Source organism: Silene latifolia, chromosome X (assembly GCF_048544455.1).
Source record: "Silene latifolia isolate original U9 population chromosome X, ASM4854445v1, whole genome shotgun sequence".
Taxonomy (NCBI): Eukaryota; Viridiplantae; Streptophyta; class Magnoliopsida; order Caryophyllales; family Caryophyllaceae; genus Silene; species Silene latifolia.
This window is the reverse complement of record NC_133537.1, coordinates 20355318-20427406: the sequence shown is the minus strand read 5'-3', so window position 1 is coordinate 20427406 and position 72089 is coordinate 20355318. Positions and strand designations below refer to the sequence as shown.

General features: G+C 40.6%; 2 protein-coding genes across 2 annotated transcripts; both read left to right on the top strand.

Moving 5' to 3' along the window:
- Positions 1 to 52028: 52028 nt before the first annotated feature.
- On the top strand, positions 52029 to 55696 carry LOC141623104 (heptahelical transmembrane protein 4-like). Its single transcript, XM_074439169.1, has 4 exons — positions 52029 to 52387; positions 52564 to 52924; positions 53935 to 54184; positions 54795 to 55696. The coding sequence occupies exons 2-4, from the start codon at positions 52575 to 52577 to the stop codon at positions 55446 to 55448; spliced, it is 1254 nt and encodes a 417-aa protein (XP_074295270.1). The 5' UTR covers positions 52029 to 52387; positions 52564 to 52574; the 3' UTR covers positions 55449 to 55696.
- A 5669-nt stretch (positions 55697 to 61365) lies between these two features.
- Positions 61366 to 64405, top strand: LOC141617004 (uncharacterized). The gene is made up of 4 exons (XM_074434173.1): positions 61366 to 61944; positions 62053 to 63177; positions 63279 to 63384; positions 64239 to 64405. Exons 1-4 carry the CDS (start codon positions 61366 to 61368, stop codon positions 64403 to 64405), a joined length of 1977 nt encoding a protein of 658 aa, XP_074290274.1.
- The last annotated feature ends 7684 nt before the right edge of the window (positions 64406 to 72089 follow it).

The following is a 72089-nucleotide window of genomic DNA, read 5'->3' as shown; positions in this document are numbered from 1 at the left end:
GGATGAAACCGGTGGATCGGGTGATAAATGGGTGATGATTTAACTATATTTATAAGCCTAAAAAAGTATTGAATTTTATTTCACCCAAAAATATGTTAGGTAAATTAGTATTAAACTAAGTGCTTTAAACTCTTGTAACTTAATATTTGCCTGAACATATAAAAAGTAAGTAAATTAGTATTGGCTAGCTTAAGTTTTATATAAATATGTAATTCTTTTTTCAAAAAAAGAAGAATATCGGGTGGCGGATGGATGACGGGTTGGATTTAGCTTCATCCATCATCCATCCGTCATCCATTTATTTCATCCATCATCCATTTATTTTGGGTTTTCGTCCGTCCATTTAAATCGGGTGGATAGATATTTAGCGTGTGCGGGTGAGATTGACATCCCTACTTGACGAGCTTGAGAGGATTCTTAATATTCCTAACTATCTCCCTGTAACGGTCTCGAAAAGGACTTAGGATGTGTGAAAGGCTAAGTGAGGAGTGCTAGCTGACCATCTTCATCGATGTCTTTATTCTATATAGACTTCAGCAGTATTTCGTTCAACATTTGATTTCATACTCGTTCTTGATCCAGACTCGGATTCTCGGTCTGGAACATATCTCGGCTTTTGCTTAGATTCTTGATTCAGGTTTTTGAGGATAACTTTGACTTTGGATATTGACATTGACTTGCTTGATTGAGCCTTCTTCTTTTGACTCTTTTGTCTTAGATTACGGGCATAACTGCGGCCTTGGATATTGGCACCAGTTTCTCTTAATTGAGCCTTTGCCTTTGATCATGGCTCGTATCGTCCTATATTTGCTTGCTACCATGGATTTGAGTCAGACTAGCACCTTTGATGTGAAATGGGTTGGTCTTTAGTAACACGGGTTGTTTATTGTGGGGAATGGGCTTGTCTTCCGTCATGGATCGTTAACAGGGAGATGGTCTGGATTCGTCCTAGAATCTCTTGAGATATGCTCGTACTAAACTAGGGTTATAGCAAAGTTTCTATTGCCAGACATGTAATAGGTAAGAAAAATGGACACGGAGTTTCGAGTCCTCTACAACTCGGAATGGAACACCGTTTAAGTATATTCACATCGACTGACATGCGTTGTTCGTTTTAAAATGTCTCAAATCAATTCTTGTTGTCGCAGGAAAAAGGGAAAAGCGACGGATAGAATAGAATATATGGATTGAAAAGTGTATTTTTATTGAAATGAATGATAAATGTATAGACTCGAGAAGACATGTAACTCGTGGGACAGCCCCCAGATTGTCACTAGGAATGGAAATGGACGTAAAGAAAGATACTAGAATAATTATGGGATAGAAAGCCTAGGACTCGGACTCTGACTCGAATTCTGACTCAATCTTAGATCCAGACTCGTAATCATCGGCCCACGTTTGAACATTTTCTTTTCCAGCAACTGGCTTTGGTATCTGACTTTGAGCATTCACCCATTTGATCAACTCATCCTCATCATTGGGAACACTGGAAGGATAACAGTCAAGAAGAGTTTTTTGATAAGTGGTATATCCATGAGGATTGTCTAAGCTGCCTTGTGGGTTAAAGGTTGAGAGGGTACTGACGGAGAGATCAACGTGCTTGAAGACGACGATATCCAAGAAGATCAACGTGCCAAGAAATCCAAGAAGATCTTGGCGAAAGGTGGCACAGGAAGCTTGCCATCCTCGATCATATCCTAGATAGTATGCTTTAGACAAAAGCATTCCTCTGTATCGTGTCCCCTACCTCGATGGTACTGACAATATGAATTGCCCTTCCACCTAGGCAATATCTTTTCAGGGTCTGGGGTTGGACCAATTGGATGAAGTTTTCCCTGTGAAACCAGTCTTTGTAGAGCTACTTCATATGTGGTTCCGAGGTCAATGAATTCCCTATGAGCTCGTCCCGGCTTTCTGGGTGGAGTTTCCAAGAGGTTGACTCCCTTGTTTTCATTGGCCTTCTTAGATGGTTGAGTTGTGTTGAAGCTATGACCTGGCCTTGGGGTATGAGAAGATGGTAAAGGTTTCATCATGACTATCTTGTTTTCCATATTAATGACATGAGCGCTCAAGTCTTTGACGGTGGCCTGAAGCTTAGTGACTGCAGTACTTAGTTCTTTAACGTCGACAGATAAACGTTCTTGAACATTTTCATTGGAAATTGCAGAATTCCTACCGAGAAGATAATAACGCGCGTTACAACTTGATTCGACATGGGATCACGCATACTAAGGCGACAAACAAAGAATATACGACAAGACGAGATGACTAGACTCTTGACTTGTGAATCCAGGAAATGTCGTGAGTGACTTCTCGTGTTTGGACTCACGGTGTTTGACCTTGACCTTAGACTCGAGTGTTGACTTTGACGGAGTGACATTTATGTGGTTGACTTGATTGACAGGATTGATGACACGTGTTGATTCTAAGACGTGTGTTTTAAGATAGACTTGACTCGAGGTTCGGGTATGTGTGTCCCGAATGTGTCATTAGGAGAATTCGAGAGACGGATTTTGGAATGACTCGACGTGTTAGCCTCGAGTGTGTGAGTCGAGGTTTGGAAATGTTTAGATCCTAACTGAATTGGGGGTAGAGGGTCCAAGTGACGGCGTGACGCCTTAGGACTTGACTCGAATTTGAAAAGACCCAAAATGTAAAGGAAGATGGGTTAATAACTCGACAGAGTTCCGACTTAGGCCATAGTTGGTTTGAACTTTGACTCTAACTTAGCCCAATTGAATTTACATATTTACATTTGAAAACACTTTGGTTTAAAACGTTTTTTTTTTATCTTTTTTTTTTGCGCGGGTTTTGAAATGGGTTTGAGGCCCAAAGTTTGACTCGACATTTGGACAGAGTTTCGGCTTATTTTGCGCTGTTTTGAAAATGTTTACATTTTGAAAAGGATTTTATCTTACAAAATTTTGTCATAGTTTTGTTTACAAAAGGTGATCACGTATACGATAAATACATATGGGTATTATAACGGTATGCTGAGTGCATTTAAAGGGTTTTGGCATAAAATGGTGGGTTGCCATACCAAGCAATCAAACCCTGGTCTGTGGAGAGGTCCGTGCCAAACAAGAGTAAGGTCGATTCCTAGTCCATTTCCTCGAGTAGTGAAAGCCCTTGATACAAACAAGAGTATGTACCACGGTATGGGTGACGTCAATCGCTATCCATCTTTAAGCCCAGATAAGAATTTGGACCGTCCAGATGGGACGATTGGTCTAATGGGTTAGGTTGGGCCTAAAAAGGCCGAATAAAACGACCTAAGAAGGTCGAGTGATAAAAACCGACAACTGTCTCATATAAACTATTCCCTAACCTTGTTCAAGTTTCACCCTGGGTAACACGTAAGTGTATCATCCCCAGCGAAGTCGCCAAACTGTGGACACGGGGCCACGGGGGCGCTTGGGAACAAGCGTTGCATTTGTGGAGTCGCCACTAATTTTTATGGGAAATTGGAACCGTTCGAATACCTCGTGTCATGTCAAGACACAAAGTAGTGACATGAACACTAAGAACTCGTTACCCTTAGCATTCTATGTCTAGAAAACTCTCGTGGATGCCAATGAACACGGATGTTCACAGAGATCTGAAGTAAGGGGTGAGGGTACGTATTAGGAAGTCCTTTTACTGAACACCTAATCCCGCCCGCCTCGATAGCGGCCTCTACTAATGATAGGGAAATTATTTATAGTTGATATGTCGTCGATTATATGCATGAAATGCAACATCCAACGTTTTAATCCTAGCATGTGAAGATTAACTAAGTCGGTGAACAAATAATTAGTATTTATTAATGTCGAATTAAGGTTTAAAATTAATTACATTTGAAGAGCAAGTAAATAAATCATCCATGATAAAATACAATAAATAAATAAATTACGATAATTAAAAGTTACAATAAATTACAACGAATTTGATTGATTTACGTCAAAAATATACTTAAGACGGACAATTTGAAGAAAATGAAAGGAAAATAAAACATAGATAGATTAGGAGGTGATATTACGGCTAATAATCGAGTAATTACGTAATTAAGGGATTAGGTCAAAGCAAGAACGGAAGTTCAGGGACATAAATCACCCCGGAACACGCACAGCATTGCTGCGTTCCTTTGAAGAGGCGCAATGGTCACTGCGTCTGTTCCTGAGGTGAGTTCTGGCTGTGAAGTCAGAACTGCGAGTTGTTAATGTTCGTTGGCAATTTTAATGGTTGATTATTGATTTTTGACTCGGATGAAAGTGATTTAGCGTATTGTTAACATGTGAAACCGTCATAAAAGCGATAAAACGAATTAAAACGGGTTAAAACGAATTAAAAACGAATTAAAACGAATTATGTCGAACTAGGTTAAATTATGAAGACGGAAACGAATTGAAAGAACTAGACAAACTGGAAATAAACGGTAAACATATGTACAAAGGTGAATCCCAGAAACTTGATATGGATGAATTGAAAGAACTAGACAAACAAGAAATGGAAGCAAAAGGGACGAACTAACAGAGAACCGAGGAAGAAGAAGAAAAGCAAGAACTGCGACAGCCTCTGGAAGAGGCACAGCCTCTGGAAGAGGCACAGCAGATGCTGCGACTCTTCGAAGAGGCGCAGCAGTTGCTGCATTTCTTCTCGACGTCTGCCCACTGTTAATTCGTAAAAACAGTTTAATGAACGGGTTTTAGAAATCGGTTTTAAGCATACTTTCGACGTAATCTTACATTAATAAGTACAATAAATAAAATACAATAAAAAGATGGGATTTACACCCTCAGACTTACATGTTTGACGAAACGAGATTAACTAAGTTAACGTATAGTGATTGCTTGACTCGAATGTATGTAGGAAGTGCCCTCGTTAGAGGATTTAGATTAAATTGATTGATGTGTAGTGGTCAAATTGGTCGGTCATGCAACGTGACTGGAACTCAGAATGATCTGAGCTTACGTGGTCGATTGATCAAGCACTTTAGCGTTGAAAGCTTAGAGCGTGGTCTTAGAATGCAAAGGGAGAAGAGAAGGGCGGACACTCGCGTGAAAAATATGTGAGGCGAAGGCCTCTATTTATACTAAACATACGGAGGAATTATGGTAAGAGTAGAATACGGAAGGAAAGATCCGGAAAAAACTGACTTAGGTTGAAACACGGAAACTTGGACAAAAAGAAAGGGAGCTGCTTTTTGTCGCCCGTGTTTTACTTACTATCGCCCAAATTTGCCATTGACTTTCCAATTCTACCCTTATTTATCTCATCTTTTGACTTTTTAATCCTATCCCCCCTTAGTAGCCTCCAAACTAAATAACTTAAAAACTCAAATCATAACGGACAATTCACACACGAGAAATGGGGTAAATTAATAAATTCGATGGTACATTTTTTTTCAATTTTCGTTCTTCCTTAGAAAATTAATCATTTCGATCGTACGGAGTAATTGTTTATGCGGATGAATTGTAGATGACGTAAAATTCTGGACTTCTTGGGTAAGTCCTTTCCTTTCCACAAATTCTTGTTTGTGACGGCACATATCCGTCACTCTTGAGTGACGGATACCATTTTACCTCACAAAGTACCCACTTTTTCTCTCTCTGTAACACTATTCATGTGGTCCCCTTTCTCCACTAACCCATTTTGTTACCATTTTAACTCACAAAATATCCGCCACAAATGGTAACCCGTCACAAGGGAGACCAATTATTTCCTTTCATGTAATTATTCCACCATCTAGAACTTGTCTATTCAATAGCATTTCCACCATTACGCACTTGTCTTACTCCAATTCCTTTATTAGTCCCACACCATTTTGCTCAAACATTCTTAAATTCTGAGAACAAAAAAACGACATCCTCCTGGGTTGTTCGTGTCCACATGACGACACAGTACATCCACCTTCAAATCGTGTAGATCACACGACATGTGCACGGCGTCGTCGTGTATTTCACACGCGAGAGGTCCACGGACCTCACGTTTTGTTTACACGACTCATCCATGGCGGTATACATATTATTTAAACGAGAGGTCCATGACGGTGTCATGTACCTTACACGAAGCTCTCGTTTGTTTTCACACTGGCGTGCATCCCTTCACAGCCCCAACACCCGCAACGAAACGATAACTCGAGTCAAATTTTCCATTTCAGAATTCACTCCCTTAATTGTAAACTTTGAGCATTTGAAGTATGGAGTTTACATAATGAATTACGATTAATACAACCACGTTTCCAGATTTTTCAATTGAATAAACATACTTTATTGATTCTATACATAATTATAACAATTCAAGTAAAGGAACTGAAAATTAAAGAGAGTAATTAATTGATGTTTGTGTTGTCGTCGTCCCCGCTGTCAAATGTTTAAGGGAATGTTAAATTGAGAATTCCGGTGAGTGCAGTGAATCGTCATAATGTTTGATAAGGGTCAGGATTAAGATGTTAATGGTAGAAGGATAGTTTCGTAAGGGTGTTAATTGAAGGAGGGTAATTTTGTAATTTATGCGGGCGACATTAGTAATTTTCGGGCGTCAAAAAGAAAAAGTGAAAAGAAATCCCTGAGAAAAGGCGCAGCAGGTGCTGTGTCCCTTAGAAGAGGCGCAACACTTACTGCGTCCTTTCTCGAGTAGGTTCCTCTGCGCGAGAAAATGCGTTTGACAGTCTGTCGTATTTTAGGCATAAGTTTCTCTACAAGACTCGGATTAAGGTGATTTCGGTGGCGTTGGAAAGCTAAGAGAAAGATCTAGAACTTTATTTGAAATAGGCCAGACCCAAAAAATTCGTTATCACCTAGTAAAACGGGCCTAAATGTCGGGTTGTCTAGCTAAATGAAATGCACATTTTGTAATGTAAACTTTAAGTTTAGGCCAAAGAAATTACATGGGACTCAAAATGAGATATGCCCATAACATTTTATGACATCCTAACCTTAGGCAGACAAGCGCATCGCTTTTTTACTCGGGATTTGACTAGGAAATGAAGACGGTTTTTGACCCGGACTCCAAATGAACTCTAATTACTGCCAAAACGACCGTAATGACACCTAGATGACAACCAAAGGGTAGACACAAGTGTATGAGTTAACTTTTATTAACCGATTTATAAAACGTCATAAAATCGCGACATATGCTAAACATGCGGCCCAATCATCACTGGGTATTTGGCGGGAGGTGCAGAAATGAGGTATCTACACATCCTACAACAGATGGTCAGACTAAGAGGACTATCAAGACCTTCGAAGAAATGTTGAGAGCTTGTTCCATGGAGTTCGGTGGAAGTTGGGAGGACAGGCTGGATTTGATCGAGTTCTCATATAATAACAGCTACCATACTAGTATTGGGATGACACCTTTCGAGGCTTTATATGGTAGGAAGTGCCGAAATCCAGTTTGTTGGGATGACAGTGCAAAGGCACTGGTTTTAGGACCATAGATGGTGCAGGATATGGTGGAACAAGTTCGGCTAATTCGTCAAAAGAGGAAAGCAACTTAGGATCGCCAGAAAAGTTATGCTGATTTGCACCGCAGGGGCATCGAGTTCGCAGTGGGTGACAAAGTCCTTTTGAAAGTGTCACCAATGCGAGGGGTAATGAGGTTTGGAAAGAAGGGTAAGTTGAGCCAGAATTTTATCGATCCATATGAGATTTTAGATCGTATAGGTGAGGTGGCTTACAGGTTAGCTTTACCACCAGCGTTGAATCGAGTCCACAGCGTGTTTCATGTTTCACAGCTCCGGAAGTATGTGAGTGACCCGTCACATGTGCTTAAGGTTGAGACCATCGAAATTGATGAGTCTTTATCTTATGTCGAGGTTCCTAAAGAGATCTTAGAATGCAAAGTACGCAAGACAAGGAATGGTGAGACCGTCTTACTCAAGGTGCCTTGGTCTAATCATAATGTGGAAGAGGCCACATGGGAACCCGAGGAGGCTATGAGAGAGCGTTTCCCCACCCTTTTTTATCAGGTATGTTTGGTTACGGAGACGTAACCGTTGTCTTTTAGGGGGGTAGGAGATGGTCGCACGTTTGTTTTTGAGTTAGACTGAGTCGGTTTAGTGATGTTTTATAATGTTTTGGTTTAGTGATGTTTTATGATGCTTTGTGTTAGTTTAGCTATGGTTGGGACGTTTGGTTGGTTGTGTTGGGAGTTTGTTGGTCTTATTTTGTGTGTATAGTGTGAACTTCGGGGACGAAGTTCTTTTTAAGGAGAGAAGACTGTAATACTACGGATTTCCTAAACTTGTACTCGGCCGAGTAAGGGGTGTCGTGTATCCTGGACAGCTTACTGCCCAGGAATACTCGGCCGAGTTTGTGGAATACTCGACCGAGTAGAGGGTACTCGGTCGAGTATACTCTATACTTGATCGAGTATCCGGTCTGACGGGTTTTATTTCCTCGGTTTGATTTAAAGATGATTAGAGTTATATAAAACGCGTTAATTACTTTCTAATCACTTTTTACAAAACATAAACATTTCAACGATGCTCTAATCCTCTCCAAATCTCTCCCTGGTGTGTGTGATTGTTAGCAAGTTTCTTTATCTTTCCTTCTATCGTCGGTGTCGGTAAGTCCTTAATTTCATTAGTTCTTTGATTATCTTTTAGGGTTTACTTTGATTTATGAATTAGGGGAAAAGGGTGATGCATGTGGTAATTGGAGTTTATGTGATTATTGATAGGTGAAGAATTCGTAGAGGAGTCTTTCTAGATTGCCTTACTTGTATCTCTTCGCAGTTGTGCTAAGGTGGGATTTCCCTACTCCGTTTAGTGTTTAATCGTTATAAGTGTATGTTGTATTATTGTACGATTGTTTATCTACTGATCGTTGATGGTGTGTTGGAGTTGATGTTGGTGATGTGATGGTTGTTGATGATGTTCGTGAGGCGCGTCCTCGGCTGAGTGGAGTCACTTGCGGGAGTGGCTTCACGCCCTAGTTTCGCCCTCTGTGGAACCCGCCACAGGATGGGATGTGTACATTAATGAACAGGGTTAACGCTCGTTGATGAGCGGGGCTTAGGTGGGGATTGGCTGCGGCCTCCCACTGGCAGCGAGGATTACCTGTTACGATGGGTAATCTGGCAGGGCTACACACTTTGGTGTATAGTCAGTTACTGTGTGGGATCAGGAGTTTGGAGGTGGGTGATGATCAGTTGGTTTCCTTTTGTACTTGTCTTACTTTGATTATTCAGTAACTGACCCCGTTGTTGTTTTATAAAATCTGTGGTGATCCATTTGGGGATGGTGAGCAGATTGTGACAGGTGATGAAGTTCTTTAGCTATAGGGCAGTCATGGGGAGTCATCACTCGAGTCTTGCTTCCGTCTTCAAGAGACTTAGTTTTCATTTCTAGTTGTTAAACTTTCACAGTTGTACTTTGGTTTTGGTTTTGGTTTTGGAGAATATGTAAACTTTAATCATTTATACTTTATTAATTGTGTTTGGATTGTTAACTTTGATCTACTGACCTCGGGCAACCGAGATGGTGACGGTCTCTTATGCTAGGGTGGTCTTGGTAAGGCACCTTGGTATGTGGGGGTGTCACATTTATACTTAATAATACCAATATTAGTTCATCTCCTTACTCCTTGTACCTAACTCTCTGGTAATCCGGTTACCTTTTCGTTGCTCCAAAACTCAAATTCCATTACTTCATATCGGTACCTTCTCACTCTTTCTTACCATGGGTCCTCTCTCATCATTCTACTCACTCACACTTGCCACTAATAAATCCACAAAATCAACGTTTACTCTCTAGAAACCAAAACTCATTTCATACCGTTTATTGCGCAAGGAAATCACACACTAGTTTCACCTCTTGATAAACCAAATTCCCCAAACTCACTCATTATCTGCAAATCCACATTGCGGCATGTCTCCATCTAAGTTCACTATATACCACTCTTCTCCATCCCTCTACAACGACCTTTCATTACATATATTCTTAACCAACACAATCCTAACCATCTCCCTCCATAATTCCTTACACATCTCAAGTTGCTACTATCCATATCCTCCCTTTCAATCTTTTCATTCTCACATTCCTTAGACTTACATCATCCCTTGCCCATATCCACGTACTTTTACATTACTCAACACGCGACTATACCACTCACCACATCACACAAAACATGATCCTTGCCCCAATAAACTCATCAACCCTCCCTTTCCTTTTCCACTATCCATCACATCCACATATAACTCATGTCCTCCCCACCAAACTCATACCCATCATAAGATGTTACTCATTACATCATAAGATTGGGTAACTTACGCATCGGGACCAACACATACGTAAAACAATGCATAAAGAAGCAAAATAACACCTTTGAATTAACCATGATATGCGACGAAGTAAAAAGATAAATATATGACCCAAAACAGGGGTCACTAGATCGAGTACAGCCTACTCGATCGAGTAGGTGAAGGTCAAAATCACAGATAATAAATTACCAGGGCTACTTGATCGAGTAAGGGGTACTCGATCGCGTAATAAGAAGTTCACTCGATCGAGTAAGTGCTACTCGATCGAGTACCCTACGCATTTCTCAGCACTGCCCAATTTTCGTAAAACGGTCATATCTCACTCGTTTCTTGGTCATTTTGGGCGTGTGACCTATCATTAGAATCATAAAACAACAATATATCACCTCCAATTGGAATCGCATTAAAATCATATATAAACCTCAAGTTATAACAGTTTAAAGACAACTTCGTTGTAATCGGACAACATAACTACTTGACTTTTACTTCCAAACAACTTAAATAACAACAAAGTAACGAAAAACAACTCAATACTCATAAAACCACTATCCTTAACCACATGTTACTATCTACAAAAGCCAAACAATAACATCCATCATGCACATATATTATTCAACTTATCAATCATGTATTACCCGCATGCTTTAACTTTATAACTTTTCGTAAAAACAAAACATACTTGTACATTACAACTCCTATTCCCATGTCACTAATACAACAATATTACAACTCCAACGTGTCACCTAAACATATTCTGAATCACGAAATTCATATTCTCATGCAATTGCCACTCCATCTTTTCCAATCAATTCATCCATTACAACCACATTCTTCATCCAACATGTGCATATGAAACAACAGTAAACAAGTATATAACTTTACGTAAACAAAATCATGTATAATCATCACATCTCCTAATCTCATGTTACTAAGATTGCCACATTATAAATCAGTTCTACCATACAACATGATCATCCACAACATATTACTATATAGATCTTCTTCACCTTTTTCAACCATATTCACCAATCCACCACAATCATTCATCCAACATTGTTATACAACATATCATCCAACATACGCAATAGAACACTAGTTAACGCATAACGATCCCATGACACCCCCTAGTGACCGGTTTAAAGTTGTAGGGCGAATTCGCGACTTTAGGACGACTCCCAAGTCTTTGCATTAGCTCCTAACAACTCCTACCCGGATTCATTTTAATTTGACTCTCTATATTCATTGGGCTCATTAGTTACAGGTTCCAAAATCATCGCTCTGATACCACTTTGTAACACCCCCATATACCAAGTGTCTTACCAGGACCACCTAATGCATGGGAATGCTATCATCTCGGTTACCCGAGGCAATGTATATTAAATAGACCATAAAAGAACGTACTTTAATAGATAAGTTTAAGTGATTACATATCAGAACCAACTGTAATGTAAAGTACAACTGTTCTAAAACCAAACTACAACTAAAGCAACAAAAGTATTATGACAACACAGCGGAAGACTACTATCAGACTCGTGGCAACTCCATCCCTAGCTAATCCCGCGCGCATCCATAGTATATTGTTAGACAACTGCTCACCACCCCCGAATGGATCACCACAGTTTTTAAAATATTTAAACGGAGTCAGTTACTGATTACACAAAAACAATACAACAGAAACAGTACAACAATCACTCAATCTCCATCATAACTCCACACACCTGACTACACACTAAAATGTGTACCCATTTTTACTAAGAAACTGAGAAACGGAAGAAAGTGAGGACGAAACAGATGTAAAAATAGAAAAAAAGTCTGAAACGAAGGAGGCTAAACAGTAAGAAGAGGTATTCACCGAAGAAGATCCTTCTCCTTCCCTTTTTTCAGAAGAAAATGAGGATCCGGATCCGGACAAAATTGATGAAACGGAAAATATCCGAGTGAATGGAAAGGACAAAACAAAGGATGAATTCTACTTATGTGTAGTCTTGCCAGAATACCCATCTCAATAAGTATTCCACACCGCCAGTAGGGGACCGCAGTCGTTCCCACCTAAGCCCCGCTCATCTCATCCGAGCGATAACCCATGTTCCTTAATGTGCACATCCCCTCTGTGGCGGGTTCCACAGAGGGCGAATCAATGGCGTGAAGCCACTCCCACAAGTGACTCCACTCAGCCGAGGACGCACCTCGAGAACCACAGACAAACAATCACAACCAACTACAAAATCACAATCACCAATTGCAATACGATATAGACAAATGTTACTAATCAACAACCACCAACAATCAATCAACCAATACATATGTAACCAATAACTGAGTAAAAAATCCTACCTAGAAAAGCAATCACCAATACCGTCACAATAGCGAATCAGCAAGGTTCCTCTACGAAATCACCTCCTATCAATTATACTGTTGGACCATATAGCTTATATGTTTATGTTTTGATGATGTCAAGGTGTTTTACATTTTACATACTTGTTGCGTGTAATCGTTTGTTGAGTATCTTAGAACTAACCTATTACGAGCAACAAAGAGGATTGTGATAATTGCATGAGAAGTTCAAGCCTTCGGTCAAGATCAAGCAAATTCAAGATTCATTCAAGTATTATGTGAAGACGAAGTTCGTCTAAAGATTAATCAAGCTTGGATGATGACGTAGCCTATACTCGAAGATCTCCTTGAAGATTAGAATAGTATAGGTGATTATCTCATAATGGTAATCAAGAATGAGTTTCTTGATTAGTAAAGTTATAGCTTTGCAGCTATAACATTACTAGTAAAAGAGCTCAATGTTATAGCTCTTCTACTATAACATTGAAATGCTGAGTTTTTATACACGACTTATAAATGTTTCGAAAATTGTTTTATAATTGTTTAAAGTTTATTTTAAATGTTTTAATGAAAGTATTTATTTAATAAAGCCCGGTTTGATGAGGAGTCCGGTTTTATAGTAAACGTTAATTGGTAGTTATGATGGATCAACTTATGAGTTGGACTTTACTACTAATTAGGGTTTCTATATAGCCTCTCTTAAAACCTAAATTCTAATTATATATTAAGACTAGGGTTTGCACGATTCACGAGCTTATGGGCCGTAATATCTCGTGTTGCCTAGGAGATATTAGGTAAAGATTTTATTCTATAATAATATCTTTACATATCTTATATATCTTACTTAATATATTTATCTATGGTTAAAGATATTCTTGTTTTAGGAAATCTTATCATAATCTTAGAATTTATAGTAAAGATAATATTTGGAAAGATTATATTCTATCTTTTAGAATATTCTTTATTATCTTTCAAGGCTTTTAGGAAAGAGATAATAAGAAGATATAATTTGTAATTATATCTTATTATTTCGGCTATTAGGGTTTGTGTAAAAACCGTGTAGCCTACTTCTTTCTTGCATATAAATACTTTGCTATTTATAACATCTAAAATAGAGACCTTAAGCATAAAAACTATTTTCATCTTTAAAAAGCAAACCGTGTGTTTTAAGCAGAAAAACCGATTTGCAATTTTGAAAGGTCGTGTGTCACAAAACTCGCATATTCATTCTTCATTTATCGTTATAAGATAATAGTGCTTAGTTGAATTCTTAACTTGTTCATTAACGTGAACCTTTGTTAGAATCATTAGTGCTTTCTTATTAGCGTAAGTTAGTCACTCGAGTATTTAACGGTACTCATTGAGTTACAGCTAGAGTTAGTTGTACGAGTTGGGTTAGTAAATTTGTAATCCGTAGAAAGGTACTAAATTTATTAATCGAGAATAGTGGACGTAGGTTTCGACTTGTGAAACTGAACCACTTCAAAAATCCGTGTGTCTCTTCTTCTTTCGTTTGTTTCGTTCATTACGTTTGTCTCCATTAGTTGATTAGTTAAAGTTTAATCAATAAACTTTAAATAATCAATTGCATTAGCATAATCGAAAAAGCTTTCAAAAAGTTTTAAATCCTCAATTCACCCCCTCTTGAGTATTTTGGATCAATAGACTCTTCAATTGGTATCAGAGCCTCGTGCTCTTGATTGCCTAACCGCAAAGAGGCTGATCTATCTTGTTTTTCATTTATCGTATTGTTTTATATTCCGCTGCCTATCACGTGATAAATGGATTCCAAATATCTCAAGTGTCCCGTCTTTGATGGGAAGAATTATGGATTGTGGAAAAACATGATGACTCACTATGTGAAAGGACACGATTGGCAGTGCTGGAGGATTATTCAAAACGGACCGCACAAAATTCTTGTTGCATCCGAGGAAGGCACTACCTATGAAAAGAAAGAAGAGGACTATGTCGAGGCCGACTACAAGAAGGCCGAAAAGAACTCCAAGCAATAAGTCTTCTGCAAAACGGAATGACTTCTACTGAGTTTGATCGGTTCTCTTCATGTTCCACGGCCAAGGAGATATGGGATGGGCTTGAATTAGCTTATGAAGGTACTTTCATTGTTAGGAAGCACCGAATTGATTTGCTTATGCAAAAATATGAGCTATTCATCATGGAGCCTAATGAGTCTCTAGATAGTATGTCCGCAAGGTTTTCAAGTATAATAAATGAATTAAAAAACCTAGGTAGGAAATTCTGTACCGAGGACATTGCTAGAAAGGTTCTTAGGAGCCTTACTAAGAAGTGGCGTGCTAAGGTCACTGCAATGGAGGAATCACGAGATCTTGAAACCCTATCCTATCAAGAACTCATTGGTGCTCTCATGGCCCATGAAATTACTCTTAACAAAGACGACGCTGAACCTAGTCGCAATAAGAGTATGGCCTTAAAGAGCGAAGAAGTGGACTCTGACCTAGAGGATGAAACTGTCTTGTTTGCACGACGTTTTAAAAATAAGATTTTTCAAAATAAACAAACAAAATCACCCTATAACAACAATAACAACAAGTCATTCAACAAAAAGGTTAATGACTCAAAGTAGTCTTTCGCAAATAGAGGTTGCTTCAAGTGTGGAGAATCTGGTCATATGATCAAAGATTGTCCAACATGGGAGAAGATAAAGGACAAGACGAAACGTGAGAAAACAAAGAGAGAATTCAAGCAAGTTATGATGACTTCGTGTTGGGGAGACCTTGACTCAGAAGATGACGAGGAATCTGAAGACGACGAAGTTGCAAACCTTTGTCTCAGCAGTGTGTGTCTTGACCTAATCTCCGACAAAGGACGATGAAAGCACAAATTCCCATTCAAACTATTGCCTTCTTGGAGAATCAGACGAAGACGACGATGAAGAGGTAAGTTATCTTGAGCTTAAGAAACGTGTTAGGAAATTGTCTAAAAGTGCTTTAATTGAATTCTTTGAACAATCTCTTGATAAGTGTCACGAACAGGATTTGGAATTGAAAGATCTAATGGAACAGATTCTCGAAATCGCGGAAGAGAATCATACTCTCAAGACTAAAGCTAAGAAGTTGAAATCTAAAGTTATAGCTGAGAAAGCTACAACATTAGATTCTACTATGGCTGAAAAGAAGGAATTAGAGTCCAAAGTTATAGCTAATGAAGCTATAACTTCCGACCTAAAACTTAGCATCAAGCACCTTCAAGCCAAAGTTATAGCTAATGAAGCTATAACTTTAGAACTTAGAAAAGTCAAAGAACTTTTGGAAACTAAGGTCACATCTAATGAAGAAGTGATCTTAGATCAAAAGAAAGAGATAGATTCTCTTTCTAAGCAATTGAAAGAATCTAAGACCGATATGATTAATGTTAAGAAACACCACACCGATGTTGTGTTCATTCTTAATAAACGATTCCAAGACTTTCGTGATAACTTTAAAAAGGACAATGATGTAGATCACACGAAATGTCAAGAGGAAATTAAAACCCAAAAAGACCTTCTTCTACACGCTAGAAAGGTCCATGACAAGTGGGAAGGTAGCACAAAATTCCTAAACTTCCTAACCGAACAATCTGATAATAATATGAAGAAAAGGTTAGGACATGAGTGCTACAGCCGTAGAGATCACTCCAAATGCAAATCAACACCTTTGGATTTTGATTTTAGAAAAAGGAAGTATACTGATCTTCCTGAATACTTGATTTGCAATTACTGTGGTCATACGGGTCATATCCAAATCAATTGTGTCAAAAAGGCTCATGATTTACGAAAAAATGCCGAACATGCCAAAACTGTTGACACAGTTGTCGAGGATAAGAAAATCCCCACTAACGAACCTAACGAAGAAAGGAACAATAAATTTCGTTGGTTTTATGACATGGCCTTTGACTACTCTAAGAAACCTAGCACTTCACAAAGCCCTTGTAAATCTCAACCCAGTAAACCTATTCACAAGGCAAATAGTCAAGAGAGACCTAGAGAAATTCCTAGACCTAGACAAAACCCTAACCCTAGAACTCCTCCCAAGCCAAACAAACCTAAAGTTAGAAAAACGGTCTTTAGACGTGTTTGGGTTCGAAAGGATCTAGTTTATAGAGTAACTAATCATAAGGGACCCAACTTAGCTTGGGTACCTAAAAACTGTATCTAATCCTTTATGCAGGAAGAGGTGAAAGAAAACAATCAATGGTATCTTGACAGTGGATGCTCAAGACACATGACCGGAGATAAGAATCTGTTTCTTTCACTTAAGCCCTTCAATGGAGGAAAAGTGACGTTCGAGGATAATAAAAAGGGAAAAGTTATTGGTGTTGGCAAAATCGGAATCTCCAAGTCTCACGCAATCAGTGACGTTTACCTCGGGGATGGTCTAAGACACAATTTGCTAAGCATATCTCAACTATGCGACAAAGGTAACAAAGTAGTTTTTCATACTGATAGTTGTCGCATTATTATTGAAGGAACTAGCAATGTTATTCTTGAAGGCCACAGAAAAAGGAATGTTTATATGGTAGATTTAAATGCTGTGCCTACTAACTCCTTTTCATGCATGAAAGTTACTCTTGATGATCCTTGTTTATGGCATAAACGGTTTGGTCACATTAGCTCACTAACCTTGAACAAGCTCAAGAAGTGGGACTTGGTGGAAGGGTTACCTAAGATCAAGTTCGACCAAGAAAAGATGTGTGACACGTGTGCTAGGTGCAAACAAGTAAGATCATCGTTCAAACCAAAAAGAGTAGTAAGCACAAATCAAGCCTTGGAATTGGTACACATGGATTTATGTGGACCTATGAAGGTAAGGAGTAGAGGAGGATCCAGGTACGTCTTTGTTCTTGTAGACGACTACTCAAGGTATGTATGGCCTATCTTTCTTCACTCAAAAGATGAAACTTTTGATGAATTTGATTGTCTTATGAAACGTGTTCAAAACAAATATAAGACTAATCTTGTATCTATTCGTACGGATCATGGCACCGAATTTGACAACCAAACTTTTATAAAATATTGTAGAGTTAATGGTGTAGGTCATAACTTTTCTGCACCAAGAACTCCTCAACAAAACGGTGTCGTTGAACGTATGAATAGAACTTTAGAAGATATGGCACGTACAATGCTTCTGTGTAGTGGTTTACCTCGTAATTTTTGGGTTGAAGCCATTAGTACTTCTTGCTACATCCATAATCGTGCTATGATCCGACCTATCCTTAAGAAAACCCCCTACGAACTCCTTAGAGGTCGAAAACCTAATATCTCCCATCTTCGCTGTTTTGGGAGTAAATGTTTTGTACATAATAACGGTAAAAACCGTTTAAGTAAATTCGACCCTAGAAGTGATGAGGCGATTTTCATAGGATACTCAGATCATAGCAAGGCTTACAAAGTCTTCAATAAAAGAACTCTTTGTATTGAAGAAAGTGTCCACGTTATTTTTGATGAAGATAACGTGTTTGATAAGCCATTACAGGATGAGGAAGAAGACTTGGATGAACCCGACTTTCGTCTCTCAAGAGACGATCCCCCGGAATTGGAATTAGAGGATAATGAGATTGAGGGAATAAACGATGAACTTGATCGTTCCTCAAAAGATAAAAAGGAGAAAGGCAAAGTTATAGTTAATGATACTATAACATTGACTCAAAACAAGAACTCCCAAACCAATGTTATAGATGATGTTACTGTAACATTGAATCCAAATCAAGGTGTAGAGTCCGAGGTTATAATCGGCTCAAATACAACACCCGAATTGGATTCAGGGGGAACTTCCTCTAATTCCGAACCAAATGAAGTCGGGTCAAGCTCAAATAACGAGGAAGAACCAAGCACTTCAACGAAGTGGAAATACAAAAACTCACACCCCATGGATAATATTCTTGGAAATATTAAGAAGGGTGTTCAAACAAGACGTTCCTTGAACAATTTCTGCTCTTTCTACTCTTTCCTATCCATGATCGAACCAAAGAATATCAATGAAGCTCTTGCTGAATCCGATTGGATTGTAGCTATGCAAGAAGAGCTCCAACAGTTGGAAAGAAACAAGGTTTGGCATTTAGTCCCTAGACCAAAGGATCGTTCCGTCATTGGAACAAGGTGGGTCTTCAGAAACAAATTAGATGATGCCGGAGTCATTGTCAGAAACAAAGCAAGATTGGTGGTCCAAGGGTATAATCAAAAAGAAGGAATAGATTATGATGAGACGTTCGCACCTGTTGCTCGCCTTGAAGCTATTAGACTTCTGATAGCATTCGCTGCACACAAGGGAATGAAGCTCTTCCAAATGGATGTCAAGACGGCATTCTTGAACGGTTATTTACAAGAGGAAGTCTTCGTTGAACAGCCTCCTGGTTTTAAGAATATCAAATTTGAGGATCACGTTTTAAAATTAGATAAAGCCCTATACGGATTGAAGCAAGCACCTAGGGCTTGGTACGACAGGTTATCTAAGTTTCTACTTGACAGTGGATTTAGTAGAGGATCTGTCGACAAAACCTTATTTCTGAAAACTGAGGGTTCTGACCTTTTTGTTGTTCAAATATACGTCGATGATATCATCTTTGGATCAACCAACCGAAGCCTGTGCAAATATTTTTCTGAATTGATGACTTCTGAGTTCGAGATGAGTATGATGGGAGAATTGAAATTCTTCCTAGGTCTACAAATACAACAAACAGATGAAGGCATTAAGATCCATCAACAGAAATATATCAAAGAGTTGATACGGAAATTTGGAATGGAAAATTCACATGCTATGCCTACTCCAATGGTCGAGAATAAGAAATTGACATTGGATGAAAACGGTAAATCAGTTGATGAAACTACTTACCGTGGGATGATTGGGTCACTGTTATATTTGACCACAAGTAGACCCGATATTATGTTTAGCGCATGCGTTTGTGCGAGATATCAATCGTCTCCCAAAGAATCGCATATGACGGCCGTAAAACGAATTCTACGTTACTTGATTGGAACGGCCAACTTATACCTATGGTATCCAATGGAGTGCAATTTTGATCTAGTCGGTTATTCCGATGCCGACTACACAGGATGTTCTCTAGACAGAAAAAGCACGTCGGGTGTCGCCACGTTTGTCGGACCGTGTATCATCACGTGGGGTTCGAAGAAACAAAATTCGGTTGCTCTTTCAACTGCTGAAGCCGAATATATTGCCGCAGGACTGGTATGTACTCAACTTTTATGGCTTAAGCAACAATTACGTGATTATGGTGTTGACGTAGGATGTATTCCTATTTTATGTGATAATACTAGTGCGATAATTATTTCTAAAAATCCCGCACAACATTCACGTACCAAACATATTGAAATAAGACACCATTTTATACGAGACCATGTTGAGAAGGGGAATATAAAACTTGAATTTTGTAGTACTGAAAAACAATGAGCAGACATTTTGACAAAATCATTAGCTAGAGAACGATTTGCGACTTTACGGTTGGAAATTGGTTTAATCAGTGGTACCTAAGCTTCTATATTTGTTCAATCTTTGTATGACTGACTAGTTAAGTTAAGATTGTATGACTGTGTCCGTATATTGCGCTGCATGAATAATTTCGTTTATGGAAATATTTTTATCAAAAGATTCTATTTGCTATTTAGAATTTAATTGATATACAAACTTATTCTTTATCACAATAAACAAAACACACCATATTTTTATCTTTCCAAATCACAACAAAATCTTCCAAATAGCTCACATATACACGGCTCATATTTCCTACATCAAATCAACTTCCTAATTCTTGTCACATCACCATAAATTCCTATACTTATCACAATACCTATTCCTAATTAAAGACACTTACCATAACTCACCTCCACTTGTTAACCCTAAGCCTACACCTATATCTACCCTTTGCGTGTTACCCGTCCACCCATCCCCACTTGCATACCTTTCTTTCTTCCAATTTTTTACCATCATCACAATTCATCTCTTTTACTCAAATCATCACCATCACCTCCTTTTTCAACAATCACCATCATCATGAATACATCTCATGCAAAAAATACCCGATCCTCAGCCCGTCACCACCAAAACCGCCCATTTCCTAACCAAACATCACCTTTACCACCACATAATCCTCATTCCATGAATTGTCCTTCACCACAACCAAACCCAAACTCGCCCCTGTTTCGTAGTCGGGACGAATCGGTGTCCGAAGGCAAAAGACGTCGTCTTTTCAAGGGTAAAAATAAAGTAGTTGTTGATGATAGTGAAGCTGTGGAGGAACCCGAGGTGATAGTTCGGAATGGTGTTGCTCGTACTTTGCTTAGGGATGCTTCTAAAGCCGCGACCAAGGAAGGGTTAAATCGTGTTCGGCTTACTCATGATGAAAGCATCTTAGTTAATCGAGTTTTGAGGTATTCCATTCATGGTGGTAGGTACTATCCGAAATCTTGGTTGGTTAGTGTTCCCGCTCTTGCTTTCTTTGTTAATTTTCTTGATTTTCAAGGGTGGAGTCACATTAGTCAGTTTTCGGGTCCTATTTACCCAGTTGAGGTGGTACAATTCTTTGCTAGTGTCTCAATCAAGAAAGGTGTCTTGCATGCGGTTGTTAATGGCGTTGATGTTACCGTCTCTATTTCGGATTTTTGCTCTGCTTTTTCGGTTCCCGATGAAGGGATCGAATTAAATCCGAGTCTTGAATGGTCTAATGTTGTGAGTGAAAAGGAGTTGTTAGTGAAGAAGTATTTTGAGGAGATGACGGAGGGAGTTAATATCGTGGTTCGTCCTCTCTCGGCAAAAATCAAGTTCCTCTTGAACTTTTTGTGGAACACAGTGGTGCCGAGGAGAGGAGGTCGTGATAAGGTGTCGAGCTATGAAGCTATAATGGTTTATTCTTGGTTGGAAGGTCAGAAGGTGAATTTGGGTAGTGTTGTCTTGCATCGTATAATTCAGACAAGTCTTACGGTAACTAAGGATAAGTTGAGCACCACAATCGATTTGCCATATGGTATGTGGATATCTCGTCTGTTGGAAATAAAGCGAGTGGTAGGGCCTGACAGTTACGGTGTTAGTGCTCGGGATTGTATGTGTGACAAGTTGATCAAGCTAATGGGTCTTGTTGTTGATGGACCCGAGTTGCAACTTGCAAAGGAGGTTGAGAAAGCCCCGGTGGATTCGGGTTTCGGAGCTATGGAGTCGAAGTTGGAGGGGTTTATGAGTGGTTTGATGGAGAAATTCGAGGAGCATTCGACTAATTTGGCTACGGCATTGTCACGAGTTGGACCATCTCGGTCTTTAGACTCGGGCTTGGATGCTACTCGGGTGTACTCATGGATGGAGGAAGTGGACAAGAGGTTAGCGGGTTTTGAGAGGGAGTTGAAGGCCATTCGTGGGGAAGTGTTCCCACACGGTGATCGTCTCACTTTCCTTACGAGTCAGGGTGGAGCTTTGGTGATGCACGGGAAAGCAATGGCGGGTGATCAAGCTCTCACGTTGGAGGCCACAAAGGCTCTTTCTTTGAAAGTGCTTAATTTTGAAAGGAGCATTGGTACTCTTTCGCAGTTGGTTCGGAGCTCGTTTGACCGTTTGGATGCTTTGGAGCACCGCACTAGACCCGACTACGTGAACCCGTATAAGACCCACTACATCTGATTTCCTCTCGTCCTACCCTCTCTAGCCTTGCCTTAATTAGCTTTTCTTTTTATTTTTCTTAATGGTGTGTTAAACAAACTCTTATTCGGCCCATTTTGGCAATGCACTTGTGGTTATGGCCCAAGTGTTCTATTAGACATGTGTTCATTCGGTCCACTTTGGCTTTAACATGTTTAATTCTTAGTTTGTATGCTAATTATCTTTTGGATGCTTCTAGTCTTGCGTGTTATTATTATTTCTTATGGCGTTTTTATCTCTTGTCTCGTCTTATATTATTCTAGTCATTTTTGATTTGTTCTTAGCTTTTCGATGATGTCAAGAGGGGGAAAGAACGTCTATAGTAAGCATCTACCTAAGCTTGCTCCTTGTCAAGACCAATTGTCTCTTAAAGTCCTTAAAGTTTCGGTTTTTGAAAAATTGTCTTGATCTTGCGTTAATCTTTATTATCAAGATAAACGGTATTATATTGAGGGGGAACTTTTTAATTAGTCACAATTTTAGGAGACTTGCCATCGTCAAAAAGGGGGAATTTGTTGGACCATATAGCTTATATGTTTATGTTTTGATGATGTCAAGGTGTTTTACATTTTATATACTTGTTGGGTGTAATCGTTTGTTGAGTATCTTAGAACTAACCTATTACGAGCAACAAAGAGGATTGTGATAATTGCATGAGAAGTTCAAGCCTTCGGTCAAGATCAAGCAAATTCAAGATTCATTCAAGTATTATGTGAAGACGAAGTTCGTCTAAAGATTAATCAAGCTTGGATGATGACGTAGCCTATACTCGAAGATCTCCTTGAAAATTAGAATAGTATAGGTGATTATCTCATAATGGTAATCAAGAATGAGTTTCTTGATTAGTAAAGTTATAGCTTTGCAGCTATAACATTACTAGTAAAAGAGCTCAATGTTATAGCTCTTCTACTATAACATTGAAATGCTGAGTTTTTATACACGACTTATAAATGTTTCGAAAATTGTTTTATAATTGTTTAAAGTTTATTTTAAATGTTTTAATGAAAGTATTTATTTAATAAAGCCCGGTTTGATGAGGAGTCCGGTTTTATAGTAAACGTTAATTGGTAGTTATGATGGATCAACTTATGAGTTGGACTTTACTACTAATTAGGGTTTTTATATAGCCTCTCTTAAAACCTAAATTCTAATTATATATTAAGACTAGGGTTTGCACGATTCACGAGCTTATGGGCCGTAATATCTCGTGTTGCCTAGGAGATATTAGGTAAAGATTTTATTCTATAATAATATCTTTACATATCTTATATATCTTACTTAATATATTTATTTATGGTTAAAGATATTCTTGTTTGAGGAAATCTTATCATAATCTTAGAATTTATAGTAAAGATAATATTTGGAAAGATTATATTCTATCTTTTAGAATATTCTTTATTATCTTTCAAGGCTTTTAGGAAAGAGATAATAAGAAGATATAATTTGTAATTATATCTTATTATTTCGGCTATTAGGGTTTGTGTAAAAACCGTGTAGCCTACTTCTTTCTTGCATATAAATATTTTGCTATTTACAACATCTAAAATAGAGACCTTAAGCATAAAAACTATTTTCATCTTTAAAAAGCAAACCGTGTGTTTTAAGCAGAAAAACCGATTTGCAATTTTGAAAGGTCGTGTGTCACAAAACTCGCATATTCATTCTTCATTTATCGTTATAAGATAATAGTGCTTAGTTGAATTCTTAACTTGTTCATTAACGTGAACCTTTGTTAGAATCATTAGTGCTTTCTTATTAGCGTAAGTTAGTCACTCGAGTATTTAACGATACTCATTGAGTTACAAATAGAGTTAGTTGTACGAGTTGGGTTAGTAAATTTGTAATCCGTAGAAAGGTACTAAATTTATTAATCGAGAATAGTGGACGTAGGTTTCGACTTGTGAAACTGAACCACTTCAAAAATCCGTGTGTCTCTTCTTCTTTCGTTTGTTTCGTTCATTACGTTTGTCTCCATTAGTTGATTAGGTAAAGTTTAATCAATAAACTTTAAATAATCAATTACATTAGCATAATTGAAAAAGCTTTCAAAAAGTTTTAAATCCTCAATTCACCCCACCCTTCCCCCCTCCCTCTTGAGTATTTTGGATCAATAGACTCTTCATATACAATCATAGAATCACCATCTAGTATCAAAATACTCCCAACCCCCCAAATTACCCAATTAGGGTTTCACCCAAAATCAACGAAACGATATAAAAACTATACAAGGATCTTACCCTCGACACGACAAACTCAACGGCGTAAAGAACGTGACGATCCGACAACCTTAGCCTTTGGGATTTGATAGTAACGCGACAACGGAGACAACGTAACTTCTTTTCTCTTTGATAGGTTTTTAGAAAAAGTAAAAGTGATGAATAAAGTGACGGAAACCTTTAAATATGAATCACGCATTATTAACAAATCCCGTCAAAAATAACCCGTAAAAGTAACTTACTCGATCGAGTGACCCTTACTCGATCGAGTGTCACCATACTCGATCGAGTACCCATCAGACAGACTACTGTTTCGTATCTAAACATACTTACTCGACAGAGTAAGCCCCACTCGATAGAGTACCCAAAGACATAGAAAACCGTAGTATTATAGTGATGGTCAGTTCCAGTGTCTTCAGTTTCGTTGTTCGGAGTGGCTGATTGTGTCTCGAGGGTGTGCGTGGTAGACGAAGGCTCTTTGGTAGGCTCATTAGCATTAGGATTAGATAATAGGTCAGTGACTGATTGTGATGAAACAAGAATATGTTCGATTGGGTGAGAGTATCATCGAGAAAAGATGGACCATCGGTTGTGTGTCGTGTATATTAAGGGATTGATACGGAAATTCATGTTCAATAAAAACAACATCGCGAGAAGTGAAATGAGTACCAGTATCCAAGTCATAAACCTTCCACCCCTTTTTGCCAAAATGTTATCCTAAAAACACACATTTCCGGCTTCGAGAAGCAAATTTATCACGGGAGCGTTTAATGTTTTTAGCATAACAAAGGCATCCAAACATGCGAATAAGGTCTATAGGAGGAGTTTTATTAAATAAAATGTCGTAAGGTGTCTTGCCAGTGTGAATGGCCGAGGGGGTGCGATTGATTAAATGCACGACTGCGAGAACTCATTCTCCCCAAAAGACAATAGGTAGACTGGCTTGAAACAATAAAGCGCGAGCAACGTTTAAAATATGACGATGTTTTCGTTCAACTCGACCATTCTGTTGGGGAGTGTCAATGTTAGAGGTTTGAAATATAATGTCGTTTTCATTAAAAAAAACTTTTCAAGACACGTGAACTCATTGCCATTTTCGCTTCAAAGAGTTTTTATTTTCATTTGAAATTGACGGTCGATCATAGCAAAAAAAATTAATAAAGTTTGACGAGTATCACTTTTACGTCGTAACAAATTAACCCAAGTAGAACGAGAAAAATCATCAACTATTGTCAAAAAATAACTTGAACCACATGAGGCATTTTCGGAATATGGTCCCCATAGATCGTAATGTATTAAATCAAAAATATCCGTAGCAATGTTCGTGCTTAAAGAAAAAGGTTCCCGAGTTTGTTTTGCGCGAAGGCAAATGTCGCAATGTTTACTAGAAAAGGAGGAATTAATATGGGATGTCTTATTAAAACAAGATAAAAACCGAGATATATTGGAAGAAGGGTGTCCCAACCTCCGGTGCCAAAGCTCGAGTGTGTCCTAGTTTGTAACACCCCCATACACCAAGGTGCCTTACCAAGACCACCTAATGCATCAGAATGATACCATCTCGGTTACCCGAGGCATAGTAATCAAAAGTGACCATCAAGAAACGTAATTTAAGTAAATAAGTTTAAAGTGTTACATCAAAACCAAACTGAGAAATACGATACAAGTGTTCCAAACCAAAAATCCAACTAAAGTAGATAAAAGTCAAGACACAACAGCGAAAGTCTACTACTCAGACTCGTGGTGACTCATCCCCAGCTAACCCGTGCGCATCCAAGCCATACCTGCTAAAAAATTGCTCATTATCCCCGAATGGATCACCACAGTTTTCAAAACATTTAATGGGGTTAGTTACTGTATAAACAATATAAGATAAAACAACAACAGAAGCACAATCATAATTCCCCAACATCGTCATATCACCAATCATCTGACTACACACTAAAGTGTGTAGCCCTACCAGAATACCCATCGCAACAGGTATTCCTCGCCGCCAGTGGGGGGAGTGCAGCCGTTCCCACCTAAGCCCAGCTCATCTCCATCGAGCGAATAACCTAAGTTCCTTAACGTACACATCCCCCTTGTGACGGGAACCACAAGAGGCGAATCAAGAGCGTGAAGCGACTCCCGCAAGTGACTCCACTCAGTCGAGGGCGCACCTCGCGAACCATAGACAAACAACAACAACCAATTACAATATCAACAAAACCAAAACCAATTACGATGTAATCACATGTCAATCAACCAACAACCATCTTATACAATTTACACAATAACTAAGTAGGGAAACCCTATCTGGAATGAAATCACCGATCAACAATCATAAGTAGCGAATCAAAAGCGTTCCTCTACGAAATCACCTCCTATAAACACATAATCATATAATCACAATCTAACATCAACCATACTCCCAAAATCCCCAATTCACCCAATTAGGGTTTAAACCGAAACTAATGAATCAACAAAAAACGGTACAAGGATCTTACCAACAATGCGACGATCTCATCGTTATAAAGAACTCTGAAATCTGACGAATTTAGCCCTTGGATTTGATAGCAATGCGAGAGAAGGATCTTACGTTGTTTTGTTTTCTCTTGTAAAAGGTTTAGAATAAAGTAAAAAGGTAAAAGAAACTGACGGAAATGTTTATATAACCTTTTTACGCGTTGCTATCAGACCCGAAAAAAACCCGTATAAACCGACTTACTCGATCGAGTAATTGAGGTACTCGATCGAGTACTGCCTACTCGATCGAGTTGCCCTCACTCGATCGAGTATCCATCAGGCAGAACACTCTCCAGAACGCAAAACTAACTTACTCAACAGAGTAAGCCTTACTCGATAGAGTACCCAACGGCCATAAATTCGTGGTATTATAGAGTTACCCACTGTGTGTGCTCTAGCCTCGTTTTTTCCGATCACCCGTCAAGTAGTACATCCCCTCGCGCTGCTCACCCACACCAATTACCGTCTTCGAGGAACGGTCCTGAATTAGACAAAGCTTATGAGAGAACTGTATAAGTGTATAGTAAGTGAAACATCGAGTAATAGGCTGGAAATTGAAATTAAATTGCAATGAAGATTAGCCACATATAGAACATTGCGTAAAATAAGACGAGACGATAGTTGTATATCACCGCTTTGTGATGCGATTGTGAGATCACCATTAGATAATCCTACTGACAATGGAGTAATCGAGTGAATATTAGTAAAGTGAGACAAGCATCCCGACATGTGATGAGATGCTCCCATGTCAATAATCCAAGAAATAGATGAGATATTACCACTTAGACGAGCGTTTGCGGATTCCGCCTTTCGAGCTTACAAATCTGAGAGAGTTCATCCAACTCCCGTTGGTTTAAGGTATTAAGATCAATCCTGTCCAAATTAGTCAACGAAGAGAGGGAAGAGAAAGCACCATTACCGAGAGATGGAGCAGTACCCATGGTCGTGCCTGATGCCATATGAGCACGAGGAGGATGGCCAAGAGCACGATTCTTTGTATGGTCCAACAAGTCTCTGCCACGTTCGTCATGGACAAACACTGCCTTGCCATTGAAGGCGACTTGCGAAATACTGTTGCCGGGGTTTTCAACAAGAACCATAGAGTAAGAGAAAGTTTTGGTCGGATTGGTTTTGGTCGGATCGATAAGTTGATGGTCACCGGAGTTCGTCATTCGAATTCTGATTTAGTTTGTAATTTTTCGATAGTATAGAACGAGAGAAAAAAAAATGGTAGACGATTAGAAAAAATAACTTAGCTCGATACCATAATGAGAATCGTATAATATGAGCAATGTAATTGATGTATATTCATTCGAGTTGTTCTCTTTACAACATATGTTATTCTATATATAATACATAGAAAATCACGTATTTACGGAAAGGATAATTACAACAACTATTTTACGGAATAGGAAGGGAATGATTTGTGGCCTTGATTGTGATAAATGGCCAACGGCTCTATGGGTTGTGCTGAGCAACGACTCTATTAGAGGAGTTGGATTACCTAGCCCCCCAATAATTGCAAACTCCCATGCAATTGAATTCCTTTCTAGGTAACCAAACCGATTTGCCAAAATCACATGTGAAAACTTAAATCCCATGAATACGATATTTCCGTAAAGTTGTATTCCAACGGGCAACCAAACAATACTTTAAAATAAAGAAAAGTTGAAATTGGTGATATGCCTTTACAAAGATGTATTAAAGGCTTTGCCTTTTATGAAAGGAATTTATACACTGTATTAATTACGGAAGTATGAAACTAGAGTCCAACTCTCTAATAAAATGAGGTTTAATTTTGGAGTTTTAAGTTTTAACAAATGGTTAAAGTCAGGGGTGTCTAAGGTCACGGACAACCACGGGCGTGGGAATCGGGCCTCCGCTTTTGATCACCGTATTATAAGCTTTTATTAATGAAATTCAACACAAATTTCGAAGTATAATATACTTGTGCATTTATTTTGGGGCCTCATTTTTCCATTTCGCACTGGGCCTCCATTCGTTTTAAGACGCCCCTGGTTAAAGTGTATATATTGGTCTATTGGACATCTTTGTACTCAAGAAAAAAGCGTGTATCTCACGTAGATGTAGTAATCGGGTTACTTTTGTTGGTTACGGGTCGGATCAAAGCGGGTCGAATTATATCAGATTCGGATTGTGTCGGATTAATGACGGATTCGGGTCGATTACAGTTAATGTCGGGTCATCTTCAGGTTAGATCATCAGCGGGTGGCAAGTCGGATCCGGTCAATATTGGGTTAGGTTATCAGCATATATAAGTATTTAGTTTTTGTCTTTTTGATGAGTAATTTTATGTTTAAACAATGTGTACTAATTGTACTTTTAAGTGAAAATAAACAATTATGATAAAATGTCAATTTGGTCCTACTTACACCATTATCAAGCTAGTTCATTATCGGGCCATCTATCGTGTTGAGTCAATATCGGGTCACGGGTCGGGTCGGGTTCGGGTTGGAAAAAATAAGGTTGCTATCCGTCAACGGATTAGCCTCGGGTTGGGTTGGGTTGGGTTCGGTCCCAACTTTCGGGTCTATTGGGCCAGGTTTTGGGGGGACTGTTCGAATCAAATCAGCTTTTATCAGCTCTATTTTTTTTAATACTCTCACGTGAGGCTGAAGTTTGTGTTTGTGAATTGTGATAATGAAATAAGGAATTAAAAAGTTATCGGGCTATAGGCCCATGAAGATCTCTTCAAACTGTGAATTGTTAAGTTATTGGGTTGCACGACAACATACTCGATGAGCTAGCCCAGTACTCGTTTACCGATTTGGGGGCTGTGAAAATGAGGTGACAATCGAGATCTTCACTCACAATCCACGTGCATGAGAAATAGGAAAATATATCGGATATAGTATTTTATACCTCATTTGTTATTAAGCTTATATGTATTTTTTCTAACCTTTTTAAAGTTTACAAGTTACATTTTAATTTTTTACCATTAAAACTCAAATTTAATTGAGCTTATATATAATGTTTTTGAGATTATATTGTAATTTTTTGAGTTTAATGTTTAAGTGTATGAACTCAAAAAATTTATAGTAAAATTCAGAAATTTAAAACAAAACTCGAAAACTTTATTATAATGCTAAAAAACTACAAAACTGGTAATAGTACATTAGATGTATTATCCACTTACTATACATGCATGCATCTTCTAAAATTTTGACTTTGGATCAATTAAAAAACCTTTTAGAGATAACCTAGAAACTCAAATTGATTCTATTATTTGCCTATTAACATTGGTTTGGTAAAAAAACAATGTAAATTAGATGCTATTAATATTGGTTATACAATCGTTGTTAATGTTATAAATGCCATATATGTCACTTGAATTGACATTGACCAAAATTAATGTAAATAGACTTAAAGAAACGATGGCAGTAGCATTTTTCCTACTAGCAAGTGGTTATTAAGGATAGTTAGATATTTTAGATATTATTGTATATATTGTCTAGTGATCCAAGGTTGTAATTATCTCGTATTATTCGGTTTCCTTTGTCGCTGTTATTTCATATCTTTGTATTTCCATATACTAGACTTAGGGTTGTATAAATACCGTTTTCATTGCTCTGTTAATATATCAAGCTTTTCATATCTTCTTCTATTCTCTACATGGTATCATCGAGCAATTCGATCCTCTCACAATAATTCTCCTTTTCTGCCCGTCATGTCTAACGGAAGTTCAACTTTAGCTAACCCAAATGACCAAAATCTCCCTTCATCATCCTCAACCTCTCTAATTGCACCAAACTTACTCCTCTCACTTACCGAATATGGGAATATCAGATCGAAAACACCCTTGATGGGTTCGATTTATTCAAATATCTCAATGGAGATTACCCTGCTTCTGCACCTACTGTCACCACTGACAATAAATCAACCACAAATCCCGCGTACTCCACTTGGGTTCGTCAAGACAAACTTATTCGCGGTGCACTTGTTGGTACCCTTGACAAATCTGTGTCCCCTTTAATTCTGCGTGCCAAAACCTCTCGTGAGGTTTGGACGATTCTAGCCAACATCTTTGCGAATCCCTCGCGAGGTCATATTCTCCATATCAAGGAGCGCCTGAAATCTATCACAAAATCGTCTCAATCAATCAATGAGTATATGCAAGCAATAAAATCCACCACTGATGAGCTTTCGCACATGGGGAAACCCATGGACGATGAGGATATAATTGCTAAAGTGCTGAGTGGTCTTGATAAGGATATCTATAAGTCCGTAATTGATGCAGTTGAAGCCCGTGACACTCTTATCTCGTTCGAGGCTCTACATGAAAAATTGCTCAACTTTGAAATTACCCACAAAGCTTCCACAACTGCCTCCCCTCTCCCAGCCTCTGTTCACTATGCTCAACCACGAAACAACAATAACTACTCTCGCAACACCCAAAGAAACAATACCTCTGCTGGCCTGTTACCCCTACCCTCCCACACCTCTGCTGCCTCCTCTTCCCCGTCCTCTGATCGTACTCGAGCTCCGTTCAAAGGACCCTGCCAGTACTGCCAGGTGCCGGGCCATTATCTCACCACATGCCGAGACTTCAAAAACAAATTCCCAAACTTCCAATTTCCACCCACTGCTTATCGTAACAACCAACGACATACTACCCCTCAAGCCCACACTGCTTCATCATCCACCACTCAACCACCGCGCTCTTTTCTCTTGGACATTGGCGCAACTCACCACATAACCAGTGACCTTAATACCCTTGCTCTTCACTCACCATACGACGGAGTTGATGATCTTATCATAGGCGATGGTTCTAGTCTTCCGATTTCCAATATTGGTTCTTTTTCTATTCCTTCGTCTTCTACTATTCTTAAATTTAATGATGTACTTCATGTTCCGTCTATTTCTCGTGACATAATTTCTATCTCTAAACTCTGTCTTGATAACAATGCTTATGTTGTTTTCTTACCTACTTCATTTCTTGTTAAGGATGTGAAGACGGGTTCCGTTCTCCTTCAAGGTCACAGTAGCAATGGTGTCTATGTGTGGCGTCCTATCTATCCCTCCACTCATCTTAGCATCGTGTCTTCCTCAACATGGCATTATAGGCTTGGTCATCCGTCGTCCCGCATTCTCAGCGTCATCAGCAATTTAGCATCTTTATCCATTAATTCTGTTTCCAAAACTCATTGTAGTGCGTGCCATATTAATAAGAGCCACAAGCTCCCCTTTTCTATTTCTAGTTTCAATACAAATTCACCACTTGAACTCTTGTTTTCCGATGTCTGGACATCACCTATTTTGTCTTACGATGGATACAAATATTATGTCATTTTTGTGCACCATTACACCAAATATACTTGGCTATATCCACTGAAACGCAAATCCGACACCTCCTCTGTTTTTAATCGGTTTCGCGCATTAGTTGAAATTTTTTTCAATAAACCTATTTTGCAGCTCTTCTCTGACAATGATCAGGGGCGGCCAATGGAATATTGAGGCCTTGTTCCAAATATTAGATGGAGGCCCTTTTGATGAATATCTCGTATTTTTTTTATAGTTACAAGAACATACGAGATCTTTAATATATGAGGAGGCGCAGTATTCAAAATCTCGAATACTATGAATACAAAAAAGCACGTTATTGTGTTGATTTTAATCATAAACTTAATCGTGCTTGTATTGTTCTATTTCTCGTAAAACATAGATTCCCTCCATTTCTTCACTTATTCCATTTAGATAATTTGTTTCTAAGACTAATTTTAAAAAATAAGGATATACGGAAAAATTTGAGTAATGGTGTTAAACTGTTAACATAACTTATAGATCAAGACGGTCTTATACGTGAGGCGGTCTATTTCTATTTAAAAATATTATTTCAATTTTTATAGATGAGTTGTAATTTACATAATAAGGAGAATCTCGCAGTATGAGACCGTCTCACTCAATTATTGGTTAATTAACTTCATGCAGATGATTTTTTTGAATTTATAAATGAGAAGCATTAGAGAGATTAAAAGAAAGAATGAAACCAAAATGTTTAATTTAAAGTAAGTAATAAAGAAGAGGAAAGATATTAAGTGAGAACAACAAAAAAGATGATGTAAAAACGACAGCTATGGGAATTGAACCGTGGACGTCATGAGGAGGCTATGTAAGTAGCTACCACTATGCCAAAGGAAGCCCAACTAATATTAATGAACAGTCAAATTTAATATAATGACGTGGGTACCAGATGAGGCCCCAACCATGTTGGGCCCCGGTGCCGCGGGCCGAATTGCTCTAGGTATGGGCCGTCCATGACAATGATGGGGAGTATATCAAACTTACTCCGTCCATCACAAATGAAGGTATTTCTCATCTTACCTCTCCGCCTCATACCCCTGAACACAACGGTTACGCCGAAAGGCGTCATCGTCACATAGTTGAGACGGGTTTAGCTCTCCTCACACACGGCCAATTACCTACACATTTTTGGCCATCCGCCTTTTCTACTGCTGTGTATCTCATCAATAGAATGCCTACTCCTACACTCAACAATACTTCTCCATTTTTTCAGCTATTTCGCACTCAGCCAAATTACATGAAACTCCGGAGTTTTGGGTGTCTCTGCTACCCTTGGCTCCGACCGTATACACCACACAAATTAGAACCTCGCTCTATAGCTTGTGTCTTTCTTGGATATTCATCGTCGCAAAGCGCATACCACTGTTATGATCCCACTACAAAGAAAATATACACCTCCCGTCATGTAAAATTTGTCGAAACCGAGTTTCCGTTTCCGAAACTTTGCCCTTCATTCTCCCCTGACAGTCCCCCTGACATTTCTCAATGGTGTACTCTCACTATTCCGCTGCTCAACCCACCTCCCCCTCCCTCCCCTCCAGGGTCACCACGAACCTCCCCTACCACTGTCTCCCCTACTCCCAGTTCACCACATACTCCCTCCACACCAACTACTGAACCAAGCACCGTTGCTACCACTCCTACTCCTCCACCCCCTCCACCTCCTCCACCTCATGTCCACCCGCATGGCACTCGTTTGTCTAAGAATATAGTCAAGCCAAATCCCAAATATGCCCACTCCCTCACTGTCTCCTCTCCCTCACGTCTTCCTTCGACCATAAAGCAAGCCCTTGTTGACACAAATTGGCGAGCTGCGATGGAAGCCGAGTACTCTGCCTTAACCAAAAATACCACCTGGACCCTTGTTCCTCCTCTCCCTTCTTACAATATTATTGGTTGCAAGTGGGTTTTCCGAATCAAATATAATCCGGATAATTCCATTGATAAGTATAAAGCTAGGTTAGTTGCTAAAAGATTTCACCAACGATCTGGCCTTGATTTTTCCGAGACCTTCAGCCCCGTTGTCAAACCCTCAACAGTCTGTCTTATCCTCTCTATTGCTATTAGTCGATGTTAGCCTCTCCGTCATCTTGATGTCAACAACGCTTTCCTCCAAGGCACCCTCTCTGACACGGTTTACATGACTCAACCCCCGGGCTTTGTTGACCCCTCTCTTCCCAATCATGTGTGCAAATTGTCTAAGGCCATTTATGGTCTTAAACAAGCCCCTCGAGCATGGTATAATGAACTCCGCACCTTTCTCCTATCCTACGGGTTCAAAAACTCCATTGCCGATCCTTCTCTATTCATCTATTCCGTCTCCTCTGTTACAATATTTCTACTAGTTTACGTGGATGACATTATTGTCACCGGTTCCTCCCTCATCTCCATCACGCAATTTGTAGCACAACTTAGCAACCGTTTTTCCTTGAAAGATCTTGGTACTCCGTCATATTTCCTAGGCATTGAGGTTACACCAAATCATCTTGGCCTTCACCTATCTCAAACCAAATATATCACCGACCTGCTTACTCGTCACAACCTTCTCAACTGCAAACCTGCCCCCACTCCTCTTGCTACTTATCCTCCCCTTACTAAAACTACAGGCCATTCTATCCCTAACCCGTCGGATTATCGTGCCATCCTTGGCTCTCTTCAATACCTCTCCATGACCCGTCCCGACATTGCCTTTACCGTTAACCGTCTAGCCCAATTTCTGCAGGATCCTCAAGAGTGTCGCTGGACTGCACTGAAACGTCTCTTACGTTATCTTAAAGGTACTCCTTCTCTTGGTCTTCAACTTTATGCTAATACACCTTCGAGTCTCCATGCATTTTGTGATGCAGATTTAGTTGGCGATAAGGACGACTTTATTTCTACAACTGGCTATATTGTATATCTTGGTCGTAATCCTACCTCCTGGGCTTCCCGTAAGCAACGCGCATTGGCTAAGTCCTCCACTGAGGCAGAATTTCGAGCAGTGGTTGATGTTACGTCCGAGCTCACGTGGCTTCGTTCTCTTCTTTTAGAGCTCGGTTTTACCTTTTCAAATCCTCCTGTTGTTTTTTGTGATAATCTTGGGGCAACACATTACTCGGCAAATCCTGTGTTTTATTCCCGGATGAAGCATTTGGCATTGGCATTTCATTTTGTCCGTGGACAAGTTCGTGATCAGCAGCTTCGGGTTCAACACATTAGTGGTCAAGATCAACTTGCGGATGTCCTCGCTAAACCTCTTCATCGACCACGTTTTGAGTTTCTAATTCACAAGCTTGGCCTCTCCTCCGGCTCCTCCAACTTGCGGGGGCGTATTAAGGATAGTTAGATATTTTAGATATTATTGTATATATTGTCTTGTGCTCCAAGGTTGTAATTATCTCGTATTATTCGGTTTCCTTTGTCGCTGTTATTTCATATCTTTGTATTTCCATATACTAGACTTAGGGTTGTATAAATACTGTTTTCATTGCTCTGTTAATATATCAAGCTTTTCATATCTTCTTCTATTCTCTAGAGTGGTCATTTCTATATTTACTATCAAGTGAACGACCGTGTGTCCACCATGCAAACTACGGAGTACTACACCATTTAGTTTTGGGAATTTACTACTTGAGATGCAAATACATCCCTTCACTTTTTACGAAGCGCATCTCATTCAACTCCTAATCGAGCCAAATTTCAAGTTAACTCAGGAGACAAGTCGCTCACGGAGCTTACGACTTTGGCTCAAGTTGCTCTCACTCACTGAGCGACTTATTTTTTAGAGGCCACTGAATTTTTTTTGACTAAAATCATTTCATTCTAAATTCACTCACTAAGCGACTTTGGCTGCTTTCTCCCTTAACGAATTAGGCAAAGTCGCTCACTCATCGAGCGACTTACTATTTTAGCTATGTGGTTGTATGTTTATGTGACCTAGGTAGTAGTCGCTTAGTAAGACACACTTGAATACGAGCGTAGTTTCGAGTATGACATTAACTATTTGTTAATTTTTTTGGATTTAAACATAACTTTAAAAAAATACTCCCTTCATATCACACCAATGGTAACATTGACTTTCTCACACTTGTCGAGACACGTTTTGCAACGTAAATATCTTTAGTTACACATTATTAAAAATTATAAAAATTTGATATTCTTATAGCATTCATGTCGATAAATCAAACAAGATCTCACATGACTATATTTTGTCTTATAGATTAAGGCTCGTTTGGTTCATCTAGGAATTTAATTGACACCGAAATATCCAATCCATGTGAATATGTGAATTATTTTCCTGTATACGAATTCACATGAATTCAGAGAAGTCGTTTGGTTGCGCATGCGGGAGTTGAATTCCACAGGAGTTGTGAACTACCTAGGGGGGGCTAGGTCATTCAATTTCACCATTATGTAGGCATTCAAAACTCCTTGGAAAATTAAATGCCTATATTTTGCCAAAAAAATTGGCAACCAAACATCCTCCCCTTTTTACAATTCATGGGATTTTTATTTTCCCATAAATTGAAAGGGCAACCAAACAAGGCCTAAGAATAATATCGAAAATTCCCTACGATCATAAATAATGTTAAGATTTTCAATGTTATCATTGGTATGGTATAGAGGGAGTAATTATTAGTAATTTGTCCACTTAAATGTTTTTTTTCTCCAACGCCAACAAACTACGGAGTACGTAGTAACTTCTTTCAAGAAAGTACAATTACACCTACCAACCTTATTTATACCTATGTCAAATCATGACATAAAATTAAGTAAAACCATATTGCCTATAAAGTTAGTTGGCATGCATAAATACAAAAATACTTTGAGATAGTAATGAATAGGACCTTTATGTGAACACTTGCCGGCTAATATTTCCAGTCGCATAAATTCGGAATTTCAACAAATAATGCGACCAATTAATACACCGACACTATATTAATGCTTCTTTCATTACCTTATAACGTGACCAAACTATATTCAAAAACTATGCATCACTTTCAGGGTCGTCTCCCAGAAGAAGGGCGTGACAACAAGTTTGCCACATGACTTCTTGAGACAATCAAATATTTTAATATTCAAATTATGACTAATGATTTCAAATCTCGCAACTAATACTTGAATTGACTTTCTAACCTTCATTTTATCGTAATTTTTGTGCAACACCATTTTACTAGGTACCATCTCATATTGACACATTGTATTTCCAAATATATGAGTAATTGAGGTGGTTTATAAGTATACCAATTACGGAGCACTTTTTTTACTTTAAAAATAAGAAATATTGTATAATTATGTAAAAACAACATAAATAATGAGATCCATATCATATACTCTGTATCAATCTAAGCTAAGTTTCTTTGAAAATGTTTTAGTTAGCAATTAGTAAAACAAGGTTTATACTACTAGTATTAGACAACCAAATGATAAAATTATCATAAGCATGACTCGTAACAAGGGAAAGAAAAAAGAGCTATTATCATTTCTATTATCATTTATCACCTAAGACTCTGTTTGGTAAGACAAATAAGTTAGTTTATTTAACCAAAATAGATTATTTGACCAAAATTTGTGAGAATTAAGCTATCTTTTTTTTATTTCCTTTTTAAACCTTTCAATTTAGAATAATAGTTCATTATTATGTCCGTTTATGTTATTTACCAAAAACAATCTACATTTTCAGTTAGTTTGCCAAACAATTTTAATAGAATCACCTGCCTTACTAGCTCTTTATTTACCTTAATAATTGTGTTTTCAGGCTTTAGTTAGTTTTTCGATTTTCAGCTACTTTTTTAGTTTTAAGCTACTTTTCAAACTAGTTTTTACCAAACAGGGCCTAAATATCACAAACTCGTATTTCTTAAGAGAGAGTTATTTGAGATTGTCGAACATCAAAGCAACCTAAATTTTGTCATACAAGAGCGTAAAAAGACTAACAGCTAGTCTTGCTTGTGACGGGCTAATTCCGTCACAAGCTTGTGACCTCTCACAAAAAGGGAGAGGGGACAAGGTGGGGCATCCCATGTGCTTCCCACTCACCTCTCAATGGACATTTTGTGAGAGGAAACGGTATCCGTCACAAGCTTGTGATGGATATCGTCCGTCTTCAATGAGATTTTGTGAAAGACTAATTGGTAAGCACGTACGGCTTACAAGTATACTCAGCAAAACAATCATCATATTTGGTCATTCGGATTTTACTAGATTTGCCAATTTTACTTATAGTTAGTACTTATAGTCTTTCTACTATTTTTTTTTAAAGAAAAGAAACTAGGTTAATTGAAATCACCTTATAACATCCTTGTCAATGAAAGCGGTAAAAGAAAATTGACGATTTTTGAATTACCAAAAGAATCCCCCCCCTACTACTAAGAGAATAAAAATTCTCAAAAGTTTTCCCTCCAAACTCCACCTACTTATGTAAGGAAAGAAATAAAAATTTTCCCATTAAGCTATAATCTTTTTCTTAAAGCATGACTTTTTTTATTAATTCTAAATTATAATTATATAATGTTTTAATCAAAATAAAATAAAAGGAGTATAAAATTATAAAATATAAAATCGTTAATTTTTCTTCGAAAATGACTTAATGCATACTTAAACTATATAAAACAATAAAATAATATTATTAGCTACGTGAAAAAAAAACTCATTAAGATAATTTAAGCAAAGTTATAAAATAAAATCAATAACTTTATGTTAAAAAAAATTCATGACATACTACGTTTTTTTTTCTCATATTAAAATACAATTAGGTGAAATATAAAAAATTGAAGGTATAAAATTTGGAATGAATCCTCCTATATACTAAGAGAATAAAATTCTCCAAAGTTTTCCTCCAAAAAGGTATCAAGCTAAATAAGAAAACAAAAATACTTCTTTCTTTAAATTATTATCATTTCATCAAAATATAACCTTTTAATCAAATAATAATATTTTCTTTGAAAATCTAAATTATAATTTTTTTAGGGATATTCTACGGTGTACCCCTGAGTTTTTGAGTTTTCTAAGTTGTACCTCTGCTTTTTTGAAATTCTATGTCATACCCCTAAACTCTATATTATAGTCTATAACATGACCTTATTAATTGTCTTTGTTAACGTAATTCGTTAGTTGATCGACTATTTCAGTCATTCATGCACCAATCACTCCTTAACACGCCCGCTTAGTTATTAGCCCATCTAATTATCAATTAACTCGCTTAATAATCAACTAACATTTCCAAAAATGCACAAAACTTTCATTTCGTTTTTTTGCTTTTTTAAATAGGTATTAAAGGTAATTTGTAATTGTTTAAAGTTAGTTTGTGATTATTATTATAAAAGAAGATGATATGATGTTAATCAATGAGATTTGAGGTTAAAGAACGATTGTTTAAGAGACAACGAGTGAAGAGAGTGTTGCAAGAGGTCATTATACGGATGAAGTAAAGAGTTCAGGGGTACACCGTGGAATATAAAAAAAGCAGGGGTACAACATGGAAAACGCAAAAACTCAAGGGTACACCATAGAATTTCCCATTTTTTTATTAAAGAAGATAAATTCACTATAATTTTATAAACTGTAAATTTCTAAATTTTTGTTATGTATTATTATATATGAGAGAATGACTTGACACATTTTATATAAAACAAAATATTAAACTGATATAATTAGCTTCTTCACAAAAAAAATAAAAAATCATTAACATAACTTGAGAAAATTTATTATTTGTAATCATTAGTTTTATGTTAAAGAAAAAAATCATTAAACATATTTTATAACTTTACTAAAATTCTCTTGATTAGTTCATAGTTCATTTTTTTCTCATATCGAAATACGATGAGGTATATGAAAAATTAATAATGTATCAATTTAAAATATTTAAATAATAACTAAAAATAAAACCTCTATATATACCGCAAATGTGCGGGATTTACACTATTAAATACCAATAGTATAATTGTTACATTCTCTAATATCCCTATCTAAAAAACCGCGCATTTGCGCGGGATCTATACTAGTTAAGAATATAAAGGGGAAAGAAAAGACTTTCTCAAAGAAAGTTTGGAACAAGAACAACCCAAAAAAAAGAAAAAAAAAAAACTCACAAAAAACAGGAAGAAACCAATGTACATAAAATTCCAGACCTTTGAATAAAATTTTCAAGTAAATTCCAGACCTTTGGCTAATCCCGTCACAAGCTGAAGACCTGTCACAAAAAGGGAGAGGGGACTGGGGCACCCCATGTGCTTCCCCACTCACTTTTCATGGATATTTTGTGAGAGGAAATTGTATCCGTCACAAGCTTGTGAGGGATATCGCCGTCTTCAATGAGATTTTGTGATAAAATTTTTAATCTCGGATCTTCTTTCTTGACCATTATTGGTATCAAAAGGTGAAAGCAATCAAGCAAATCAATACTTTCAACACAATGTTAACTTGTATGCTTAATTCGAATTGTTTTGATGTTAGAGAATCTCACATAATTAATCCGTATCTCTCTAGAAATTTGGAGATACTTGTATTTGATAGTCGATAGATTCCTTACAAGACCGTGTGGCAAAACAATGACAAAGCGCGATGAGATAAGCAATCCTCCTCGATTTGGCTTCTAATTCGACATGTACATTACCCTAACAAACTACAAAGCGTCTTGCTTGTGACGGACACTATCCGTCGCAAACTGAAGACGGATAGTGCCTCTCTCACAATAAGGCAAGTGGGAGGACAAGTTGAGGGGAAATGGAGCACACTATGGATAATGCCACTTGCATATTGTGAGAGGGCACTATCCGTCTTCAGTTTGTGACGGCTAGTGTCCGTCCTCAATGAGAATTTGTGAACAAACCAACCCAAATATTATTCAAAGTTTGAATTGACATAATCCAACCTAAAACTTAATGCTAACTGTTCCGGGTGTAATTCCGGAGCAGGATTTGTGTCCACGTAAGCTTGTAGAATGACGTCTTTGCTTGACTCTTCCTTTCGCTCTCTCCTGTAAAGATGAACAAACTGAGGGCTCGGCTTGGTACCGAGCGTACTCACTCCGACGCTCAAGTCAGTAAACTTAAAGAGATTAAGTTGTGTGTTACTTGGCAAAGTATATTGTAGAGAGATAAGGGAGTTTATACCAGATTAATAGTGAGTTTATGGATGAATTGTGGATCGTTTTCTCAATGAGGATTGAGGAGTATTTATAGACTTTCACCTTTTGTCACGTAGTGGCCAAGTGGCTAGCAGGTGGAAAGACTATCTTACCCTCGGCCGAGGGACCCATGGCAGGCCGGCGGGCCTGGTTGACTCCATGCCGAGGGGTCTTGGATATGAGTACGCGGATGTGCCTCTCGGTCGGTTAGTTGTCGGACCGAGACCCAGTGACAGCCGACAAAGGCTATGTCGGTTAGGGCCGCCTAGTACGTTGACTTGTCAGTGGATATCTTTGACGTTGCTCAATATGTTGACTCGGTCGGCGGTGCGAATATGCCCCATCAATTTGCCCCCAGCGTAGTCTATGCCGTGGTATGGACCTTCGATGAGTGTTGAGCGTATTCTGCGCATGTTGAATTTCTTCCCCGGCTTCTTCTTCCTCGGCTTGGTTCTGTTCAGGCCATACCATATCCCCCCTCCACATGGATGTGTAATGGACATCCTATGTGGAAAAGAAAATGGCGCTGGCCGAGACCAAGGTTGAGAGTGCCGTTTGTACTTGTGATTGCCCCCGGCCGGTGCTGTCTTTGCTTTGTTGATCAACTCGCCGTTAGCAAGCAGATACCAAGGAGCGTGTTGAAGAAGATTTGTAATTGTTTGTCGATTGACATTCTGTGGCTGCATGCTTGACACATGGCTTGGCATTGATTGGATGACGTTTCATGGGCTTTGCCCTGATTGGTCCGTTTCATGGGCTTTGCTCTATAAATAGAGCAGTGTGCCCCGTTTTTTGGCCATCAAACTTCATTTTCTCAAAAAAATTTCCCTCTCTTAGTTTTTTTCGAAGGAATTTCTCTCTAGTCTTCAAAGCGTTACTCGGCGTAGCACTTTTTCCAAGGTAAACAAACAAATTTTTCCAACTTTTTAATTGTTAAGTTTTTGTTGCTACTATGTCTTCTCGGATGCATGCTCAACCCGTTCCTTCCGGCGGGCGAACCGCGTCCCGATGAAGAGGAGGCACTGGTTGTCACCCCGATAGGGTTTGGGGGTCCGAAGCCGCTTTCTCCTGAAATTGATGAGCAATTTTTGGAGGGTTTTGATGATGACGATGATGAGGCGACCCCTTCTGTCATAAAGAGGCCACTTGTTTCGTGGCATGGTGATGCCTGCTCGATCAGTCCTGATCGTGCCTGGACGAACAAGTTCGCTAGTTGCTCTGGTTCTGATCTTTTTGAGGATCATTACTCCTTCGGCGAGGGGTATAAAATTGTTATCCCTGAGGAGGGTCAGGCCGTCTGTTGCCCTCCCGAGGGTTGTATCGGCGTATACATCAGACACCGGAGTATGGGCTCCGGTTTCCTCTGAATGAATACGTTGTTGCCATTATTAAAGCCATGAATGTCGTCGTGGCCCAACTGCATCCGTTGGCCATCAGGACGATTATTGGCTTTGTATGGTTGTGTCTTTTTAAAGGGGAGGCCCCAACGGTGAACCTATTCCGCCGGCTCCACCATCTTCGGCAGACTACCCTAGGTGGCCCGGGGTGGTATAGCATACAGACCGAGGCGGGTTATGTCACCGTTTCCAAGTTAACATCTTGCAAGGACTGGAAGGGGCGGTGGGTATACGTTGAGGTTCCGGAAGACTACTCGCTGCCCCGGTCCTTTCAAAACCGCGTCAATTTGCGGTGTGAGAACCAAGGGGAGCATGACAAATATGTCTCCCGAGTAAGCTTAAGATGGACGCCAGCAGGTCTATCTTAATGAGGACGAAAAGCGGACAATGAGGCTGTTTGAGGTCGAGAAGGATGGCACGCCGAAGGGATGGATGCCCCGACGCAGATCGTTCTTCGAGGATGAGCCGCTCTGCACGTCGACCTCATACCGCCCCTCGAACAGGTGAGTGGGGTCGGTGTGAGGCCCATCTTTGCTTTTTATGTTTCGTATTTGAATTTTGGTTTATTTCTTTTACTTAACTCCCCGCTTCGTTTCTTCCGTGACCGATTTGGCCCGAATCGCTGTCTCCGTTCTTCGAGGTTGGGACTTGACGAGAACGGAGAGTTGTTGAGCCGCATCCTAAGGCCCCCGCCACGTGATCACGCTGCATCAGACTCCTCACGAACTTATGGAGCAGCGATTGAAGGCACTGGATGTGACGGCGCTCGGCGCAGATTGCCGGTAACGTGCCGCGCCGGAAACCAAAGACAACGTCTACGGCGGCAACGGCGTCAACCCCAGCTCAATCTGCAATCCCCGTTGTCCAAAAGGAGCAGGTGGTCGTTGACGTTGAAGAGGAGGTCACCGTTGTGGAGGGTCCTCCTCCTTCAAATAAGAGAAAAGAGGCAATGCCTGCCGCCGCTAACGTTCCGAGGCCCGGAAAGAAAAGGGGCGGTCGGCCCTTCTCGTCTAAGAAGGCCAGACCGTGCGGATCTAACCCAGGGCTCGGATTTAGCGGGCTCTTTAGGCATTCCCGATGACAGCTCTCGAAATGTCAATGAATGTTGACATGGATGCTTTGTCGAATTTTTGTAGATCAACCGCCGCCGCCGGTCCCACCGAACGGCAATTGGAGAAGCGGATCGTGCGGAGACGGCAATCAAAATGTCACCGTCGACTCCTCATCCCTCGAAGGTTTCCCCGCTCGTTGCGGCGGAGGGTGCAAGGTTGTCCAAGAGGCTGGCGAAGTGGACTGACATAGCCGGCGCTCACATTATGGAGCAAGAAAAGCTCATGGCTGAGGCAGCTCCTGCGCTCGAACGGCTTAGGCTTGAGCTTGCTGCTTCTAAGCAAGAGGCCGAGAAGGCGAAGAAGGACTTCGTCGCCACCATGGAGAACCTCCTCACTCAGCGAAAGCTTAAGGAGGAAGGCGAGAAGCGGGTCCTAGCCGAGAGAGTCAAGGTTGAGGTCGTTGGGCTGGCGACGCCGCTAAGTCATGGAGAAGAGAGAGAAGCTTCGGGGCGGTTACAATGCTATAGTTGAGCGAGAGGAAAAATGGAAGTCCCCGCATCCGACCGAGGCGAAGGAGCACAGAACACAAAGGCCATCCTTGCTCAGAGGGAGAAGGACATTGAGACGCTCCAAACCGTCATCATCCCGACATGTGTGCCCGATCACGGACCAGTGAAGATGCTACCAGGGATGTAATTAAAGAGCTCTTTCCTGAAGGCCCCTTCCCGTGGCAAGATTTTGACCGGCTTCTTGATGAGAAGGCGGCTGCTGCGGAGGCAAAGGCGGCGGAGAAGGCAAAGGCGGCGAAGGCCGAGGAGGCCGAGGCCAAGGCGGCCCATCCGAAAAGGTGAAGGCGGCCGAGGAGGAAGCTGAGAGGGCAAAGGCAGTGAAGCCGCCAAGTCGGCTTCCGGGTCGCCCATCGATGGTGATGTCACGCTGCCGGTGGCGAGCGTAAACAAGCATAGGGAGACGGCGGTCGTCACCAGATTCACCGGCCCTTCGAGACGCTTTAGCTATTCGGGGCCAACTATTGAGCCTTTCCTCCCTGCCATCCTTTTGGCGCTTCAAGTCTTATGTCCGTAACCTTTTGTTGTACCTTTTGTTTTTGTTAAACTTTGGTAGGTTGTGTTTAGGCTATCCCTATGGGGGACGGCCGTCGACTTTGTTTTGCCTCATCCTGTAAACATTTTTAATAAAGTTTGTTTATTTTGCCTCCATTAAGTTGTCTTCTTACGTTTCAACATATTGAGTGCTTTTTCGTTTTTACTTCCGGCTTGGCCGAGGCAGTTAGAAGGCGCATCTCAATTGTACTTAAACGTTTAAACATGTTGGCATGTCGATCGCTTCCTCCACCACCCCCGGTCTTAGCCGAGGCGGTCAGATTTGCGCTTCCCAACCACCGTTGTGAACATGTTAGCGTATCGGTCGTTGTGTCCCCGTCACCCCCGGCTTTGGCCGAGGTAAAACGAGGTTACGGCTCGACAGCGTTCGTATCTGTAGACATATTGATCGCTTCCTCTTCCGGGCCTTTGGTTGGCCGAGGCGGCTAGATTTGCGTCTCAACTGTACTTATACGTTCCTATTAGCGTATCGGTCGTTGTGTCCCCGTCACTCCCGGTTTTGACCGAGGCAATCGAGGTTACGGCTTCGACAGCGTTCGTATCTGTAGACATATTGATCGCTTCCTCTGCCGGGCCTTCGGTTGGCCGAGGTGGCTAAAATTGCGTCTCAACTGTACTTATACGTTCCTAAGCATGTTGGTCGCTTTCGCGAGTATCAACTGCATTTGGCGTGACTGCCCGGCTTTGGCCGTGGCGTCTATTCTGGCATGACTATGGAGGGGACAAGTATTTTGATGAAAAACTTGGATTATTCTTCATAAGGTGTAATCATGCGTTGGGGCGTCCACAACGGTCTCGGACACCTCCGCCGTTATACAAAATATTTCCTTAAATTGTCCGTGTTCCAGTGGCTCATCAAAAGAACACTCTCCATGTCCGTCAGCCGGTATGTCCCCGGCCTCATTTCTTCAACCACCTTGTAGGGTCCTTCCCAGTTGGCCGTCATTTTACTATGGATGTTTCCTTTGTTGGTTGCGGCTGACTTTCTTAGGACTAGATCTCCTACTCTTAAGTCTCTTTTGTGGACCCTACGGTTGTATGCTCTTCTTATCCTGTTTTGATATACTGCCAAGTTGAGCCGTGCCGTGTCTCGACTTTCTTCGACCAGGTTTAGGGAGGCTCTCAGGCCTTCCTCATTTTCGACTGAGTCAAAGGTTTGCGTTAATGATGTCGGCGCCGCCGCTTCAATTGGCGGACGGCCTCGACCCATAGACAAGCCGGAATGGACTGCATCCCGTTGCTTCTTTCTCCGTGGTTCTAAGGGACCACAGGACGCCGGGTAGTTCATCACCCACCTTCCCTTTAGATCTTCAACCTTCTTTTTCAGCCCGTTTAGGATTGTTTTATTAGTCGCTTCCGCCCGCCCGTTGCTCGAGGGTGGCGGCACGGAGGAGTATGCAAACTTGATACCGAGCTCTTCTAGCCAGTTCATCACCATGTCACTCCAAAACTCTCGGCCGTGGTCAAATACCATGACTTGGGGTAACCCGAAACGAGTTATGATATTCTCCCAAATCACCTTTCTTACGGCCGTCGTGGTCTTGGCAGGTACCGCGACAGCCTCGACCCATTTGGTGAAGTAGTCAACGGCGACGATTAGGTACTTCCTTCCTCCGGAGGCCGTCGGAAATGGCCCTAATAAATCCATCCCCACCGTGCAAATGGTAGGGGGCTAAGCATCTTTGGTTGCAAAGTCTCGGGAAGGTGCATGTATCACCTGAGCATGCATCTGACAATTCTTGCACTTCTTGGTCTTAGTTCTGGAATCCTCAAGCATGGTAGGCCAGAAGTAGCCGGCTCGGAGAGCTTTGTGAGCTAGCGTTCTTGCCCCCATGTGATGTCCGCAGATGCCTTCGTGAATCTCTGTTAGTATGAGCTCCGCGTCACTGGGCGACACATTTCAAAAGTGGTCTTATCACGGACCTTCTGTATAGTTCTCCTTCGAACACCAAGTACCTTGCGGCGATCCTCTTTATCTTCCGAGAGAGACTACGGTCCTCAGGTAACACTTTTGTTAGTTTGTATTTCATTATCGCGATCATCCACGTCGTCTCGGCTGATGTCGCCCACCATGCCAACGGTCTCGGTGATGCTTTTAGCATTCCCGATATCCACCAAAGACGGTTCGACCGACATTCTTGATGCTTGAACTAGCAAGTTTTGAGAGAGCGTCGGCTCGGTTGTTCTCGGACACTGGGACACATTGTATTTGGAAAGATTTCAATTTTGCGCGTGTCGGCTTTGACCCTTTCCAGGTATCTCACCATCCCGTCGTCTCGAGCCTCATACTCTCCTCTGATTTGATTGGTCACTAGGAGTGAATCTGTCTTCAACACAATATGCTCCGCCCCGGCAGCTCTAGCTAACTCGACTCCAGTTATCACCGCCTCATATTCGGATTCGTTGTTTGAGGCCGAGAAGGTAAACTTCAAGGCGTACTCAAACTCGTCCCGTTAGGGCTGTGATAAGGATGCCGCTCCTAAGTCGTTTGTCGTGGAGGACCCGTCGGTGTATACTTCCCACACACCGGGATGTGATTCTTCTTGATATGTGCACTCGGCCCCGGAAAGTCCGCAAGTGCTTGCCCCTTTATCGAAGGCCTCGGTTTGTCTTGAATGCCGGCGGATAGCTCCACTGCCCATTTGATAAGTCGGCCGGATTTTTCGAATTTTTCTAAGGCTTTCTCCAATGGCTGGTCGGTTAAGACCGTCACGGGATGTGCGTCGAAGTAGGGTTTTAACTTCCTTGCGGCAACGACGACGGCGAAGGCCGCTTTTTCAATAAGTGGGTAATTTCTTTCGGCGGGCAGCAGTGTATGGTGATAAAATAGATTGGGTATTGCTTTGCTTGTTTTCTTCTCACGACGATTACGACCGACCGTGGCCGAGGTAATCGCTAAGTATAGATATAGCGTCTCCCCGGATCGGCCTGGGACGGGGTCGCGATGTCGAAGGTGAGCTTTCGGTTGCACGAAAGCTGTGCTCTGTTGCTCCCCAGCTAAAGTCTTTATTTCCTTTCAAAGACCGTAAAGAACAGAGTTCTCTTGTCGGCCGACCGAGAGATGAAGCGGCAAGAGCCGCCATTCTCCCGGTCGGCGTCATAACCTCTTTTCGATTCCTCGGCTCCGTAGGGTCCAGTGTGCTTGGACTTTCTCTGCGGATTGGCATCAATTCCCCCGGCGCCGACAAGCACGCCGAGGAACTTACCGCTGGACACCGAAGTTGCATTTCATTGGGTTAAGTTTCATCTTGTATTTCCTTAGTGAACAAAATGTTTCGCTCAAGTCGGCCAAGTGCTCGCTGTCAGACTTGCTTTTTACAATAGCATCGTCGACGTAAGCCTCGATGTTTCGCCCTTTCTGATCTTGAAACACTTTGTCCACTAGCCTAGTGTAAGTTGCGCCAGCTTTTTTCAAACCGAACGGCATCATTTTATACATGTATGTGCCGTTCTTGGTGATAAATGCGCACTTAGGCATGTCTTCTTCGACCATGAACACCGATGATACCCCGAGAAAGCGTCTAGCGGCTCGCATTGTGTAGCCTGCCGTTGCATCAATTAAACTATCTATTCGAGGCAAGGGATAACAATCTTTAGGGCACGCTTTATTAAGATTGGTAAAATCTACACACATCCTCCATGCCCCCGATGACTTCCTCACCATTACAACATTTGCTAGCCACTCGGGGTAAGTACAAGGCATGATAAAGCCCGCCTCTAATAGTTTGTCTACCTCGGCCTTGATGGCCTCATCCTTTTCGGCCGAGGAGTTCCTCATCTTCGCTTGACAGGCGAGCGGTGGAGAGTACGTTCAGCTTGTGAACGATCACCTCCCGGCTCACGTCCGGCATCTCGGCGGCGAGTACGCGAAGACGTCTTTGTTCTTCCTCGGCAGTCTAGGAGATCGGCTCGAATTTTGGCTCCAGCCGACACCGACAGCGATTCACGGTGCGCCCTAGGTCAATTTCCACTTCCTCGGTCTCGGCTCCTTCGACCATGCCGACGTTGTTGGTGCTCATCGGATCACCCTCCTGTTGTAAGGATGAGCTCTTCCCTTTCTCGATTTTTCGCCACTTTGAGGGATTGCATGTTGTACCCTCCGCGGATATTTGGACATTGACAATTTCGTCTCTTTCGTCCTTTGAGACGAGCTTTTGCGCTTCCCCCCGGTCCGAGACATACATCAATGTCAGGGCCCGGATGGACATCACTGCATCGGCCTCGCTCAAAGTGACTCGGCCTATGAGAACATTGTAGGCAGACGAACCATCAATGACCACGAACTCGGATAAAACATTCTTGGCCGCATCGGCTTGGCCAAACATCACCGCGATCTGATTGACCCCGGGGTACCAGTCGGCCGGAGAAGTCAGTATAGCGGGTTGGTGCGAGGGCTCGGTCTTCAATCTTCGACCGAGATTGAGAAAGCACTCCCTGAACATGATGTTTGTGTAGGCGCCTGTGTCAATCAGGCACCTTTTGACCAAGTGGTTGGCTATGTCTAAGTGGACTACGAGCGGGTCGCTGTGCGGAGCGATGACTCCTTCGTAGTCCTTCTTTCCGATGGTTATATCGGGGACGGTGGAAGCGGGGATCGCTGTTTTGGGCACAAAGTTGATGGCTTGGTATAGCTCATTCAGGTGCCGTTTGTGCCCATTAGCTGACCCATCGTTCTCGTTCCCTCCGGTTACAACCTGGATCACTCCCATCCTCTGAAATACTAATTTTCTGTTCGCCGCGTCGGAGCTTGTTTCCGGGCCTCCAGCTACATACTTGTTGAGAGCCCCTTTTCGGATCAGCTCCTCGATGGCGTTCCTCAGATGCCGACAGTTGTCGGTCTTATGGCCGGGTTGGCCGTGGTAGTCGTAGAACTGGCTAAGGTCGCCGTCCCCCCTCGCCTTGGGGGGCCTTGCCCATTTCTGCCCTTCGTTCTTGCTTAGGGCAAAGACTTCGGCCGGTGATTTAACCAGGGGGTGAGACCGCTTTGTGCCGCTTCGGGTGTATGGTCCCGAACTCCCCGCGCCCGCCGAGTTCTCATTTCCTATTAAATCTCTCGGCCGTGACCTATTCATGTCACGGCGTCCTTCGTCTACGTTGTCCGGCCCCTCTCCTTTACGGGTGCCCAACTTCACCGTGGCCTACCCGGTCTTGTGATTGTCCTCCACCTTTACGGCTCGGTCGGCCATCTTTCCGGCGGAGTCTAGGTTGAGGTCCTCGCACTTGATGAGCTCATTTTTGAACTCGCCTTTCGGCAGCCTTTCATCGGTCTGCGAAGGCCGCCAATTCGGTGTTCGGCTCACGAATCTGTTGAACCTTAGCGTCGAATCTCTTGACGTAGCTCCGGAGGGACTCGTCCTCCCCCCCTGTCGGATAGTCGGAGATCGATGTCTCCACGGCCCTTCGCTTGTTGCAAGCGTATTGGGCTATGAAATTGTCCCTTAGGTCGGGATAACAGTACACCGAGTCATTAGGTAGCCCCTTGTACCAACTCTGAGACATGTCATGGAGGGTCGTTGGGAAGACTCGGCACCACACCTCATCAGGCTGCTCCCATACCGACATGTACGACTCGAAAGCCTCGGCGTGGTCGGTTGGGTCGCTATCCCCTTTGTATGATAGGGCGGCGACTTCGGTTTGGTCGGCACGGGACTTCGAGGACAAAGGCATTGAGGGGCCGTCGACCACGTGCCGAATGACACGCGGCGATCGGCTCCTCGCAATCCTAGTCCTACTTCTCTCCCCGTGGCGGGAAAGGCTTCTTGTTGTCCGACTTTGGAGAGTCGGACTTATTTTTTCATTTCTTCGGGGGTGGCCTCGTTGTTGCCAGTGGCCCTGGTCACCAGTGGAGGCGCTGCCGTCACCGTCGTCGTGACAGGGGTGACCGGCGTACCGCCCATCAGGTCCAGAATAGCTTCGGTTTGGCATCGCATCGACCACATGTCCCATGCGGTGACCTGGCTTTGTGGGCGGCGGTGTTTCGGCTCTCTTGGCATCCCGTACTTCACCGCTCGGTGACTCGGCCGGTGGGGGACTACCGATCTCGAGAATTAGGAATGTGTCGTCTGGTAGAATTCGGTTTCTACACTCACAAGTTCTGGGCCGTTTTGACATCTTCTTAGCTCTTTGAATGGTTTTTTTGGTTTTTTTTTTTTGTAAGGTAGGTGACCAACTTTTAGTATGGTTCCCCACAGACGGCGCCAATTGTTCCGGGTGTAATTCCGGAGCAGGATTTGTGTCCACGTAAGCTTGTAGAATGACGTCTTTGCTTGACTCTTCCTTTCGCTCTCTCCTGTAAAGATGAACAAACCGAGGGCTCGGCTTGTGCGAGCGTACTCACCCGACGCTCAAGTCGGTAAACTTAAAGAGATTAAGTTGTGTGTTACTTGGCAAAGTATATTGTAGAGAGATAAGGGAGTTTATACCAGATTAATAGTGAGTTTATGGATGAATTGTGGATCGTTTTCTCAATGAGGATTGAGGAGTATTTATAGACTTTCACCTTTTGTCACATAGTGGCCAGTGGCCAAGTGGCTAGCAGTGGAAAGATCGTCTTACCCTCGGCCGAGGACCCATGGCAGTCGGCGGACTGGTTGACTCCATGCCGAGGGGTCTTGGATATGAGTACGCGGATGTGCCTCTCGGTCGGTTAGTTGCGGACCGAGACCCAGTGACAGCCGACCAGGCTATGTCTTGTTAAATTTGTCTCTAAGTACGTTGACTTAACGTGGATATCTTTGACCTTGCTCAATATGTTGACTGATCGTGGCCAGTGCGAATATATGCCCATCACTAACAACCAATTGTTACCCTAAACTATTTGATAATCACACCCTTAATAGTCCAACTCGATCTAAAAGCAACAGACGCCAAATAAACTTGATTTGAACTAACCCGATACATATCCAATTCACATAACCTTCGTGTACAATTGTACGAATCTGGATCCTCTGTCTCATTTCCGTTAACCATCTTGTGTCCCACTACCTTTATCTTCGGACACATAATCTCTTATATTATATTTACACAATTATTTTTAATATTTAAAGCTTATATATATGTCCTACGGAGAACTAGTAAGACACAAGATGAAACACGGATATGAGATTATGATTATGTGAATTGGGACTCCCAACTATACAAGTTTATGGGCCAAAAGGGATACATACAATTACCTGGGCATCTTGGCATCTACTTACAAATTACTAGCAACTAATTTTTTGATTCCAAGAATATCTCCCTCTCTTTATAAATCTCCCATTTCTCATTTGCACTTGTTTCCCTACCATTTTTCTTACATTACCTAACTCTTCCTAATCCACTCTCTTTACCTTAAATCCTTTGTTCTAAACACAATTAAGAGGTGTCCCACATTCTTTATTCTTGACATTTCTAAGAAATTCCCTTCTGGGATTCATCTCAGCTGGGCATTTCTTTCGGTATGTCATTTATTCATTCTTAAGTCTTGTTTAAATCCGTTTTGAGTGTCGTCTTAAGTTATGACGGTCTTAACCAAGAATTTCTGTTTTATGAAAATATCATGTTTTTTTTTCTTGATTGACTTTTTATTCTTTATCTGATTCAATCATTACATTGAAAACATACATTGTTACAGGAATTCAAAAGATGGGATTTAAAGAACAAAATGGCAATGCTGTTGTTGAAGAAGTTCCAAGATCAAATTTTTACAACAAGGGAGGAAAAGGGAAGAGACTATGGAAGGTGGTGAAATCGGCGAAAGCGAAAAATGAGAATAAGAAAGTTGAAAGATCATCAAATTGTTATAACAACAACAATGGTGGAAAAGGGAAGAGATTATGGAACAAGGTGAAGTATCAGCTAGTGGAGTATCATTCAGTTCCTGGTTATTTAAGAGATAATGAGTACATTAAGGGACATTACAGAGCTGATTGGCCATTAAAGCAAGCTTTTTTCAGCATCTTTACTATTCATAATGAGACCATTAATGTTTGGACGTAAGATCTTTGCTTCTTTTTATTTATTTGCTTATTTGATCTTTGTATTTTTATCGCAAATTCTTGTTTAAGACGGAAGTAACCTATTTTCGCCGTAAAAGGGATACATTCGTTTTAAGAGAGACTAACTGTTTTTTTATTGGTTATTGTGCGAATTTAAGTTTAGTTTTGATATTGGATTTTAGAATTGCTTTGTTTAGGAGTTGATCTTGTATAGATCACAATTTTCAACTGTCAATTTTGCACCTAAGATAATGCTTAGATCCTGAATTTCTGTTTCAAGAAGTTGTGTCACGGCCCGGATTTAATAACTTGTTCTTGATGGATTGATGGTGGTTGTTGGATCAATTACAAACACTTAAAAAGTCTTTTTGATGCTAAATTGATGGGTTTCTAGAATCGAATTTCCGTCAATCTTCATACATAGCCAAAGATTTTGTTTTCTTTGACTTTGGAATGAAATGGAATAAGACAAAAGTGACAGCCTAAATGATTTGCATTCCTATAACTGTTAATTATGGTTGGCCGGCACATATTTTTACATGGGTAAAGTTGCTTATATCCGACCCCTTTTACTCGATCATGACACTGCGGGTGGTGATGATTTAGATTCTCTCATGAGTATGAATAGTATGATTGTGCAACACAGTCTGTCATTAAGTGATAACATGGTTACAAAACCATATTAGATTATTAGGTGTCAAATATGACAAAGTGGTCCAATCTATGCTAATTGCATAATTGCAAGGAATAAAACACGAGCTCTATGATTTTACAGCAAACAAGTACTTGCAAGTTGCTGTGCTGCTAGGCTACTGTCAGAATCTGCAAGTTCAGTTACATTTTGCCTTTAGAATTGTACTTGTTGTTAGTTAATTAATGAAAATTAACAGGATGGTTTTAATATATGACGGCGTCAGTCCGTAGTTAATTTAGTTTTTTTACTGTGGAATTAGCCTTTTGCTGAGTTGATTGATCTTTGTTCTCAACTGAGTATGATGATAATGCAGGCATCTGATCGGATTCTTCTTTTTCCTATCGTTGACAATATATACTGCTAATAGAATCCCAGTGGTTGTTGATAGCCACTGTTTCCAACATCTTCCTGATGTTTTCCAAGGAGGAGATTTGCATCAGTTGCAAACGGATCTGATGACCTGCCTTCCTACATTGCCAACCATCTCTGACCTACATAAGATCCTTTCCGACTGTTTGCCCGAGCGCTTTTCTACTGAAAACCACACTGACTCCTGCATTTTGGTAACTTCCTAATTTCCTATCTCGCTAGTCCGTTATGCGTTAATGAGTTGGTGGTATTTGAGCAACGGAATATTGGAAAAGTATACTAAGATGTTGTCATTCCTAATGGACCAAAGACACATTATTCTTTGGTTCTAAATTGTTCCGGATTGAAGCGACTCATTATTCTTTAGTTCTAAATCAAGCCGGATTGAACCAAAATGGGCATTAAACTTATTACGCTTCTTTATATTGTAAAGACAGTCATTTGATGCAAATTTCATTTTGGATAACTACGAAACATGTTTCTTATTTTGTCAACAAGAGTAATGTTGTACTCATGACTCATCTAACCGCCTCTTACCCCCCAGTTGAACAAGCCACACCAAACTATTTGGAACTGGGCATGTTTCAAGGGTCTGTTATTGACTTATTGTCCCGCAAGGTTGAGTTTAGGGCTGGCAAAATTTGGGTGGATTTGCATTTTGCATCGTATTTGGGTTATTTTATTTGGGGACGGTATGAGGGTGAGGTCTTTCAAGTCGGGTTCAATTTTGCGTCGTTCTGTTGAACTGTAATACTCTACATGTAGCAGTAGTGTTGCTAATTATCGTGATTTTTTGCATTGTAGCGTATTATAAGTGATGATTTGGCAAACACAATAGCACCCCTAGCTCGGAGACCAATAACTAGGTGGCCATTCTTCGCATTCTTGGGGGGTGCCATGTTTTGCTTGTTAGCGAGTAGCACATGCCACCTGTTGTACTGCCACTCAGAACGCTTAGCCTACGTCATGCTAAGGCTAGATTATGCAGGAATAGCAGCACTCATCTCAACCTCATTCTACCCTCTAGTCTACTACTCATTCATGTGCTATCCCTTGTTCCGAAACATCTACATGGGCTTCATCACTGTTTTAGGCCTTGCAACTGTTATTGGCTCTCTCTTCCCGGCGTTTCAAAAGCCAGAGTTTCGAACCTTACGAGCTGTTCTATTTTCTGGGATGAGCATGTCGGGTGTACTCCCAATTTTGCATAAGCAAATCCTATTCTGGGACCAACCTGAAGCGCTTCACACAACCGGGTATGAGGTTCTAATGGGGGTGTTATACGGGCTTGGTGCCTTGGTATATGCCACGCGGGTCCCAGAGCGGTGGATGCCCGGGAAATTCGACATTGCCGGTCACAGTCATCAACTGTTCCATGTCCTGGTTGTTGCCGGGGCTTACACTCATTACAGGGCAGGGTTAGTATACCTCAAATGGAGAGACTTGGAAGGTTGCTGACTCGGTCGGTAAAGTCATATATTGTTGTTGTTGTTAATTCACATTATTGAATTGTATATCATTTTCATTATTATAGATATGATAAATTGTATGTAGAGAGGGGAAAGTGGAGGATGGTGTAGTGTAGATCATTCTTCTTGAAATGGAGATTTTTTTTTACTGTATGTATAACTGCAAAAGCATCAGCTTAACTATGGCTGTTGGAATATGAGTCATTGAGATGTTATATCAATGGTTTTTGATGATTATATGTGTGAATATACGCTTGGTGATACATTGTTATTCAGTTGCTCTAAATCAATCTCAGGGTTGCTTGGTGATACTATTCTTTTCACTGAGGTAGCCCATAATATGTGTCAAAGTTGTCAAACAGTTTGGTACAATATCAACACACTTTCTTTACAAATATGTTAAGTCGGAGGGAGTATTTCATAAATTGAGTTGATGTTTTAGCTTATAACAAAGTGTCTTGATGCTGTACAAAACTGTTGGAGAACGATCTAACCGTCAACTATTTGATGAGATTTAGAAAAATAATAATATTGTTGTATTAGAGGAAATGGAAGAAAATTGAGAGAAAAATTAGAGCATGCAATGGGCTAGCCCGGGCCGGTCTATTGTGCCTAGCCCAAAAATTAGCATGGCTCAGGCATCGGTATTCGGGCAGTCGTGTCGTGTCGTGCCGTGCCAAGTCCGATCCTCCATACCCCCGTGGCCCGGCCAACCACGGGTTCGGACCGTGCCTGGCCCGTGGGCCGGGTCGTGCCTGACCAGTAGGATGGCCCAATTCCTATAATTTTTTTAAAAAAATTGTTTTTTTTTAAAAAAAATTTGGATAATTAATATAATAATGATTTAAATGTTTATTTACTTAATGTATTTAATAAGTAAAATTAAATTATAATTGTTTATTTATTAATTTGGATTTTTTTAGGTTTATTCGTATATTTTGGTTGAGTTATAGTTATAAAATTTACGGAAAATTCACGTGTTACCCTCGAACTTTGCCGTTTTGCACATGGTATCCAACTTTTTAAGTTTGTGTACATCATACCCTCCATGTTTGATTTTCATGCACAACATATCTTTTTTGTCGCTGTAAAAAAAACTCAATTGCACATAACTCTTAGATTGGAATCCAGAATTCGGCTAATTTTTTTTCTTTAAATGATTATCTCGTCATATAATCTACAATTTTGAGGAAAAAAAAATTGCCGACTGACATTTTATAGGGTTTTTTTTTAACGAAAATCTCAAATCAAACATATTTTGGATCTTAAATTTCCGAATAACCATTTTCTTTTTATCAATTTATAGATCTCGAAAAGTTAATCAATTTGAAAGAAAAAAAAAATTAGTCAATTCCGATTTCTGGTCTATAATTTATGCTCAATTGAAAATTTTAAAAACGGTAAAGAGGGCATGTTGCGCTTGAAAATCAAATTTTAAGGATATCATGTACACAAACTTAAAACGTAGGGTAGCACGTGAAAAATGGCAAAGTTCAAGGATACCACATGAATTTTCCGTAAAATTTATTATAAATAATTAGTATGTAAATGGATAGGTGAGATAGTTTATTCGTACAACAACTCTCCTATAGGACCGTCCTATAGCATAGGACTGACCCAAAAGAAGAGAAACCCAAACAAAATAATTAAAATTATTTATATTTTAATTTTATTTTAACGACCCAATATTTTATGAAGAAAACTAACATCTCTAAATATACAATTTATCAATATAAAATTTTAGATTCTCAAATAAAATAATTTCTACAAGTTTATTAACTAATTTATTTGGGTTTTTAGTTATTGGGCTAGTCTTATAGATAAAATGGTCTCACACAACAATTTGTGTTATTCGTATATTTCTATTGTCAGCTTCTCTCATTCATCCCCAATTCCCCATTCACAAATTCTCATTGAAGACATGACATATCCGTCACAAGCTTGTGACGGATACTTGTGACGGATACCATTTTACCTCACAATGTACCCACTTTTTCTCTCTCTGCAACACTATTCATGTGGTCCCATTTCTCCACTAACCCATTTTGTTACCATTTTATCTCACAAAATATCCGCCACAAATGGTAACCCGTCACAAGGGAGACCAATTGTTCCCCATTATGGGCTTTGCTTGAATAATAAGCCGTAAAAATATAATTTTGATTTACTTCAAGAATGACAGGTCCACTTTAATTCTTGGTCTTAAGTGTCACACACACACACAATAAATAATACTCCCTCCAATTTAGCCTAATGTTCCCCTTTCATTATAATACTCCTCATATATATTAGAGAAAGGGGAACTATAGGCTGAATAGGAGGGAGTAGTAGATTATAATTCTTCTATTTTAGTCAATTCTATACATTTGTTTTATACATATATATCAACTAGTATTGATGCCCGGCTTCGCCCGGGCTACCTTTACTTATCATTAATGTTTTTTTCATTAAATAAAATTACTTAAAGTTACATAACCCATAAATTTATCATCAATATATTTTTCTATGACATATCCTAAAATTACGATTAAATAAATTTTGAGACAAATTCACTACTCCCGCTATTAATATTTTAGTCTTATTAATGAAACAATAGTAATAACATTTCACTACTTGCCCGTAATCATTGTTACTTTCACTACTCCCGCCGTACTTATTGTTACTGTCACCACTGCCGCGTTAATATTGATAATTTCACTACTCTGACCGTAATAATTGTTACTTTTACTATTGCCGCATTAATATTGATTATTTCACTACTCCCGTTATTTCTACCACTTTCACTAATCTCGCTGATAATATTGTTACTTTTACAATTCAAATGAGTGATTATATATTTATATAAATATATTACATATATGCATTAAATCAAATCGAAAGAATCGTGCAATATTATATATTATGGAATCTAACTTGAATTATTTATAACCTACTTATATTATATTTTTGTACTTATTTTAAGAAAATTGACCATCTTAATTAATTATTTTATTTTAAGGAAATTGACTATCTTAATCAATTATTTTATTTTAAGGAAATTGACCATGTTTAGGAAAATTACCAAGCTTCTATATAATTTAATTTTAACCAAAACTATATAATATTTGCATTGAGATCCCTTGATCGGGTCCATCACACGGTGTTAGTGATTTAAAACTATATAGTATAATTAATTTGTATAACTTCTTTTAATTACATTGAAGTCCCTTGGTTTCTGGAATTAATATATAGTATTGATGCTCGTTTTTTTTGTTCATATCTTTAGTTAAAAATTATTAAAAATTGTAAAAATTTGATATTATAATGTACTCGATAAGACAATTGAAACAAAATTTCACTTGACTATCTTTTACGCTACCTAAGTAATGAGGGAAAGTATACTAGTACTGCTTTTTGGTATGGGATAGGAAGAACGGAGAAGAATGGGTAATGATGTATGCATAATGCATCTACCATCCGGCCCACGGGCATATAGCCCATGTGAATTGTGAGTGCTTTCCCTCATTACTTAGGCAAACCCAATTGAAATCAACGTACGACTGTACGAGGGCATTATTACATTATTGAAATCCCGTACATTACAGTTGGTCTGTTGGATTATTTGGGCCATATACAAATCATTTTGAACTTTATACTGTCTTGTCTTCTTTGTTGCCATGTTGCTCAATGCTCACTGATATTTTTTTAAATCGCTATTTGCTTTAAGAATTCGAGATGTAAAGTATTTTAAGAACAATCAATATATATATAAACTAATGTAATAGCACTACTCAAATAATGCCTCCGCCGACGAGGGTGCTCTTAAACATTAATATCAATTAGGATTATTTCACAGGAATAATCCAACCTATGGCTGTTCCACCTATATTAATCCATCCTTTACAATAATCCATAATAATCCCACCTATTACACGACTTACCCAATTTGCACCAATGTGAAGGGCTACCTGTTAAACAGGTAAACCCTAATACTAATGAATTAAACCTGTCTTTTTTTTTTATTTTACATTCAATCTTCCACAACACACTTCACCTTGTCTCTCTCACTTCCCTTCTTTGACGCCATTAATCTCTTCACTGTCAAGCTTCTAAAAGACGCCATTGATCATCCTCATCTGCGGCATACGCCATTGATCATCTTCAATGGCTCCCAAAGTAAGTTTTCCATCAAATTTAATAAGTGTTAGGTTAATTTGAAATTAACTCGCGAAATTAACTGTAATGTTGATGTTAATTGGGCAATTTTTTCATCAAATTTATTTTTAATCTTGTTAATGTTGATGTTAATTTTCAATTGAAATTAATTTTGACAAATCATTTTGTTTGTTTAACATTGAATTAAATTAGAAAGCCTAATGTGTATATAATGCTGTTTTAATTTAGGAAAATCATTGGCAAACTGTAACCTTGAAATTGTGGTAGGGAAGTTCTTTTGTTAAGAATGATAAGGGTTTGAGTTATAAGGGTAGGAGTTTTAGGACTATTAGTGTAGATCCGGATGAATTATGTTGGTTTACTATACTAGAGGAGGCTGAGAAATGTGGGAATTTTAAGAGAAATGTTGATGGTATCTTCTATATGAACCCGGGTGTTGGCTTGCAAAAAGCTCAAGATGATAAGGATCTTTGGAATAATTTGTAAACCGCGACAATTAGTAGGATGGTTGAGTGTTGGTTAGTTGTTGAAAGTGATGTGGAAGAGGTAATGAATTTAATAGTGTCACGGGGGACACTGCAAGTATAGTCAACCCTCCCCAAAAATTGACTCCTAGAAGGAAAACAGTGGCTTACAAAAAAAATGCAAATGCTTCTCATAAAGGGGGACCACCTAAGCCTTCTCCCATTTCCCGAAACCCTAAGGGAATCTAATGACATAGCCTCCAAAAAAGCTACCACTCATAATGAAATAGCCTTAAAAAAAGCTACCACCCCTTCTCTCACATCTTTGAATACATTTACTTCGAGACTTAGGCGAAGAAATGAACCACCTCCAAAAATCACTCACAATACTACCCAAGACACTTCAATAAGCAAAAACAAAGGTGGTTTAGATTTCACTCAACCTTCTCATGATTTCACTGAAAACTCTTTTGATTTCAATGACATAAGAATATCGGATCTCTTTGACTCTTATGAAGAAAATGCGGATAAAGTCGGTTTGTCTTATAACTTTGATGAGGAGTGGGATGACTTGAGTGAGGGGAGGATCCTGGTTATGAACCCGATTTTTGAGGAAGGTGTAAGTGATGAAGAGGATGATTTGAGTGAGGTTGAGTTAGTTGATGAGGAAGTTCCCATAATTGAGCATGAGGATTTATATGAGGCAGTTGAGAACTTTATTGAGAAGGAGGATATTTTGTTGAGTGATAACTCAGATGAAGAGTTGAACCAAGCAAGGGAGAAAGTGAAGGCTTGGAATGTTAAGGCTCTAAAAATAGCAAAACAATTAGAACTTGAAGCTGGATCTACACTCTTACCTGGTCAAGAAAAAGAAGTTGTGAAAGAAAAAGTGGTGCAGGGTAAAAACAGTGGACCTAGTGGAAGAGTAAGTGACTATGATGATAGTGGTGATGAAATACACACACCTGTAGAAAGTGAAGAAGATCCTGTGCCAGGTAAGAGGAGAAGGTCAACTCTCCCAGAAGTGAATGAGAAAACATACTTTAGTAAGTTGAAGTGGTGTGTGGGGATAAAATTTCCAAATAGAGATCGATTCGGAGACGTGTTACTAGATATGCGAGCTCAAGGAGAAACCTAACATTTGATGTCAGTGACAAAGGAAGAGGCCAAAGACTTGGGGTGAGGTGTTTACCAGGCTGCCCATTCAAGTTATATGGTAGCTGGGATAACACACTAGCTTGTATACTGGTGAAGACTGTAGATCCAAATCACACCTGTCACAGAAATATGGAAAGTAACAGGCAGTTGAAGTCCACATGGGTAGCTAAGCAATTCTTAGAAGTCTTTAAAGCAAGGCCTCACTGGCCAGCTAAGGATATCATTGAAACTGTGAGAAGGGCTTACAAGGTTCTAATTAAAAAAAATTTTGCTTACAAGGTCAAGTATCATGCTCATAAAATGCTACATGGTTCAATGAAGGAGCATTATAGCAAGCTTGGTAGTTATTTGCAAGCTCTGTCAGAAGGAAATCCAGAAAGTGTTTTCAAATTGGAAACAAATCCTAATGTGACGAGTAGCATACCTGTTTTTCAGAGATTATTTATCTGTTTTGATGCTCTCAAAAAAGGATGGCTTGAAGGATGTAGGAAGATCTTATGTATAGATGCTTGCTTTTTGAAAACATTTTTGGGAGGGCAGTTGATTGGGGCAATTGGTAGAGATGCCAATGAACAAATGTACCCTCTAGCATGGGCTGTAGTTGAAGGAGAAAACAATGACTCCTATGAGTGGTTTTTTCAGCAACTTAAGGAAACACTTGGAGAGAAAGATGGAAATGGGTGGACAATCATTTCAGATCAACACCAGGTATATTTTCATCTTACAAATGTTCTTCAATGTTCTAATTATCCTTACTTAAAACAGTTTGCCTCTACTTTGTATAATGGTGGTGTGTTTATGTTTTTAATGATGCAGGGCATATTGACTGTGGTTGCCAAGGAGCTCCCCAAAGCTGAACATAGACATTGTGCCAGGCACATTTTTGCAAACTGGCACAAGTCTTATAAGGGAGATGAAATGAAGCTATTATTCTGGTCTTGTGCAAAGGCATACAACAAGGCAGATTTCAATGATGCCTTAAATGAAATGAGGGAAGTAGATCACAAAGCTGCTGATGCATTCATGGCCTGTAATCCCAACCTATTCTGCAGAGCATTTATCAGTACAGATACAAAGACTGATGTCATTGTAAACAATATGGCTGAAACTTTCAATGCATACATCATAGAAGCTAGGGCAAAGCACTTGATCTACATGCTTGAAGATATAAGGTGTTCCATGATGGAGAGACTAGTGTGGAAGAAAACAGAAATGCAAAAAAAGTCAGGGACAGTGTGCCCTAGAGTTCAAGAGAGACTTGAGTTAGAAAAAGAGAAATCTGCAATGTATGAAGTCCTGCCTGCATCTGACAGAAAATTCCAAGTGAAACTTGGAATTGATGAGGTAAGTGTTGATATTATTGACAGAACTTGTACCTGCAAGAAATGGGACTTGACAGGTATCCCTTGTAGTCATGGGGTGGCTGCCATCTTTTACATACATGGACAAGCAGAGGATTTTGTCCATGATATGTACAAAAAAAATGCATATTTTGCTGCATACAATGGTTGTATCAGTCCATGTCCAGGTGAAAGACATTGGACTAAGATTGATCTACCCTTGAACCCTCCACCAATTAAAGTAGGGCCAGGTAGGCCAAGGAAAAAGAGAAGGAGGGATCCACATGAGGATCCCAAAAGAAGTGGGAAGTTGACCAAACATGGTTTACAAATGACTTGTTCAATTTGCAAGTCCACAACTCACAACAAGAGAAAATGTCCTGACAAGGACAAGGTCATGTCACCACCACCTAAGAGAGGTAGAGGAAGACCTAGGACAAATCCTTGTGTCAGGCAAGATGTTGCAACTGCCTCTACCACCCATCATGAAGCTACTGCACAACCAACAAGATTGGGGAGAAGTGGCAGGACAATAAGAACAGGAAGAGGTGGTGGTAGGGGTGGAACAGGCAGTGCTGGAGCAGGTAGAGGTAGAGGAAGGGTAAGACATGTACTTCAGTTTATGTTTATGTTTCAATTTCAGTTCAATTGTCATGTTAACTGGCTGTTTAAGTTTCTAATTAATTGTTCTCCTAATTTCAGGTACCACAAGGGATGGGTGTTTTGTTTGATGATCAAGGAAATCCTTTCACCAATCCTCCAAGAACTCAGAGAGGCAGAGGCAGAGGACAGAGAGGCAGAGGAAGAGGTATATTTAACTGGTTAAGCTCAGGTGATCAAGCTTCAACAAGTCAGCCTACACAATCTTCAGTGAACCAGCCATGAAGTGTCCTGAAGTGTAGTATTTTGGAACCTGTTGTGCTATGTATTTTGGAACCTGGTTGTGGCGAAACTTTTTGTGCAATGTTTTGGTTTGATGCATTCAAAGACTGAGTGTTGTGTACCCAGTTTATGTAAACTTCAGAATTCTTGTATCATGTATCAGACAAGTTTATTTTGCCAAGGTTATGTAGTACTCATTTTATGCAAAGACAAGATCTTTTGAAGCAATGCCAACATTTTCATTAATTTTCCTTCTTCAAAATACAACATTGAATGACAATACAAGCTAATTCAAACACTGGTTTTCCACACCCAACATAATGCAAATAAAATCCAAGAGACTAACAACATATTTACAGCTCTTTTCTCGCTTTTTCGATGTTTTGATATTTCAATTGTTAATTCCATGATATCCTTCTTCAACCTCGCTTTTTTCATCTCCAGTTTCTTCACTTTCTCTACCAAGTTCTTCTTTTCTATGTCTTCATTGTAATAACCCGTCGACATGCTTGAACTTCCCAACATAGCGTCTTCCACCAATTGAAAAAACCCGCAAGGATTATCCTACAAACAAACAACGAAAAAGAACAATTTCTTAACATAAATTACAAGGAACACATTCAATTACACCAATTAATTAGAAGGAACAAATTCAATTACTTACCGGCCAAAGGGGACACCCATAAAACTTTTTCCCTGAGTGTACTCGCCCCTTACCCACGATCTTCACCACTGCTTCCACATTATGATTACATAAAACCCTATTTTTGCCTTTGACAGATTGGGAATTAGATGAACTTATGTATGAGGAGTTCATTGTACAATTGAAGCAAGTTTCTTTGAAATTAAAAAAGGGGATGAAATTAATGTTGAAGAAAAAGGCAAATGAAGAAGAGGATGAAGAAATAGGAGAATGGAGAAAAAAGGGGATGAAGAAGATGAACTGAATTTGAAAGGGGAAAGGGAGGTTATAAGCTTAAAAGGAGGTTACCGGTTTTATCAGGTAACATAAGTAGGTAAGTGCAAACAGGGTAAGTCGTGTAATAGGTGGGATTATTATGGATTATTGTAAAGGATGGATTAATATAGGTGGAACAGCCATAGGTTGGATTATTCCTGTGAAATAATCCTATCAATTACTGTTACGCTATGAAATTGGATTTGGGTCGCGCTCCATACAAACGTAGAGAATTCACTTCATAACCAAAAAATACTTCATTTTGAGTGGTTATAAACAAATAGAAATAAAACATAAGAACCATTAGACATTTTATTGCTAATATATTTTAATTTGGAATATGCTTATATAAATCATGGGTTAAAATAAAAATTTGATGTAGTTCTTAACACTTCAAATGACATTAATATCTCTTCGCATAAATCGCACTTCTTTCATAAGAAAAACGTCAGACTTCTTTCATAAGAAAAACGTCAGTTATATAGATGTTAAGCTATTAAAAAAGATTTTCACACTCAATGTTAATATCCACTATAGTTTGTACCTTAATAAAAAATCAACTACAGTTGTATTTTAGCAGCACGGTTTACCCAATGTACACCAAAGATAACGGTTGCGGCTCACTGGTCATAAAAATATATATATATATATATCTCTTCTTCGCTCCTATTATTATAGTAAAATCCACTGATGATGTATTTTAGAGAGATAATATAATTCATAAGATTTTGTATTACTGATAATATTGTGTTGCGTGTTACATATTATACCGATATTTCAGATATTGACGAGATCAAAGATATACTCGGGTTTGAAGTGACTAACGATCTGGGTACATACTTGGGTATGCCGACCATTAATGGTCGCGTGAAAAAGGGTGAAAGGCTACTTTCGTTCATCTCGAAGAGAAATTCAATAAACGTTTGGCAGGATGGCAAACTAAACATTTATCGTTGGGGTAGATATTCCCCGATTAGTTCGGATTTAATTTGTGTTTTGTATCGGGGCATTGCCCCTCTTTTGCACAAAAAAAAACATATTATATGGTGAGGTATTTATAGTACCTCCCATCTATGAGAACCATAATCAATATCCGCTTTAAGTATATTTCCGCAATAAGTCTCCCTTGTTACGGGTCAAGATTACCCACATGGATAGATAAGACAAAAGTAAGAGTGCATAGTGAATCACAAATGACTTGTCTTTATCTACCTAAGTGGATTTTATTTTACCCGTCACATGCTTGTGATGGATATTGCCCGTCACAAATGAAAATTTGTAATATTTTCAATATCTTATTATTATCTTTTCCTAATCTCCCTTACTACTAAAGAATAAAATCTCAAAGTAGTTTTCCCGCCTAACATTCACTACTCTTTATTGGGCATGTCTTATTGAATATCATCACTACAACATAGCCCCTTAATTTAAACGTATTCTAGGTTGGGTCTATTTTATTAAATAAAATTTGAAGACTTCACCTGCCAAGTTAAACGTATATTGTAAGTTGTAACTCCTATACATGGAAACAATCACTATTTATATTACACTTATATTTTATTGATTCTACAAGGAAACAATCAATATTCCTAATATATTATGCAATCTTTTCTAAAATTATTAACCTTCATAATTCCTACAGGAAATATTATGGAAAATTCATTAATATTATGGGAAAATTCATTAACATAGGTCTCTACCTCATATGGTTACGATAATTTTATCAATACAATACTTACCTTTTACCAGAAAAAAAATATATAGGTCGAGTATAAAAAATATAGGTCGAGTATGTATCACTTAGTTATAGAAATGAAATAGGTATGACCAACCATTCCAATACGAAATATTATAGAAAATTCATTAATTCATTCGGATCAACAGTGCTGATCTTTCTAATACGATATATTATCAATATGAGCCCTCAATAAATTCAAAATGAGTTGAAAGTAATACTCTAAATGCAAATATCTCTAATAATTACATCTAAAAAATACCGTGCTGTAGCACGCAAGCTACACTAGTATCCTAATAACTGTACTTATATTTTGTAATTTTACGGAGGGCATAGTAAAAATGGGAAAAATTCTTAGGTCTTTCAAGAGTACCATTAATGTGTCCTCCATAACCTATAAGAAATCTTCATGCTCATTTAAAAGCTATAAATATAAAGGTAACTAGTTTTAAATCCGTATAAAATTGCACGGGTTTGCATTTAGGACGGTATGAATGTTTTTTGATGAATATTTTATTTTTACATTTCTATTGTAATTATATAATAGTTCTGATGGGGCATATTCTGCACCCGCTGACCGAGTCAACATATTGAGCAAGGTCAAAGCTAAAAAGACAGCAAGTCAACATATTAAACAGCTAACCGACAAAGCCTGTCGGCCTGTCACTTGGGTCTCGGCTCGGCAACTAGCCGGCCGAGAGACATATCCGCGTACTCACATCCAGTCCCCTCGGCATGGAGTCAACCAGGCTTGCCGGCCTGTCATGGGTCCCTCGGCCGAGGGTAAGACAGTCTTTCCACCTGCTACGCCACTTGGCCACTTGGCCACTACGTGACAAAAAGTGAAAGTCTATAAATACTCATCATCTCTCATTGAGAAACCAACTGAAAATCTGGTATAAACTCCCTTATCTCTCTACAATATACTTTGCCAAGTTCAACACACAACTTATCTCTCTAAGTTTACTGACTTGAGCGTCGGAGTGAGTACGCTCGGTACCAAGCCGATCCCTCAGTTTGTTCATCTTTACAGGAGAGAGTGAAAGGAAGAGACAAGCAACGACATCATTCCACAAGCTTAAGTGGTCATAATCCTGCTCCGGAATTACACCCGGAACAATTGGCGCCGTTTGTGGGGAATAGACACTAAAAGCTAGTCACCTACCTTACAAAAAAAAAAAAAAAAAAAAAAAAACATTCAGCGAGCTAAGAAGATGTCAAAGCAACAAGAAACTGTGAGTGAAGGAACTACATTCTTCCAGGATGATACGTTCCGCAATTCTGAAATCGGGCAGTCCCCCACCGGCCGAGCCACTGACACGGCGTACGGGATGCCAAAAGAGCCAGAAACACCGCCTGCTACCGACCAAATCACCGTCATGGGACATGTGGTCGATGCGGCCAAATTAAAGCTATTCCTGGACCTGATGGGTAGCACGCCGATTACCCTTGTCACGACGACGGTGACGGCGCGCATCCACAGGTGACCAGGGCCCATAAAGTGACCCCGAACAACTTGTCCGGGGCGATACAAGGAGCTGGGCATGCTAGAACGCCGGCAGAGCCCGTGGTGCCAGTGGCAGACCTGAGTCCTTCCCCCACTCGCGGGAGGACAGCGTCGCCGCGGCAACAACGAGGCCAACCCTGAAGGAATGAAAGAAGTCCGACTCACCAAAGTCGGACGACAAGCCCTTCCCGCCAGAGGGAGAGAAGCCAGACTAAGGTTGCGAGGAGCCGATCGCCGCGTGTCATTCGACACGTGGTCAGACAGCCCCTCAGTGCCTATGTCCTCGAAGTCCCTGTGCCGACTAAGCTGAAGCTTCCGCCCTTATCATACAAAGGGGATAGCGACCCAACCGACCATGCCGAGGCTTTCGAGTCGTACATGTCGGTATGGGAGCAGCCTGATGAGGTGTGGTGCCGAGTCTTCCCAACGACCCTGCATGGGATGACTCGAGTTGGTACAAGGGGCTACCTAATGGCTCGGTATCTTTGTTATGCCGACTGAGAGACAATTTCCTAGCCCAAAGTATGCTTGCAACAAGAGAAGGGCCGTGGAAACATCGATCTCCTAACTATCCGACGGGGGGGACGAGTCCCTCCGAAACTACGTGAAAAGATTCGACGCTAAGGTTCAGCAGATCCGTGAGTGAACATCGAACCGCGGCCTTCGCGGCGATGAAAGGCCTCCCGAAAGGCGAGTTCAAAAACGAGCCGATCAAGTGCGAAGACCTCAACTTAAACTCCGCTTAAAGATGGTCGACCGAGCCGTAAAGGTGGAAGACTATCACAAAACCTCGGGTAGGCCATAGTGAAGTGGGCACCCGAGAGAGGAAGAGCCGCCGTGACAACATAGATGAAGGTCGCCGTGACGGGAATAGGTCACGGCGAGAGATTTAATAGGAAACAACACTCGGCGGGCGCGGGGAGTTCGGGACCGTACAACCGAGAGCGGTACAAGTAGTCTCACCCCCCTGGTCGCATCTCCGGCCGAGGTCTTTACCCTAAGCAAGAATGATGGACAGAAGTGGGCAATACCCCCCAAGGCGAGGGGGGACGGTGACGCAAGCCAGTTTTGCGAGTACCACGGCCACACCGGCCACAAAACCGACAACTGCCGACATCTAAGGAACGCCATCGAAGAGCTAATCCGAAAGGGGAGCCTCTGCAAGTATGTAGCTGGAGGCCCAGGAGCAAGCGCCGACGGGGCGAACAGAAAATCCGTTTTCCAACGGATGGGAGTAATCCAAGTTGTCATCGGGGGAAACGAGAACGGTGGGTCAGCTAATGGGCACAAACGGCACCTAAATGAGTTGTACCAAGCCATCAACATTGTGCCCAAAACAGCGATCCCCGCTTCCACCATCCCCGATATAACCATTGGAAAGAAGGACTACGAGGGAGTCGTCGCCCCGCACAGCGACCCGCTTGTAGTCCACCTGGATATAGCCAACCACTTAGTCAAAAGGTGGCCTGATTGACACAGGCGCCTACACGAACATCATGTTCGGGAATGCTTTCTTAATCTCGGTGCGAAGATTGGAGACCCGAGCCCCTACACTAACCCGCTATACAGACTTCTCCGGGCCCGCATGGTACCCCCGGGTCAATCGATCACGGTGATGTTCGGTCAAGCGGATGCGGCTAAAATTGTTTTATCTGAGTTCGTGGTTATCGACGGTTCGTCTGCCTACAATGTTCTCATAGGCCGGGTCACTTTGAGCGAGGCCGATGTAGTGATGTCCATCCGGGCCCTGACATTGATGTACGTCTCGGACCGGGTGGAAGCACAAAAGCTCGTCTCAAAGGACGAGAGAGATGAAATAGTCAACATCCAAGTGTCGGCCAGGGGGTGCAACATGCAATCCCTCAAAGTGGCGAAGAAGTCGGAGAAAGGGAAGAGCCCATCCTTGCAGCAGGAGGGCGATCCGATGAACACTAACGTCGACATGGTCGAAGGAGCCGAGATCGAGGAAGTGGAAATTGACCCGAGCGCACCGTAATCGTCGGTGTCGACACGGAGCCAAAATTCGAGCGATCTCCTGACCTGCCGAGCAAGAACAAAGATGTCTTCGCATACTCATTTCGCCGAGATGCCGGGCGTGAGCGGGAGGTGATCGTTCACAAGTGAACGTACTCTCCACCGCTCGGCCGGTCAAGCGAAAGATGAGAAACTCCTCGTCCGAGAAGGATGAGGCCATCAAAGTCAAGTAGACAAATTATTAGCGGCGGGCTTTATCATGCCTTGTACTTATCCTGAGTGGCTAGCAAATGTTGTAATGGTGAGGAAATCGTCAGGGGCGTGGAGGATGTGTGTTGATTTTACCAATCTTAATAAAGCGTGCCCTAAAGATTGTTATCCCTTGCCTCGAATAGATAGTTTAATTGACGCCACGGCAGGCTACACTATGCTAAGCCCGCTAGACGCCTTCTCGGGTATCATCGGTATTTATGGCCGAGGAAGACATGCCTAAGTGCGCATTCATCACCATTCACGGCACATTCATGTATAAAATGATGCCGTTCGGTTTGAAGAACGCTGGCGCAACTTACACTAGGCTAGTGGACAAAGTGTTCCAAGATCAAAAAGGGCGAAACATCGAGGCTTACGTCGACGATGCTATTGTAAAAAGCAAGTCTGACAGCGAGCACTTAGCCGATTTGAGCGAAACATTTTGTTCACTAAGGAAATATGAAATGAAGCTTAACCCAAAGAAATGCAACTTCGGTGTCCGGCCGCGAAGTTCCTCGGCGTGCTTGTCGGCGCCGGGGGAATTGATGCCAATCCGAGAAAGTCCAAGCAATACTAAACCTACGGAGCCGAAATCGAAAAGAGGTTATGACGCTGACCGGAAGGATGGAGGCGCTCGCCCGCTTCATCTCTCGGTCGGCCGACAAGAGCACTCCGTTCTTTAAAGTGCCGAAAGGGAATAAAAACTTTAGCTGGGGAGGAGCGAGCACGGCTTTGCAACCGAAAGCCCACCTTCCGACACTACCGACCCTGTCCGGCCGACGGGGGAGACGCTATATCTATACTTAGCGATTTACCTCGGACACGGTCGGTCGTTATCGTCGAGGAAGAAAACAAGCAACAATACCCAATTTACTTTATCACCATACACTCGCCGGCACGAAAGAAATTACCCACTAATCGAAAAAGCGGCCTTCGCCGTCGTCGTTGCCGCAAGGAAGCTGAAACCCTACTTCGACGCACATCCCGTGACGGTCTTAACCGACCAACCATTGGAGAAAGCATTGGAAAAATTCGAAAAATCCGGCAGACTTATCAAATGGGCGGTGGAGCTCTCCGCTTTGGCATTCAAGACAAGCCGAGGCCTTCGATAAAGGGGCAAGCGCTTGCGCACTTCTGGCCGAGTGCACATATCAAGAAGAATCACATCCCGGCGTGTGGGAAGTGTATACCGACAGGTCCTCCACGGCGAACAACTCAGGAGTCGGCATCCTTATCATCAGCTCTAACGGAGACGAGTTGAGTACGCCTTGAAGTTTACCTTCTCGGCCTCAAATAACGAATCCGAATATGAGGCGGTGATAACTGGAGTCGAGTTAGCTAGAGCTGCCGGGGCGGAGCATATTGTGTTGAAAACGGACTCGCTCCTAGTGACTAATCAAATCGAGAGAGAGTATGAGACTCGAGACGATGGGATGGTAAGGTACACCGGAGAGGGTAAAAGCGACACCTCAAAATTGAAATCTTTCCAAATACAAAGTGCATCCCAGTGTCCGAGAACAACCGAGCCGACGTTCTCTCAAAACTTGCCGTTCAAGCATCAAGAATGTCGGTCGAACCGTCTTGGTGGATATCGAAAATGCTAAAAGCATCACCGAGACCGTCGGCATGGTGGGCGACATCGAAGCCGAGACGACGTGGATGACTTCGATAATGAAATACAAGCTGACAAAAGAGTTGCCGGAGGACCGCAGTCTGTCTCGGAAGATAAGAAGGATCGCTGCAAGGTACTTAGTGTTCGAAGGAGAATTGTACAGAAGGTCCGTAATAAGACCACTCTTGAAATGTGTCGGCCCGGTACGCGGAGCTTATACTGACAGAGATTCACGAAGGCATCTGCGGACACCACATGGGGCGAGAACGCTAGCCCACAAAGCTCTCCGAGCCGGCTACTTCGCCTACCATGCTGAAAGATTCCGGGAAAAAACCAAGAAGTGCAAGAATTGTCGGATGCATGCTCCGTGTACATGCACCTTCCCGAGACCTGCAGCCAGATTTAGTCCCCTACCATTTGCACAGTGGGGGATGGATTTATTAGGACCATTTCCGACGGCCTCCGGAGGAAGGAAGTACCCGATTGTCGCCGTTGACTACTTCACCAAATGGGTCGAGGTCGTCAGCGGTACCACCAAAACCACGGCGGCCGTAAGAAAGGTGATTTGGGAGAACATCATAACTCGTTTTGGG

Excerpts from the sequence above, each read along its gene's own strand:
- LOC141623104 (XM_074439169.1), top strand. The coding sequence starts at position 52,575 with ATGGGATTTAAAGAACAAAATGGCAATGCTGTTGTTGAAGAAGTTCCA. Across the intron at positions 52,925-53,934 it reads GAGACCATTAATGTTTGGAC|GCATCTGATCGGATTCTTCT; the intron begins GTAAGATCTTTG and ends ATGATAATGCAG. Across the intron at positions 54,185-54,794 it reads ACACTGACTCCTGCATTTTG|CGTATTATAAGTGATGATTT; the intron begins GTAACTTCCTAA and ends TTTGCATTGTAG.
- LOC141617004 (XM_074434173.1), top strand. The coding sequence starts at position 61,366 with ATGGAAAGTAACAGGCAGTTGAAGTCCACATGGGTAGCTAAGCAATTC. Across the intron at positions 63,178-63,278 it reads CAGGTAGAGGTAGAGGAAGG|GTACCACAAGGGATGGGTGT; the intron begins GTAAGACATGTA and ends TCCTAATTTCAG. Across the intron at positions 63,385-64,238 it reads ACAGAGAGGCAGAGGAAGAG|ATTGGGAATTAGATGAACTT; the intron begins GTATATTTAACT and ends TGCCTTTGACAG.